The sequence below is a fragment of the Triticum aestivum genome, chromosome 5B, assembly GCF_018294505.1.
Source record: "Triticum aestivum cultivar Chinese Spring chromosome 5B, IWGSC CS RefSeq v2.1, whole genome shotgun sequence".
Lineage (NCBI taxonomy): Eukaryota > Viridiplantae > Streptophyta > Magnoliopsida > Poales > Poaceae > Triticum > Triticum aestivum.
Genome location: NC_057807.1, coordinates 443,773,062 through 443,845,150, shown reverse-complemented (window position 1 = coordinate 443,845,150; position 72,089 = coordinate 443,773,062). Strand labels below are relative to the sequence as shown.

The window sequence follows — 72,089 nt, the reverse complement described above, 5'->3', positions numbered from 1 at the left end:
TCCCGATGATGTTTCAAAAGGAAGGTCTTCCCTTTATCTTTGAAGGGAGATGCAATGACATGGTATAGGCTATGTGATGATACGAGATATTGGAATTATAAGCGATTGAAGTTGGAATTTCACCAGAAGTTCTATCCTATGCATCTTGTTCATCGTGATCGTAATTACATATATAATTTCTGGCCTCGCGAAGGAGAAAGCATCGCTCAAGCTTGGGGGAGGCTTAAGTCAATGTTGTATTCATGCCCCAATCATGAGCTCTCTCGGGAAATGATTATTCAGAATTTTTATGCTCGGCTTTCTCTTGATAATCGCAACTTGCTCGATACTTCCTGTGTTGGTTCCTATATGCTGAAGACTATTGATTTCAAATGGGACTTATTGGAAAGAATTAAACGCAACTCTGAAGATTGGGGTTCCGACGATGGTAAGGAGTCAGGTATGACACCTAAGTTCGATTGTGTTAAATCTTTATGGATACCGATGCTTTCTGTGGATTTAGCTCTAAGTATGGACTTGACTCTGAGATAGTAGCTACTTTTTGTGAAACTTTTGCTACTCACGTTGATCTCCCTAAAGAGAAGTGGTTTAAATATAATCCTCCTATTGAAGTGAAAGTAGTTGCACCTATTACAGTCGAAGAAAAGACTATTACATATAGTGATCCTATTATTCATACTGCTTATGTTGAAAAACCTCCTTTTCCTGATAGGATAAAAGATCATGCTAAAGCTTCGACTATTGTTCGTAAGAGTAATACTAGGACTTATACACCTCCTGAGCAAATTAATGTTGAACATGGTATTGCTATGATTAAAGATCTCTTGGATGAGGACTTAGATGGGCATGTTATCTCTTTCTTGGGTGAAACTGCTAATATTGCTAGACCCGATACTAAGACACGTAGACCTGTTGTAGGCACGCCTGTTATTTCTGTTAAAATAGGAGATCATTGTTATCATGGTTTATTGATATGGGTGCTAGTGCTAATGCGATACCTTATGATCTTTATAAAGAAATTATGCACGATATTGCACCTGTTGAATTAGAAGACATTGATGTTACTATTAAGCTTGCTAATAGGGACACCATTAAACCTATTGGGATTGTTAGAGATGTTGAAGTCTTGTGTGGGAAGATTAAATACCCTGCTGATTTTCTTGTTCTTGGTTCCCCACAAGATGATTTTTGTCCCATTATTTTTGGTAGACCCTTCTTGAATACTGCTAGTGCTAAGATTAATTGTGAAAAGAATATTGTCACTGTTGGCATAGATGGTATGTCTCATGAGTTTAATTTTGCTAAGTTTAGTAGACAACCTCGTGAAAGGGAACCACCTAGTAAGGATGAAATTATTGGTCTTGCTTCCATTGTTGTTCCTCCAACTGATCCGTTAGAACAATATTTGCTAGACCATGAAAACGATATGTTTATGAAGGAAAGGGAAGAAATAGATGAAGTGTTCCTTAAACAAGAACCTATGCTGAAACATAACCTTCCCGTTGAAATTCTTGGGGATCCCCCTCCACCCAAGGGTGATCCCGTGTTTGAACTCAAACCATTACCTGATAATCTTAAGTATGCTTATCTTGATGAAAAAGAAATATATCCTGTTATTATTAGTGCTAACCTTTCAGAGAAAGAAGAAGAAAGATTATTGAAAACTCTGAAGAAGCACCGAGCTGCTATTGGATATACTCTGGATGATCTTAAGGGCATTAGTCCCACATTATGTCAACACAAAATTTCAGTGGAGAAAGATGCCAAACCAGTTAGAGATCCTCAAAGACGATTAAATCCCAAAATGAAGGAAGTGGTAAGAAAGGAGATACTAAAGCTCCTTGAGGCAGGTATTATTTATCCCGTTGCTGATAGTGAATGGGTAAGCCCTGTCCATTGTGTCCCTAAAAAGGGAGGTATTACCGTTGTTCCTAATGATAAAGATGAATTGATCCCGCAAAGAATTATTACAGGCTATAGGATGGTAATTGATTTTCGTAAGTTAAATAAAGCTACTAAGAAAGATCATTACCCTTTACCTTTTATTGATCAAATGCTAGAAAGGCTATCCAAACACACACATTTTTGCTTTCTAGATGGTTATTCTGGCTTCTCTCAGATACCTGTATCAGCGGGGGATCAATCTAAAACTACTTTTACTTGCCCTTTTGGTACTTTTGCTTATAGACGTATGCCTTTTGGTTTATGTAATGCACCTGCTACCTTTCAAAGATGCATGATGGCTATATTTTCTGATTTTTGTGAAAAGATTTGTGAGGTATTCATGGATGACTTCTCCGTCTATGGATCCTCTTTTGATGATTGTTTGAGCAACCTTGATCGAGTTTTGCAGAGATGCGAAGACACTAGTCTCGTCCTGAATTGGGAAAAGTGTCACTTTATGGTTAATGAAGGCATTGTCTTGGGGCACAAGATCTCCGAGAGAGGTATTGAAGTTGATAAAGCCAAAGTTGATGCTATTGAAAAGATGCCATGTCCCAAGGACATAAAAGGTATAAGAAGTTTCCTTGGTCATGCCGGTTTTATAGGAGGTTCATTAAGGACTTTTCTAAAATCTCTAGGCCTCTGACTAATTTATTGCAAAAAGATATTCCTTTTGTCTTTGATGATGATTGTGTAGAAGCATTTGAAACACTTAAGAAAGCTTTGATCACTGCACCTATTGTTCAGCCACCTGATTGGAATTTACCTTTTGAAATTATGTGCGATGCTAGTGATTATGCTGTAGGTGCTGTTTTAGGGCAAAGAGTCGATAAGAAATTGAATGTTATCCAGTATGCTAGTAAGACTCTTGATACTGCCCAGAGAAATTATGCTACTACTGAAAAAGAGTTCTTAGCAGTTGTGTTTGCATGTGATAAGTTTAGACCTTATATTGTTGATTCCAAAGTTACTATTCACACTGATCATGCTGCTATTAAATATCTTATGGAAAAGAAAGATGCTAAGCCTAGACTCATTAGATGGGTTCTCTTGCTCCAAGAATTTGACTTGCATATTATTGATAGAAAGGGAGCTGAGAACCCCGTTGCAGACAACTTGTCTAGGCTAGAGAATGTTCTTGATGACCCACTGCCTATTAATGATAGCTTTCCTGATGAACAATTAGCGGTCGTCAATGCTTCTCGTACTGCTCCTTGGTATGCTGATTATGCTAATTACATTGTTGCTAAATATATACCGCCTAGTTTCACATACCAGCAAAAGAAAAAGTTCTTTTATGATTTAAGACATTACTTCTGGGATGATCCACACCTTTATAAAGAAGGAGTAGATGGTATTATTAGACGTTGTGTGCCTGAGCATGAACAGGAACAAATCCTACGCAAGTGTCACTCTGAATCCTATGGAGGACACCACGCTGGAGATAGAACTGCACACAAGGTACTACAATCTGGTTTTTATTGGCCTACTCTTTTCAAAGATGCTCGTAAGTTTGTCTTATCTTGTGATGAATGTCAAAGAATAGGTAACATTAGTAGACGTCAAGAAATGCCTATGAATTATTCTCTTGTTATTGAACCGTTTGATGTTTGGGGCTTTGATTATATGGGACCTTTTCCTGCCTCCAATGGTTATACACATATTTTAGTTGTTGTTGATTACGTTACTAAGTGGGTAGAAGCTATTCCAACTAGTAGTGCTGATCATAACACTTCTATTAAAATGCTTAAAGAAGTTATTTTTCCGAGGTTTGGAGTCCCTAGATATCTTATGACTGATGGTGGTTCACACTTTATTCATGGTGCTTTCCGTAAGATGCTCGCTAAGTATGATGTCAATCATAGAATCGCATCTCCTTATCACCCGCAGTCTAGTGGTCAAGTAGAGTTGAGCAATAGAGAGCTCAAATTAATTTTGCAAAAGACTGTGAATAGATCTAGAAAGAATTGGTCCAAAAAACTTGATGATGCATTATGGGCCTATAGAACTGCATACAAAAATCCTATGGGTATGTCTCCATATAAGATGGTTTATGGAAAAGCATGTCATTTACCTCTTGAACTTGAACATAAAGCATATTGGGCTATTAAAGAGCTCAATTATGACTTCAAACTTGCCGGTGAGAAGAGGTTATTTGATATTAGCTCACTTGATGAATGGAGAACCCAAGCATATGAGAATGCCAAGCTTTTCAAAGAAAAAGTCAAACGCTGGCATGATAAGAGGATACAAAAGCGTGAGTTTAACGTAGGAGATTATGTGTTATTGTTCAACTCTCGTTTAAGATTTTTTGCAGGAAAACTTCTCTCAAAATGGGAAGGTCCCTACGTTATCGAGGAGGTCTATCGTTCTGGTGCTATAAAAATCAACAACTTCGAAGGCACAAATCCGAGGGTGGTAAACGGTCAAAGAATTAAACATTATATTTCAGGTAATCCTATCAATGTTGAAACTAATATTATTGAAACCATAACCCCTGAGGAATACATAAGAGACACTTTCCAGAACGTTCCAGACTCCGAAAAGGCATAGGTACGTGGTACGGTAAGTAAACCGACTCCAAAACAACTCTAATGGCAATTTTTATCAGTTTTGGATTATTTAAAGATTTTAGGAAGAAAGAAGTAGTCCAAAAGGGGCACGAGGCTCCCACGAGAGAGGAGGGCGCCCCCCCTATAGGGCGCGCCCCCTGTCTCGTGGGCACCTCGTGTGCCTCCCGGACTCCGTTTTCTTGTATGTTACGTATTTTGGTCGGTAAAAATTCATTATATATACTCCCGAAGGTTTTGACCACCGTATCACGCAAATATCCTCTGTTTTCGTTTTGAGTTGTTCCTGTTGCAGAATAAAGCAAGATGTCTTCTCAGGAATCAGTTGGGGAGAGCCGGGTGTCTCACCCAACGCCAGGTCCAGGAGCAAATAGCGATGCCTACCAATTTGGACCATCAACGGAGGATGAGATGGAGGCTGATTTGAAAAGGATAGATGCCATGGAGGAAGATCAAGAAGTTACCTCTCGTCTCCAAGCAGAATTCACTATGGGGGAACTACCTAGCCTGGCTGTCCCTACTTCGGTCACTCCTTCCAACCCTAGATTTCTTTCTTATGAAAATATGAAAAAGAGTTTTTCTTGTTCTCCAGAAGCTATGCAGCATCCTTGGGTAAAAGGAGCTTTGTCCGTTACGGGCAAGCTCCGTAAAGAAAATATGGACCTCAAACAACAAGTAAATAAGCTCGAGGAGGAGAACCGTATCCTGAAGGGCATCATCGCCAAGAAGATCATAACACCAACCGTGAAGAAGGAGAAATAATCACATGGGTATGGGCACTCCCCTTGGCAACTGCCAAGCTTGGGGGAGGTGCCCCGGTATCGTATCACCATCACACTCCTATTTTTACCGCTTTATTTAGTTCGATCCTTTTAGTAGTATCTTGATCTATTAGTTCGAAGTTTTGATATCAAGTAGTTTTGAGTTTTTCATTGTGATCTCTTTATGTAATCGAGTCCGTGTGCTATCTATAATAAAGATTAGTGTTGAGTCAAGGGCTTTGCTATGTTGCTATGATCTTGAGAAAGTAGAAAGAACAAAAGAGTTCATATTGATCTTATGGATAGTGATAACTTCACACATAGAAAGTATGAGGCATAAAAATTGTTGAGAGTTGATGAACGTAGCCTTGGTCATCGTTGCAATTAATAGGAAGTGATAAGGAAAGAGGGGTTCACATATAAATATATTATCTTGGACATCTTTTATGATTGTGAAGCACTCATTAAGTATGACATGCTAAAAGAGTTGACGTTGGACAAGGAAGACAACGTAATGGTTTATGTTTTCCGACATCTCAGTTAAAGTATATTGTCATTGACCTTCCAAACATGTTGAGCTTGCCTTTCCCCCTCATGCTAGCCAAATTCCTTGCACCAAGTAGAGATACTACTTGTGCTTCCAAATATCCTTAAACCCAGTTTTGCCATGAGAGTCCACCATACCTACCTATGGATTGAGTAAGATCCTTCAAGTAAGTTGTCATCGGTGCAAGCAATAAAAATTGCTCTCTAAATATGTATGACTTATTAGTGCAGAGAAAATAAGCTTTGTACGAACTTGTTGTGGAAGTAATAAAAGCGACGGATTGCATAATAAAGGTCCACATACAAGGGGCAATATAAAGTGACGTTCTTTTGCATTAAGATTTCATGCATCAACCCTAAACGCACATGACAACCTCTGCTTCCCTCTGCGAAGGGCCTATCTTTTACTTTATGTTTTACTTTATGCTTGAGTCAAGGTGATCTCACCTTTCCCTTTTTATTTTTATCCTTTGGCAAGCTCCTCGTGTTTGAAAGATCATGATACATATATCCAATTGGATGTAAGTTGGCATAGGCTATTATTGTTGACATCACCTAAAGGTGAATATGTTGGGAGGCAACACAATAAGCCCCTATCTTTCTCAGTGTCCGGCTGAAACTCTATAACCACAAGTATTGCGTGAGTGTTAACAATTATAGGGGACTACGAGATAGTTGAGTATGTGAGCTTGCTGAAAAGCTCTATTATTGACTCTTTCTGATGTTACGATAAATTGCAATTGCTTCAATGACTGAGATTATAGTTTGTTAGTTCCCAATGAAGTTTTTGAACCATACTTGACATTGTGAATTGCTTATTACTTGAACATAGGAAATCATATGACAAAATCCATATATGTTGCTGTTATTAGAATGATCATGATGCCCTCATGTCCGTATTTTATTTTTATCGACACCTCTATCTCTAAACATGTGGACATATTTTTCGATTTCGGCTTCTGCTTGAGGACAAGCGAGGTCTAAGCTTGGGGGAGTTGATACGTCCATTTTGCATCATGCTTTTATATCAATATTTATTGCATTATGGGCTGTTATTACACATTATATCTCAATACTTATGGCTACTCTCTCTTATTTTACAAGGTTTACCATGAAGAAGGGGGATGCCGGCAGCTGGAATTCTGGCTAGAAAAGGAGCAAACGTTGGAAACCTATTCTGCACAACTCCAAAAGACCTGAGACTCCACGAAACAACCTTTTGGATTTAATAAGAATTTATGGGCAAAAGAAATAGGCCAGGGGGCCCACACCCTGTCCAGGAGACAGGGCCCCCCCCAAGGCGCGGCCCCATATCTCCAGGGCCCCCTGGTGGGCCTCCGGCGTCCATCTTCTGCTATCTCTGGAAAAAATTGTGGGCAAGCTTACGGGATGAAACTCCGCCGCCACGAGGCGGAACCTTGGCGGAATCAATCTAGGGCTCTGGCGGAGCTATTCTGCCGGGACACTTCCTTCCGGGAGGGGGAAATCATCACCAACGTCATCACCAACGATCCTCTCATCAGGAGGGGGTCAATCTCCATCAACATCTTCACTAGCACCATCTCCTCTCAAAACCCTAGTTCATCTCTTGTATCCAATCTTGTATCAAAACCACAAATTGGTACCTGTGGGTTGCTAGTAGTGTTGATTACTCCTTGTAGTTGATGCTATTTGGTTTACTTGGTGGAAGATCATATGTTCAGATCCTTTATGCATATTATTACCCCTCTGATTATGAACATGAATATGCTTTGTGAGTAATTATGTTTGTTCCTGAGGACATGGGTGAAGTCTTGCTATTAGTAGTCATGTGAATTTGGTATTCGTTCGATATTTTGATGAGATGTATGTTGTCTCTCCTCTAGTGGTATTATGTGAACGTCGACTACATGACACTTCACCATTATTTGGGCCTAGAGGAAGGCATAGGGAAGTAATAAGTAGATGATGGGTTGCTAGAGTGACAGAAGCTTAAACCCTAGTTTATGCGTTGCTTCGTTAGGGGTTGATATGGACCCATATGTTTAATGTTGTGGTTAGGTTTACCTTAATACTCCTTTTTGTAGTTGCGGATGCTTGCAATAGGGGTTAATCATAAGTGGGATGCTTGTCCATGCTAGGGCAGTACCCAAGTGCCGGTCCACCCACATATCAAATTATCAAAGTACCGAACGTGAATCTTACGAACGTGATGAAAACTAGCTTGACGATAATTCCCAATGTGTCCTCGGGAGCTCCTTCTTCATTATTAGAATTTTTCCAGGCTTATCCTTTGCTACATAAAGGATTGGGCCACCTTGCTGAACTTTATTTACTTTATTTACTTTTTGCTCGTTACTATTTATCTTATCACAAAACTATCTATCACCTACTATTTCAGTGCTTGCAGAGAAAACCTTACTGAAAACCGCTTATCATTTCCTTCTGCTCCTCGTTGGGTTCGACACTCTTACTTATCGAAAGGACTACGATAGATCCCCTATACTTGTGGGTCATCAGAAGCCTCTCGGGAGATCAGCGCTGACCTATCTCTCCTTAGAAACACGTGCGAGCCATCATCCTCTCGGGTGGCGTCAGCCTCGTCATTGTCAGGCAAGGTGCGGAGGATGTCAGACACGCGCGGAGGGGAGGTCTCCCCTGTCCCCTCGAGGGTCTCCTCCGAATCGTGCTCCTCATCCTCTTCCTCTCCCCTCCCTTGCGGGAGTCACCCTAGGACACGTCCACCAGCGCCGCCTCTCCCTCGACCGCGGGCGGCTCCGGTGGCACCAGGCCGCGACCATCAAACGTGGGCATGGCCTCCACCACCAGCGCCTGATCCTCGCGAAGGTACAAGGGGACAAGGGTACCCTCCAGACCTTCCTGGTCATCTCCAACCAAGAGGCTAAGAGCTGAGGCTAGGTCATCGACAGCCAGGGCCACCGGATTCAGGCGGAGCTTGTCGTCAGCACCCCCAAGCGTCCATAAGGGGCGCGAGTGCGCCTGAAGCGGGGCCACTCGCTGCGTTAGGAATTCCCTTAGGAATGTGGCCCCCGTCAGCTTCGCCGCCTTCACGTTGACTGGCTTCAAGTCGGCGTTCATCTTCTCCAGCACCGTCTTCGCTCGATGGTCATCAAGCTTTGCGCGAGACCACCCCCTGTCAGGCTGGGGCATCCTCGTGGGCAGCACCAACCGGGAGTGGATGCATCTGGGATCCGTCATGACCCACTTGCTCCGGTAGTTGTCGGCCCTCTTCCCGGTCTTCGAGATCGCATTGGCCTTGGCGTACGCGACGAAGTTGGTGCACGCCAAGGTGTGCTCGCCGTTGATTCGGAGGGAGAAGAAGTGGCACAGCAGAGCCACGGACGGCATCAACCCGACATGCGCCTCGCGGTAGTAGGCAAAAATCGATAAAAGGAGAATGGAGTTGGGATGGAGATGAAGGGGTTGCAACCTTTAATGGCGGAGGACGGCGTAGAAGAAGTCAGAAAGGGGGGAACCAGGCCGGCGACGATGGCGTTCATGAAGAAGGGGTAGAAAGTGCTCCCTTTGGCCTCCGGCTTGGCGGAACCAGCCCGGAGTTCAGTCTCCCCCATCTCGCTGCCCTCCACCACCGTCATCAGGCGTATGGCGGCGAGATTCTTCTCCGGCATATTTGGGGCATCCAGGGCCGGCGAGTACCAGGCCGGCGGCGCGTCGGTCTTGACCTTGCGAGGCGCCATTGCTTGCTGAAAGGGCAGGGCTGGAGTGGATCTGGAGATTTCAAAATCAAGGAAGCAAGGAAGGGGATCCGGAACAAGGCAAAGGCAGGCAATGAAGGCAAGCTTTGCCCTCTCTAGTCTTTTTGTCAGTCGTGTAGTTGCTAAGGCAGCATCGGGAAGCGGAGACGCCCACGTCCAATCAGTTGCCACGCGTCAACCAAGGCCGCGGGCTTGAGGGCCCGCGGCGCTTCGCACTTGCCCCTTGGATTCGCCGCTAAGCCAAGTCCGAGCGCGCCTTGGGCCCGGGGGCTACTGTCGGCGTTCTAGATATGGTGGTATCCAGACTTGCTTGCCTGCGGCCCGCTGCGTGACTCCACGGGCGGCCCAGTGCGACCCGTATTCATCAACCAAGAACTCAAGACCCTCGCGAGGGGCCAAGCCTTATGGGGCGGACAACGCATGGCCTCTTCAGGAGCGGCCTCACCAGGCAGGCTCGCGAGGGAGGCGGAGAGATCAAGGCACGGGGTACCTCGCGAGGTTCCCATGACGCAAGCCATGACAACCAAGGCCAGGCGGGCGCCAGCACACGTAGTGTACCAGTTTCCTCTTTGCTGCTAAGGGAGCAAGCGCAGACGCGGAGTACCAAGGCATCGGGCAAAGGTTTCCATATCGGCGCAACAAGACTAGGACTAGCAGGACGACAAGACGGAGGTCATCGTGGAGCCCAAGACGGCGTCATCACCAGAGCCTTTGGTAGGCGAAGACCACCTTTAGTTAGGATAGCCTGTACTGGTTGTCTCCTTTCAAATCCCGTCATTGTGGAATCCCTTCCCGCTCAATATTTGGGAAGAGGACCAGGGCCTCTATAAATAGGACTAGCCACTCCCAAGGCAAGGGATCGACCAATAGAACATTGACCAGAACCACCCACAGAGCACAAGAACACCTCGCCTCAGGAGGCTGTTCTTCCCCTTGTACTATTCATCATCATCCCAAGAGGAAATCCACATACCACACACTGGAGTAGGGTATTGCACCACAATGGTGGCCTGAACCAGTATAAATCTCATGTCTCTTGTGCTTTGATTTCGTCTAGCTAAACACAGGGATTGCGACGAGGTAGAGAGAGCGAGAGAGAGATTCGATAGGGGGAAATTTTCATGCACACCCCAGTGTTCGAACCTTAAAGGTTTTGCCGGAACCCGATATCCGACACCCTAACCGGTGTAGTGGAGTAAAAAATTTACTTCAACTCCCAACATCCCCAAAAATCTCCCTAAATATACTCACTCCCGCCGCGCCCGAGTAAAATCGGCGCCTCTCCTTCTCCCCCCTTGCCCCCGCGCTGCACTGTCTCTCAGCCCGCCGCCGTAGCCACCACGCCCCATTACCGCCATCGATGACAGTCCCTCCAGCTGGAGTGGATAGCTCGGACCCTTCCCTCGTCCCTTCGGCCACCACCGTCGGAAATCACCCATGTGTCACCGCCTGCACTGAATAAGAGTTTGGGGATGAAAAAAAACCCACCAGGTTCAAGCTCCTCCTCCAACCGCTCCAATGGCCTCCGGAGTGGCCGCCGCATCTCCGACAATGCCCCCCCCCCCCCCCCCCCCCCCCCCGCTCCCGTCGAAGCCAAACAAACTCAAAAGCTGACGGCGGCAGCAGTGGCGCTTGCTGAGGAGGCCACGAAGAAGAAGGCCATAGTGGCGCCTCATCCTAGGTCGGCACCTCGTGCAGCTACTCTAGCGACCCCTACGGCCACTGCTCCGGCATGGGTGGCGGCCACAGCTAGCAAACAAGCATAGCAGCTGCCAAGTGCTCGATGAAATACCTACAAGGTAAAGAAGAATCTCGCATCTTGCTGTGTCTAGTAGTGATTGTTAATGGGCGATGATGATGTTGTTTGCTTTGTTTTCATAGTGCGGAGATCAACACGGCCGAATTCCTCGCGTCTTTGGAGCCCTCGGCGGCCGTTGGACTTGATGAGCTCAACTACGACTCGTTTTGGGATCATTTGGAGGCGGCCCAAGACATGGAGCAAGAGGTGACCGGGGAAGAGGAGGAGAGCGAGGAGGAAGAGACCGAAGAGGTGGTGGCTGAGGAAGAGGAGGTTGTGGAGGTGACTGAAGCAAGCTCGAAGGTGCCAAGGTGCCGCACCCACCAAAAGGAGTATATTGCTCTTTGTGATGCTTGGTATGCGATCTCCATGGATGCAATGATCTGAACAAATCAAACCTCTCTTCAGAATGTTGGTGGTAGCCGAAGGGGAGGTGGCAGTGATGGTGATGGCCGAGGGGGTGTGTTGACCATGGTGGCCGAGGGGGTGGTGGTGATGATGGTGTTGATGGTGGTGGCCGAGAGGATGGCGGTGGGGTGGCCGAGTGGATGGTGGAGTTGATTTCTTCGCCGAGGACCTCGTTTGAGTGGTGGTGGCCGATGGGGTGGTGGTGCATGCCATTGGTTGGTTCGATCCACAACATATACATGTTATGGTTGTGACGATTTTGGATCAAACATTGCGTTTCAAGTGATGTCCTTTGGGTGAACTTCGCATGTTTTAATTTGAAAAACGCGATGATGAAACTTTGGCTATAAATGTTTTAATTTGAATATTTTTAAGATATGTATTGTGTAGTGCTTGAAGTTCATGCGGCTAGGACACAAAATCTACACAATTTTATTGTTACTCCACGAACTATAGGGGATTAGCTAGGTGCGGCCATCATTAGTGGAGTAAAAATTTACTCCACTAACTTTACTCCGCCGGATACTCCACTGACTTTTAGGGGATCGGTTAGAAATGCCCTAATGCTGTAGTGGAGACCCTATTTGTCTAATCTTGATGCAAAACAAAATTTGTGCATGTTATGATTATTGAATTATGAATCAGCTTCGTGAGAATCAGTAGGGGTGTTGATTTTGTTATGATTGTGAGTACTTGTTAACTGTTTGTGCTATCATTCTATCTCACCATTTCTAATTAAGAGATGAGTTGGATCAAATTTGACCCATTCTATCTCTCCAACCAGACATTGCTGAAAGTTTGTTGTAATCGTATGAAATGTAGGCGGATTCTAATAATGATGGTGCTTATGATCAAGCTGAGCACTTGGATGCTTCTCAAATTGCAGAAATGGAGGTGACCTAATTCAGCCTATCGTGCTTAGTTAAAGGTTGGAAATACATGTGAATTGGTTGGATGATACCCCATCTCTATTGCGAGGAGTGTTGGTGTCAAAACCGGTAGATCTCGGGTAGGGGGTCCCGAATTGTGCGTCTGAGGATCGAAGGTTACAGGAGACGGGGGACACGATGTTTACCAGGTTCGGGCCCTCTTAATGGAGGTAATACCCTACTTCCTACTTGATTGACTTTGATGAGTATAGGGGTTACAAGAGTTGATCTACCTCGAGATCGTAATGGCTAAACCCTAGATGTCTAGCCTGTATGATTATGATCGCCTCCACGGACTAAACCCTCTGGTTTATATAGACACCGGAGGGGCCTAGGGTTGTACAGAGAAAGGAATCTTCATATCCGAACGCCAAACTTGCCATCCACTCAAAGGAGAGTTCCATCCGGACACGGGGGAAAGCCTTCTATCTTGTATCTTCACGGCCCACCAGTCCGGCCCACATCATATAGTCCGGACGCCCGGGGACCCCCTAATCCAGGACTCCCTCAAGGAGCAAAAGCATTCATAAAACAAGTATCACTCTCACGAAGAAAAAAGAGCATCCGCTGATTAAAATGTGAAGCCTCAACCATCAAAATAGTTTCTTGACAAACAATTGCCAGATTTAAGACAGTAAAACAAGCTTTATTATTAATACAAAGAGAAGGACAATCTAGACACCCCTTCCAGTGAGATTCTTTCTTATTCAGCTATGAGTTACTAACTCTATGGTTTTATGTTTCTACAGTTGGGCTTCTATATAGCTGAATTCCTATATCGCTCCCAGGGCTCCCTCGTATCGCTCCCTCCAGGGAGATCAGGGGGCCAACCCCAGCGCCCTGGCCGCCGCCCCCTCCCCCCTCTCCTCCACCTCATCGTCCCCAGAGACATTCGTCGGCTAAGCCCAGGCGCCGCCGGTGATGGGGACGGCGGGGATCTAGGCTGCAGCCCCGCGGTCTGGAGAGACCAGTGTCGCAGGATCGGCCTTCGGTCTTCGTCTTTCCCGGTGGTTCGGCGCTGCTCCGGCGGCTTCGTGGGGAGGGCGGATCAAAAGGATGTGGCCATGGTTAACTGGTTGGTGGCGCCTCCGGTCAGATCTGATCTGACCGGTGCCGCTGGCAGTGGTGGCCATCCCCTCCGTCGGAGGTGGTCGGCCTGAGGTTAGATGGTCAGATCTCGAGATCTGCCATCTAGTTCCGGTTGTGAGTCGGGAAGACATAGTTGCCGGTGAAAACTGAGCCGATGGCAGGCGATGGCGGTGTTCTGCATTGTTACCTTGATGAAGGCATCATCATGTAACTACTATTGCCCTACTCGTGCTGCTTCGGGGGAAACTCTAGGATTTGGTCTTCTAGATCGGATGATGGCGGTACCACGGTGTCGTTTTCTCTCTTAGGAGCATCGTTTGTGGAGCAGAGCTGGAAGACAGAGGCAGGAGGTGGAGCGGCTTCATCTTGCACGAAGCTTTCAGTGGAGATGTCAAGTCATGCCTGGCCGACAGGTGCTACGATGTGTCATGCCTGGTCAGCAGGTGCTACACACGACAGATCTTCTAGAATCTTCGCATCTGGACGTATGAAAGCTGAGCGGTGGCGCCGTTGGGCGCCATGGTGGGCGTCGACGGATGGACGGACTGGCAAGGATGATGTAGATCTCTCCTGAAGATGGGTCAGCGATTCGATGATGATGGCGGCGTCTAAAACGTGTGCATGTGGTGTACGCTTTAGGGCTGCTGCACCGGATGTGGGTTCTGATACGTTATATGGATGGATCGGCGATGGCACCGGTTTTAGATATGGCAGTGAGAGCACTCCACATTGTCGAGTTTTGTAGGTGTGAGTGGTGGCTTCGGGTGGCTTGATGTATGTTCTTGTTAGACCTATGTCGAATAATAAATAAAGATGGTTGTATGCATCGATTGATGCAGAGGCCGAAGATCTTAACCTCCTTTTCCAAAAAAAATATAGCTGAATTCCTATATGTTAAGCATACAAGCTGCAACAAGCAAAGTGATCTTCTACAGAGCGCCATCAAATCAAAATTAGAGACCGTGTTTGTACACCATTGTTAAGAGAGATGGCAGGGCTTGCATTGACCCTTCTCTACGTGGACTTTGATAAAATTCTGGGAATCGTTTTTCTCCGAGAGTTGTGGACTTAGAGACCGTGTAGTTGCTTGAGTTGCAAGTCAACCATCGACTCACAATTAAGGAGGGGGGGGGGGCGTATGTTTGTAGGCCCCTGGCTGCAACTCCACCCCCGACATGCAATTGGGTGGCTCGTCTATTTTGTCCCAGTTGCAACTTCATTCTCAATACGCAACTGAGTCCAAGCTGTTTTTGTCTCATTTGCAAGTCCTTCGTCGACACGCAACTAGGCTTCGAACATTTTTGTCCCAGTTGCAAGTCCTCCCTCAACACAACTAGGAGCTGACCCATATTTCTCCTACCCATCCTCGACATGCAAACGGATGCCCGCAACAAAGACTACAATACGGGACGGGAGAAGGGTTGTCGGCTAGTAGCATTTTCACATTTAAGAAAATATCATGATTTTTAAAGAACTATGTTTTTTCAAATTCGTGTTTAATAAAAATCATGATCTTTTCCAAATCAATGGACTTCTTTTAGTTTGATGATAATTTTTTGTCTTTGCTAAAAACAATTGAGTATGTGAACTATTTTAAATTTGCAAATTCCTTTCTAATTAGCGAACAATTTTTAAATTTGCAAGTTTTATTATACAGTAACTTTCAAGTAAACTTAATAAGCAGCCTTTCTTCTTTTTAGAGGAATAGTCAGTAGTTCTTATCGTGATGTGTTTTGACAAGATCAATCTACTGTAGCTCATACTCCCTCCGTTCGGAATTACTTGTCTCGAAAATCAATGTATCTAGAACTAAAATATGTCTAGATACATCCATTTCTGCGACAAGTAATTCCGAACGGAGGGAGTATTACACAGTAACCTAAAACTATCTTGCTTGGATTATGGTGGGCGAGTTGTGTTGCTTTGCGAGCTGTCGTCTGCTATGTGTGCAACCTCAGCAACCAAATACCACTTGCGGCCCACATCCCAGTGCGGAGGGACTGGCCCAGGTACACTCGTCAGCTATTGTGATTTTTTTGGACAAACAAACAAGAGACAATAAGTGGGATGATGTCATACTTAGATGTGACATAACTATTAAAAAAATTGTCTGTGTTTTTGGAAAGTGATAGTGTTTCAGAAAATATTCAAAATTTTAAAGAATTAATTGCATTTTTAAAACTTTTTGAGTTTTTTAAATTGTTCACATTTTTTATAAAAATAGTCTGCATCTATAAATTGCTCACAATTTTTTAATAAATGTACAAAAAGGTTTCAAATCTGACGATGTAGTGAGTTCCTAAATATTCATGCTGATTAATTATCACAAACATACATTTGTTCTAGTGGCTAGAAGACACGCGTTAAGTAGTTGAAGCTTGGGAGTTCGATTCCTTCTTAACTGATGACAACACACTTAGGATTTCTTTTTCCTGGGTGCTACAAACCAACAAGCTCCGGAAACTTGGCTGGACAACCATCAAACAAGAAATAAACGAACCAGCTGCAGAAAGTTGTCAATGAAAGAGCCCCAAACAAAATGTCACATCATGTTAGATGTGACATATTATGTCACATCTAAATGTGGCATAGACATACCCTATTTGTACATGTTTGCTATCTGAAGAACAGTCCAAGATTAAGCCAAGACTGTGCTATACACTAATCAGCTTGCCTAGTTTTTTTTTGAAATGACGCAAAAGATTTGCCTTTTTATTAATTAAGAAGAAGATAATTGACCAGTTAATCATAAAAACCGTGCGAAAACCGATACAAGTAAGGTGAAGCCCTCTCGAAATCGGGACGCACCCAGAGCCACGTCCACACTCGCCAATAACATGACAAACACAATAAAACACACCTCAAGTGAACTACTCGCAAAATAAGAAATAACAGAGACAGAGACACATTCTTAAGACTAACATCTTGTAGGGGTTGCCACAATTCCCAGGTTAGCATCCATCACCTGGTTGACATTCTTGACCTTCCACTAACTGACAAGGAGACCTTTGATCGGCTCGCCCTATAGCCAAAATGCAGCCTTTTTAAACATCCACACATCATCACAGCTAGAAGTAACAATGCTGAAGTCATCGATCACCTTGCCAATGCATGGAGACCATTTTGTGGTGACATGAGGGCGAATGTCGGCATAACACCGAGCATGACCACGTGAGTGTGAACCACACACATCAGTTTACCCTTCCATCCTTCTGACCATAAATGGTTGAATCCGGTGACGACGGCGACTGGGCGTCGTTGGCGTTGCTGTTGAAGAACCTCATGACATGATTGGTGTGGATACGGTCATTGATGTAGTTTGCCTACTATGGATTTGATCGCTCTGATTTTTTTCCATCACCTACGCATAGTTTTGGTCTTATATGACTTTGCTATTTGCTGGCGTGTTCTTGTGTGCGTGTGTTGGTATTGGTTGTGTGCATCTTAGCTATGCAGAGGCCGGGTGTGCTCACTATGTTTATATCCTCTTGATGCCTCATTTTGAGCCAATAAAATTTACCATTTGTCGAAAAAAAAGTTTACCCTTCCATCCGGCCACCAGAGCACGGATTCGGTTCAGGATAAACTGAAGGTGGGCATGTCAGATCCTATTGATGGTGATAGGCATCACCAGGTATTTCATGGAGAAACCAAACCCGGCATCACCGAAGCTTTGAAGTACATCGTCGAGTTTGATGTCGTCGCACGTAATTGGCGAGGCAGTGGACTTCAGCAAGTTGGCATGTAGGCCTGAAGCATCCCCAAAGGCTGCGAGGATGTTGAGGATCATGTAAATCTCCTCGCACACCGGGTTGGCGAAAATGACGGTGTCGTCAACATAGAGGCTCACCCGTAATATGATGTCGCCATTGACGGTGTCGGCAGCAGGCCATTGGCCGTTGCCGCCTGAATAATGTGATGCAGCAGCAGCACCCCATTGCTTTGGTATTGCACAAGCGTTTGATGTTTTTTTCCATAAAAAAATACATAAGGTCGTGAAAGGACCGGTGGCCCATTTTGCATCCCTCTCAAAATCTGAAGTCAGACGAGCATAGAGCCATAGACACGGTGCCTCCTTGGACGTTCGATAAATCCATGCACAAAAGACGCCTTGGCACTGCCGACACGGACATGACGATGAGCTGGCCCGACCTGCCAGCGGACCTCGTGGCGGCGATCGCCGGCAGGATCAGCGAGCACGCCGACCTGGCGCGCTTCCGCTGCGTGTGCCCGTCCTGGCGCTCGGCTTGCCGCCGCTCCTGCTGCCTTCCGAAATGACTTCCCGATACGAGACCCGCGTCTGGTCACTCGCCGACGACACCATCGCCAACATCCCCGCGCCGGCCGCTCGCGGGAACAACTTTCTCTTCGCTTCAGCGCGAGGCTGGCTGGACGCTGGCCGTGACCAGCGACTTCTCGGCCACGCTGCTGCACCCCTTCACCGGCGCCTCGGCCGGCCTACCGACGCTGCCACCCTCGCTCTGCTTTGAATTCATCATCCGCGACATGGCGTGGGATGGGATCGGTCGCCGCACGGCATCATGATCGGGATCGAGCGGTCGGCGCCGATGACCAGGCAGTCCTGTGCGCCAACTTCTGCCGGCCGGGCGACGGGTCGTGGAGCCCGGTGGAGTGCTCGGAGCTGGACCAAGTCAGCAGCATCACCTACTGCGACGGCGTGTTCTACCTCTTCGACGGCGTGTTCTACCAAGTCCACGCTCGTCGTGTCGTTCGCCGATTTCCTCGTGATCGTCAGGACGCACTTCCTGCACCCCGGCGAATCGGTCGGCTCGAGGGAGCTCTTCAAGGCCTTCCGCTGGGAGCCTGGGACCGCCGCCGCCGGAACCGCACGGGGTGGGCCGAGGTCGACGACATCGGCGACCGCGCCGTGTTCGTGGACGGCTTCTGCGTCGGGGCCAACGGGGTACGGAGGAACTGCATGTACGTGGCGAGCTCGTACCAGGACGGGAGTTACACCAAGGGAAGGTACATCGTCTCCGTGCTCGACCTCGCCGGCCTCACCACCGAGCGTCTCTCCCTCGGGAACTTGGGCAACTGCCGGTGCCGTCCATTCTGCCATTGGCCTTCCTGGATTCATGCCCAATCTGCACTGATCCAAATCCAACAACGCACGCGCATTGAGGTTGCAGGAAATAGAAGCTGTTGGTTCGGATCCGTATTTGGATGATAGAAATGATCGAATATTAATTGGTGCTACTAACATGTTCATGTTTGCTACTAGTATATGAGGAATCCAAGATTAAGCTAAGATTGTGCCTTGCAGGAATGCAAATAAGCGTTATGTGGGTCATGGCAGGAAAGAACAAGTAACATTAAGGATGTCCAGAAAAAAAGTCCTACCAGGTTTTGATTGTCATTAGATAAAAGGGACAATTACATTCGAGCTCCTAGTTGTGTCATACTCGTCTGATTTGCCCCTAAATTCTAAAAACCCTCCTTTGTGTCCAAGCTTATTCCCTCCTCTTATGTTTTTGTCCTTTGACCGTTTGACCATCATTTTGAAAACTTCATAATGAATTCATACCAACTTAGAAAATGCAAATAAGATATCAAAATCAAAAAAAAACATCACTATAAGTGCATGTCATTTGTATTCTTGAAAAAAAAGTGTTGAAAAGTCCGCATCTCAGTTTGACCTCATATGATGTCAGCATGAACAGTAAAATCCGAAAATATTGAAAACAAATTCAAAAAAAATCTAATTTTTTTGGTAGCAAACATTGACAAATGTTTTGAGTGATTACCAAATTTCATCAGGGAATCACATTCATGGAAGTCATGGCAAAAAACAAAATTGATGCTCCAAAACATAAGCATTTTGTTCGCTAGATGAGTAGCATACGGCCCCCATGTTATTCCGTGCAACTGTACCCGCCCAGCTCTGCCCCGTTTCCGACAGAAAGGTTGCATCAGTGTTCAGTTTCTACATGCAAATCAGTGTAAGAAGCCAAGGGAATGGCACTTTGGATTGGACTGAAACCATTGTCGAGGCTATACATGGGACTGATCATTATTGAAACAGATAATGCAGTGATGGCGAATGTGCTGAGAGGAAACGATATCTACCGATCGGAATGGTTTTGGTTAGTCAGTGAGATAAAGGAAGCAATGCTGGCATTCGTCTCTGTTCAAATCAAGTCAGTCAAGAGACAGCAGAATAGCCTAGCACATGAACTACCTGCAAGAGCAAGACGCCTAGTGGACTGCAGGTTGACCGTGGACGTGCCGGTAGCGCTACGCCCACTGATGCTATCTGAATACACAAAGTGATGTAGTTTTGTGGAGTTTGGGTAGTCATCCTAAAAAAAACATTTTGGAGTGCTGATTTTTTTGCCACGACTTTCACAAATGTCATTCCCTAATGAAACTTTATAAGAGCTCAAACCATTCATCAATGTTTGCCACAAAAATGATTCAGATTTTCTTTTTTTGCATTTTTATCACTTTTTGGGATTTTTCTATTCATCTTGAGGTCATATGAGCTCAAATTGAGATGGAGACTTTCCAGCACTTTTGTCATGAATGCAAATGATATGCACATATATGTGTTGTTTTTATGAACATTTTGATATCTTATTTGCATTTGGGTTAGTATCAATTTGTTATGAAGTTTTCAAAATGACGATCAAATAGTTGAACGGCAAAAGCATAAGAAGAGCAAACGAGCATGGACAGAAAGAATGTTTTTTTTTAATTTGGGGACAAATCAAACGGGTGTGATACAACTAGGGGCTCAAATGTAATTGTCCCTAGATTGAACTCCTCGACTGTGTTTCACACAAAACGTGGGTCTTTGGCTCTTAATAAGTCTTTAGCTAACACTGATAAGGGCATATCCAAGGCAAAAGAAAAACCATAGGAAAATAGGGGAAAAATAAAGAAAGCAAAGAAAACTCGACCAGCAAATAGCGGAAACCGGATAAAAAACAACAAAGAAAAAAACAGGCCCAAACTATGAAGAAACAAATAAGCGTGCCTTTTCTATTCCGCGCTTATAAAGTCGGTTACTTCGCTAATCGTAGGCAGCGCACATCTCTGCTTTGAACAGTCGCGACGAATGGGCCGGCCCATATAATGCGAGAGACAGAACACTCGGTGATCAGAGATCGGTTCACCGGTTTGACAGAGGACCGGTTAACGACAACTGTTTTATCAGATGTCCGGTTTTGGGAAGCTTTTGACCAGTTTTTTGTTTGGTTTTCTCCCTCTTTTTTTATTTTAATTTTTTGTATTTTTTTGAAATTCGTGATTTTTTTCATAAATCATGAGTAGTTTTGAAATTTCTGAGCTTTTTATAACTCTGTCAAAAAAATTCATGAACATTTTTGAAATTTGAGAATAATTTTTAAACATTTATGAATGTATATTCAATTTGGTGAACAATTTTCAAATTCTTCCACATTTTAAAATATAAAATAAATTTTTAATTTTATGAAATGTTTCTTAATTCTTGAAAAAAACTCAATTTCATTAAAAAATAAAACTCCTGAATAATTTTTAGAAATTCATGAACACTATTAAAATTTCTTCAATGCTCTAATTAGTAAATATTTTTCCAAATTCATGAACAATTTTTGAATTGACGAACATTTATTTTAACTTCACAAACGTTTTTCAAGTGTTGAACTTTTTCTAATAAATCCATATTATTATTTTCAAATCTGTGAACGTTTTCAAAGCCACAAACATTTTCTTAAATGCACGAACTTTTTCAGATACTGTTTCTTACAAAAGCCAATGGTCCCCTCGCAAAAAAATCTCTACCTAATAATAAAACAAATTGGGTCTCTGCGGTCCACCATGCACTTTTGCAGAAAACCCCCTGCATTTTTCCTGAATTAACCCGCAGTACACACTTAAGTCATAACCGAACCGTTATGTTACATTTTTACGGAAACCCCCCTGACGTATTAGATAATTCATCCGCCGATCATATATAAGTCAAACAAATGTTTTTCTAAATTATCCATATCTTTTAAACCGTAACTCCGATTTTGACATGTTATATATGAAAATTGATTAGAAAAATGTGTAGAATCTGAATATGATGTTATTTTGTTTGTTAAATATTTTTTAAATATTATTTTGGAAGATATTTAAGTCAAACAAATATTTTTCTTAATTATCCATATCTATTAAACCGTAACTCTGATTTTAACATGTTATATATGAGATTTGAAGAGAAAAATATGTAGAATTTGAATATGATGTTATTTTTACCTATTAAATATTTTAAAATATTATTTTAAAAGCAAACTTGTAACCTATAGGGCACGTCCGTTTTTCTTTCGTACCGCGACGATCTGGATTGCAAATAAACAACCACTAAAATCATAAAGAGACGAAAGAAAACATCGATAACCACACATGAGCACCTCTGAAAAAACTGGCAGGGAAAAAACAACATTCAAACACACTTTGGTTTGTGTGAACACTGAGGCCACTGAGGGTTAGAAGTAGGATAAGCGGCAACATAAAAATGATGCCTCGCTAAAATAAAGGGCATGAACATATTATGGTTATTGGGTTAAGAGTGTGTGTTATTTTTTTCTCCCGTTGCAACGCACGGGCTCTTTTGCTAGTAAATACAAAAGCCAATGGTCAGCCAATCAACGGTCAACCGTGGACCGAACGAACGAAGCCTGAAATCGCGAGCGAGCCGCGACCAAGCAAGCGAAGCACGTTGCTTGATGGGCCGGCCCACGCGAGAGGGCGCGTGAGCGCCAGTTTACCAGCTGGCGCGTCAAGCGCTGTATAGGAGGTCTCCGTCAGATCCTTAAAAAAAAGAGGTCTCCGTCAGACGAGCCGCGCCCCCCATAGAAATCTCGCCGCCCCTCCCCTCCTCCTCCTCCTCCGCCGCCGCCGCCGCCGTCTTCTGTCTGCCCCATTCATCCTGCTAGGCACATCAGGGCTTCCAGAATTGATTCGCGTTCGGTGGGTCTTAGCTAGAGGTAAAATTTGGAATTGGAGGCATACGGGATCTGATTCCGCTGCTGCAGGTAAGAACTTGCAACAACTTTCTACTGAGATTAATCCAGATATATTTGGTTTCAACAACTTTTAGATGTGTATAACTCGTATCTCTTGATAGTCAGGATACTCGACTAGTGCCTCGCCCGGTTAATTTGGCGAGGACGATGAATCGTGAGTTCGCCAACGTCATAGTGCGCGGATCAACCTCAAGCAGTAAATTTTACTCGCTGCTCCGGGTCAACCTCAAGCAGCACCTCTTCCACCGCTCAGCAGCAGCAGCAGAAAAGGCGAGGCCATCGACGATCCCGAGCTTGGAGCCTCTGCCCGAGCACAAGATCAACTTCTCGACGCCGCCAAACACGGAGGGCACAACGGACTTGCACTTCTTCTCCCTGCTGAAAGGGCAGGCAGAGGGCCGTGTCATGTTCGCCGACCCTTGCGCCAATCCCGTGATGTACGACATTGACATGGACGCCGTCGTTGCCATGCCGGAGACTAACTTCTGCAAACAGAGGGACTCAATCTCCTTGTCCATGACCAGGCCTGGGAGCCAAGACGACGAGCAGCACTATGTCTTGAGCAAAGAACCGGAGAATGTCTTGTTTGAGGTCTTGGAGTACGAGAGGAACGGCTCCGCCAGGGGTCCATCCGCTGGGACTCAACGGAGGTGGCACTGGCAACATCTGCCCTCGCCGCCGATGCGTGGACCCTACCTGCATGACCTCCACATGAGAGCGGTCTTCCACCCCTCCGCGGCGGCGGTGGTCGATGAGACGACTTTGTGTGTGTCGTCTGTGGAAGCCGGAGCCTATGCCTTTGACACGGTGGAAGGTGAGTGGAGGCAGGCTGGAAGCTGGGCGCTGCCCTTCCATGGCGCGGCCAAGTACGTCCCTGAACTCGGCCTCTGGTTTGGCTTCAATGCTACCATTGGCAACACCCACCACTGCCTGGGTGCCTTCGACCTGTCTTCCTGGCCGCCGGTGGAGCACCGCAGCTGGAACTATCTCGATCCGCTGCCCGACGAGTGGTCGACATGGCAGAGGCACCTACTGAACCTTGGCTCAGGCAAGTTCTGCATCGCCACCAGCTTTCAAAATATCGAGTGCCGCACACCATGTAATTCAGCAGGCTACCCTTTACACGGGCTAGATGATGAGATGGTGGTCAATGACCTTACCATCTTGACAGGCGTCGAGGTTGTGCGCTGTGGCGACGGGCTCAAGATGATCAACCACAAGTCTAAACGCCTTGAAGGCATTGAAATCCACTGCGTGCTCTGACCCAAAACTCGTCTGTTTCTTCGGGACTAGATGTGTGTGGGGTTCATTTCTTCTCGGATCGTAATGAAATTATATGCTATGGCCATGAACAAAACTTTGCAGGATGCGCATCTGTCCTCGTATATAAGATTCTCTATTCAGATCTTAAATGACTGAATCAAAATTATCGAAATTTTTTTTGCCTGTGCGCAGCTGGCATTTTACTCATTTATTGTGAATTTTGGGCCCTTGTGCTCACTGATAGATATATAAACTGAAGCCGGGGGTTTGAGCAGGGCTTGCTTCAGTTCTACGATTGAGGTAAGGGCTTTGAGCAGGGCTCAGTTCAGTTCTATGATTCAGAGATTCGAGTAAAAATTACTATCACAAAATTATACATTGAACATCTGCTTCTATATTGCTTTGGCCGAAAGAGATTTTTATTTTACATAGATGCATTGGGTGATACCATTAGTTCTATTTATATACAACCCATGGAACATGGGTCAGGACAACAGGGCTGGGCTTCTTTCTAATGACCGCAGCCTGATCCGCACGCCACCGGCAGGAGAGCCTCCAGTTGTGAAACTACAGTCACACCCCTCGTCAGTGCCAATGGTGATGTCGGGCCATTCACCTCGACAGACAATCTGAACTCTGAAGCAATGTCCCTTGAATCACTTCCAGGATCGACATTTCATATCTAGGGTTCCTAATTTCCCCCAGGTTACTAACTACGCCGTTTCATGTCCCGCAAGTCTGCTAATCAAAATCGATCACTATTTTCCAAGCAATCGCAATTCCTGTGCCTACAGTTACACACGTGTAATTTTAATCCTATCTGCCAAGCCCCACAAATAAAACAGTCACCTCTACCAAATACTAATAACGGAGCAAGGTGAGTTCTCAGCTCAAACACACAGGATATATATTAGTCACGTTTCACCCGCAGATGTGCCGACCATCCTTACATCAGCAATGTTAATACTTTTTTTTTGAACCGCACATCGCCCCTTTTCATTAATAAATAACGGAAATACATCAGTGCAAGCTTCAGTCCATCGCACCATCATCTTGAGCAGCAGCACAGATACACATCATGTTCTTCGCATTCTCACTGAGCATCATTGCCCCACGCCACATTGCCTCCTGGTCATCACTCTTCAGCAAACCTGCCCCATAATCCAGAAATACACATGAAGAGAACACCACCTCAAAAGGGATTTTAGGAAATTTAAACTCAAAGGTTGTTTCATTGCGACAGTTCCAAATGGCCCAGCATATAGCCGCGAGACCAAAACTGTAGAATTCACTCCCATCAGGTAAAAACTGTAGTACCACGAATTTTATTTTTTTGAAACAGAGGCAAAAGCTTTGCCTTTTTCATTAATAGAGAAGAAGATAGTTGTCCGGTTAATTACAGGAAAACCGTGTGAAAACCGGTACATCAAGGGTCAAACCCACACACAGACCCGACAAGCCAACAAGGACCCCGCAGATGGCGCGCTACAAAAGCCATCCCGCGAAACAACATGCGGACTACTCCCAGAATAATAAGCACATGAGAGGAAGGCACATACTAATGGCTAACATCATGACATGCGGTCCCCACGCCCGAGGCGACGCCTGCCAGTTGGTTGACATTCTTGATCTTCACTGCATTGACAAGGTGAATCAACCCTTGGGTGATCGCAGGCACGGCAGAAAGGCTTTTGACCAGCTCGATGAAGACGTGTAAAGTGTTTTGGCCCTCAAATGCCGATGCGCATCCCTTTGCAATGCCCCACACCTCATTGGAGGCAGAAGTAGAAAGGCTAAGCTCGGTGGCCACACTTGTCAAACAAGGCCATAGACTTGACCGACGCATGCTGCCCTGCAGACTCCACGGCAGCAACATACCCTGAGGGCGCCAACCCAACCTTGTCGCCAATGTCATCAACACCTTTGCTCCCATCTTTTGGTAGCGTCAAACCATGAACGGCAGTGCCTAAGGAGCAAGGTCCCTGCAAGGAGGCTGGGCTCAACCCACGCTCACCATCAGACACCTCCGCCTGCTCCAAGAGGTCGGACGCACGTGCCAACCACAGGCACAAAGAGTCCTCCAGCTTGCGCAGCGGGCGGAGCGCAAACTCAACCAAGCTTTGCAGCTCTGCACGAAATGAGACAAGCATAGCATCATCAGATGTCGCAACACCCTGATCAACAGAACCTTCGCTTGGAGCTTCAACAATCCTTGCAGACTCAGGAGCTTGCACACACATTGCGGGAGCAACAACCGAAGCCCAAGAGCGCCCATCTGAGGAAGGGCGAGGCGGAGCTGGGGGGTCACGCACACAGTGGCGAACAGCTTCAACGGAGGAGTGACGCAGAGAACAGTCCCTCTCACGGTGTCCAGAGCGAAGACAAGTGAGGCATCGAAACGGGTCGCGGCAGGACGCAACCTTGTGGTCCGGAGCCAAGCAACAGAAACATCGACCACGGGTTCTCCTCTTGAATGTGTCGGCTTGCACAGACCTCGCATCATGAAAGGTCGGGGGCGTGGAAGACTTGCTGCAAGGCACATGACAACGGGGACGACGCCTTCGTCCGACGTAAATCCAGGGACCATCCCCAGGTTGTGCGACCACAACTTCCGCCTGATCGCAAGGATAGCAGCAAGCAGTCGACGCACCGACCGCACCAGAGCATGAGCCTTCGACAACAGACGTTGCCGTCTTCGGTGCGCCAGGTCCCCTTTGCCAGAATCGCCGTTGTCACGATCCTCGCCTGAACCCTGGCCATCTGCATCGACCAGAGATGCCCACGGCCCCGCATGAGCAACATTGGCGTCAACAGAGCACAGGGAATACTGGGAGGCAGCCGGCGGCGACCGTGGAGCAAGCTCCTCCTCTCCGTCGTCATTGTCGTCCTCCTCCTCGCCAGCGGAGCTCCAGAGGGGCGGCGGTGGCACTACCGACATCACCAGATCGGGAGGAAGTTTGCCCACATCCTTGAGAACAGAGCTACATGGCAAGCGCTTCATGGTGCAGGGAACGATGGTCGGCGGCAGATGGGCCAGCTCCACACTCCCCTCGCCATCGACGGTGGAGCACCGGGAGCCAGGCCTAGCCCTGAGCAGCACCCCCATGACATCGTCAGGAGCATCGCTCCGGACAGCCGGAGGTAACCGAGAGACGGGATCCAGATCCGCCTGATCTGGATCGAGCGGGGGAGGGGTGATGGGGATCGACGCCGGTGGCTCCGGCAGCTGGCTGGAGGAGGCGCCGGCCAAGGTGGCGGGTGACGGAGCTGGGAAGCTCGTCGCTGCAGCCGGTGTGGTCGCCGCTGCAGCCTTCGAGGAGCACGAGCGGGAGACCTGCGCACTCCGCCGGCCACCGTTCTCCTGCCGCATCCTACAGGCTGGGGGTAGCGGCCGCGAGCGCGGGAGCACGCGAGGCGCCGGTAGGGTGGCCGGCGGGGCCGGGGTGGCCGCCGCCGGTGGGGGCTGGTTGAGGGGCGCGGGGTCGGGGTCGCGAGAGAGCCGTTGCATTGTATAGTACCACGAATAAAACTGCCAAATGTTGTTAGGGCACAACTTGGTGCCAAAGATTGATCTCACAGTTCTCCAAACCACCCTAGCCAATGGGCATAAGAAGAAGAGATGCTGGGACATCTCTCTCTTGCTGCAAAAAGAGCAGCGCGGATTCCCGGTCCAATTTCTCCTGCTCATAGCATCCCTGGTCAACACGGCATATTGAAAAAGTTGCCAAAGGAAGATATGGATTTTAGAAGGAATTTTAGCTTTCCAAATCCACTTAAAACCACAACCCGTGATATTTCTCTCTATGTGTTCATACATCAACTTAGTAGTAAAAATCTGCTTGGGGCCCAAAGCCTAAACAATCTTATCAGGATCAGAGGTAATATCCAGCCCAACAATAAAAGAGCACATCTGCAGTCTAGCAATATTACCAGAACCAAGAAGCACATCCCTACCAGCCATATAGCACTCTTTTACTTTCATAATAGCCTTCCAAATAGGGGAATCAGAGAATCTGCTTTTGACCGTGGCCAGTGGCCACAGAATCTCTCTGAAGACATTTCGCTTTAACTATATCTTGCCAAAAACCATCTTGAGTATCAAGTTTCCACCACCACTTGTTAAGTAGACTGATATTTTGTTTCTGGAGGTCCTTGACTATTTCATTTATCTATCACACTTGTCTCTGTTTCACGTATGCCGTCCTTCTACTTATATCTTTTTATTGAGGAAGACTAGGCTCATTCCAAATCATATAGGTGTCTTGTATGATATTGCACTCAGCAAGAGGCCCTGCGCATGTAAATTGTCTGCAGAATGAAGACTATAGTGTCCTGGGATTCCTGTAAATTATCACTCTGGGCATATAAATTATGTGAACACTGTATTATCGCTCCAGAACCAACAGCCCATACACGTATAGTAGAGGGTATTAATTAGCTAAAACAGGCAATGAACAAAAAACAGTTCTATAAAATTCCGCTACATGCACGCTGAACAATGTATAGATACTACAAAATGCTAAACAAGAACGATCAGAGTCAAGGACCAAAGTTACCACCAGACGGATTCATAGCGGCGGCCTCATAACACGATGAAAAGAAGAACCAGTGAAATAAACTCACCAAAAAACAAGCGCATCAAAGCAGGATAATTAATACTCACTCGGTCCGGGTTTATTGAACCCCCTGTGGCCTGTACTATAGTGTCAAACTTTGAGCATAAATAGTTAATTAATAAAATATAAACTAGTTTAAGTCACAAAATCACATGGTGGGAATACTCTTCGAAGCAGGGAGCATACCCAAAAGTTCACTGCCACAAAGAATCGCGGGTGTGGTCTGCTGGGGCCAAGGCGGGCGCGCATTCTACACTCGAGATAAAGGTAGGAGAAAGGACGGAGAAATCCTCAAGATGAAGTTTTACTAGTTGACTCAAGCGCAGAGGTAAAAAAACTAAAAATATATGCTAGAATTTAAGCAGATAGCATGACCAATAATTTTAATTTATAATTTTTTACCAAAAACAATATTCCATAAAGAAAGATGCACCATGATGCTTTCATTTCTTCTTGCAGCCATCAATTGCCTATTTGACTATTTCAACCATGGAGATAAAAGCTAAGCAAATATATTCATTCACATCTGATGAGAAAAACCATGGAAGGATCAATCCAATAACAGTGACACATAGATAAGTTTTCCTTAGAGCACGCAGTGGATTCTATTGTCCTCCAAACTGTAACACTCAGACTTGTGCTTGATGATCTGGAAACCATTGACATCGCGCACCACCTCCACACCGGTCAAGATGGTAAGCTCATCGACCGCACCATCAAGTGGTGTGCACGAGGTGTGCCTCAAGAGATTTCGAAAGCTGGTGGCGATGCAGAACTTACCTGAGCCCATGTTTAGCAGGTGCCTCTGCCGTGGCAAGCACTCATCCGGCAGGCGGCTGAGATAGCTCCAGGAGTGCCGCACCACCGGTTGCCTGGAGGAATCGAAGTCAAAAGCACGCAGGCAATGGTTGGGGTTGCCAATGGCATCGTCGAGGCCAAACCAGAGGCCAAACTCAGGGACATACTCTGCCGCACCATGGACGGGCAGCACCCAGCTGCCAGCCTGTCTCCACTCGCGGGTTACCGTGTCAAAGAAGGCGCAGGCTCCGGCATCCACGGATGAGGCACATATTGTGGTGGCATCCAACACGACCGCTGCAGAGGGAGCACAAACTTTGCTGTTGCCGCCAGGCAGGCACTGCGGAAACAATGGCGGGCAGGGCAGAGGTCGCCAGTACCAAGGCGGTTTGCTCAGATCAGTTGTCCTGGTATATTTCAAGACCCCAAACAAGCCACCGTCCTCTCCTTTGCCTATGACATACAGCTCGTGGTATTCTTGGCCATAGCCCCGCCGAGTGATGGACAGGGAGATTGAGTCGCTCTGCTTACAGAAGTTGGCTTGGGGCATGCCAAAGACAAAGTCCGTGCTAGTGTCGTACATCATCGTGTGGACGTTAGGGCTGACGAACATGACAGAGCCCTCCCCCTGCCCTTTCAGCAGGGAGAAGAAATGTCTGGCCGTTAAGTCGGCCATGTTAGGCAGTGATGAGAAGTTGATGTTCGTCTTGGGCAGACACTGCTTGGGGCTCCCTTTCAACATGGTGGATAACCATCCCTTCTTATTGGCTTCTGCTTTTTGGGCAGCTTCTGTTGAAGGGTAGAAGAGATGCTCCATGAGGTTGATACGGCGCAGGGAATAAACTCCCTTGGGGTAATTGTGTACTATCATATTCGCAAACTGACGATTCATCATCCTCGAGAATTTAACACACCCAGTAGTTGAATATCGTGGCTATCAAAAGGAAAAAGTTAGTACAGTAGCATTAACACTTGTCGAAAACTAAAATATCAGGATTACTCTAAATAGAAAGATCAAAGGGTCTGTCTAGTTACTGCAAATCTAAGTGACTCAATCAACATAAAAAGGAAAAGCAAAAGAAAAAGGAAAATACCTGCATGAATCTCCGAGTAAAATCAATGACATAGGACTTACACTTTGATGTGCAATACTTAGGGCACATCTAGACGTGCTCTAGCAAAACCGAAGATCAAGGGTGTGTTTGATTGAAGAATGTGAGCGCTACATATAAATTTTGTCAAATTATATTTCCATCTAGTATCATATTTTATCTTTTGTAACTAACTAACATTTTCATGCTACTTCTCTCTTCCAGAACAAAGACAAAAGGGGGAAATATATCAATGTGCCTATTGCCAACTTTGATTAGATGGAGTTCATATTTCAGGATAAGCATGCTACCGGAGAGTTCACGGTCCTTCAAACACCCTATGACCGTGTTCATGCCCGTGACAAGGATTTTATTGGTGATACCGAGAAGAAAATATGAGTGATGTTAAGGTTGATCCTGCAACACATTATGATTCAGATTGTGTTCTTGACGACACCACTAATGAATGCTCGTCTTCGAAGCGTCCTAGAGGTGGCAAACGTGATAAAGGTAAGTGGGTGAAGTGTGATGAGAGCGCAGCTCAAGACATGACGCGGTCTCTGCGTGATATGTCGGATACTATGCGTTCCACACACGTACCAACCCGAATGAGAATTTATTCAAAATAATTGATGACATTGAAGAATACCCTCTCTTCATCCGACTTGCGCTACAGACATCTGTGGCCACCAATGAACAAGTGGCTTCCATGTTGAAGGGGAGACCGATGGCTGCTATTCAAGAGTTTGGGTGCTGGATCGGTGATAACTAGCTTTCCTGAATACGTTCCCGTTGCTCCTGCTGTGTGATTCATTTCACTGCGAACTTTCAGGATTATTTTGTATGTCTTCCGGCATCGTCTCCTAGGGAGATAATGACCGTGCCTCCTCATGCAGGCATGTAACGATGTCACAGAGTTATTCATTCCTGAACAATAAGCTTTTTACTCAGATTCTTTATCAGTCAGTGTGTTAAATTAATCATCATAAAGCTGCGCTGAATTTTTGCATGACTATTTACAACTTGATCTGCTTATAGCTATTTCTCTGTTTCACTGTTTTTTCAAGGTATTGTAGTGATGATGCACTTGTTATAAGCTACTCCCTCCGTCCCAAAATTCTTGTCTTAAATTTGTCTAGATACGGACGTATCTAATACTAAAATGTGACTTGATACATCCGTATTTAACAAATCTAGGACAAGAATTTTGGGATATTTGGATCCTATCAAGACGAGCTAGCTTGCCCTCGACACAGGCAAACGGCTAGCTGCTGGCTCTTGCCAGCAACGGCACTGAACCAAACGGGCAGCTAAGGCAAAGATAGCCCAGCCGAGCTAAGCTAGCTCAGCTATAGGCAAGCTGGGCAACACAACCAAACGCACCCTAATGGTTTGGCGAGAAGGACAAGAATCGAAAGCTCATACCTGCACCACCAAAATCTAATGTAATTTTGTGTGCCACCCGTACAAATTTCACATCTAGGGCCGTCGTCGGTACGAGAACTAATCCTACAAGCGTTTCCCTGTGGTAGGAGCTGTGAGCCACGGGCGCAGATCGCATACAGAGGAAAGGTTAGGCTGGGAGAGGTTCGGATGAATACCTGAAGCTGGCGCCCGGATCTGACAAGCCGGCGCCTGGAAAGTGGGGTAGAAAGGCGGCGGAGGAGGGGAGGGGAGGGGAGGCGAGGCGAGGCGAGATTTCGAAGGGACCTAGATTGTTCTCGTGGCCGAAGTTTTCTTAAGGCCGCGAATAACTGCCAAACTTCAGCTCCGGAGGTGGGATCGGTCGAACGGTCGTTCCCCACGGGAGATCGATCGATCGGTCGAACGATTTTAGTTCTCTTTTTTTCCAGAAAATTATTACGATTTTAGTTTCTTTTAGTTTTATTACGATTTTAGAGCATCCACAGCTGTGCGCCTCAAACCGGCCTCATACGTGTGGGCGGGCCCCGGTCATGATTTTTTAACTCAGATGTGCTCGTTTAAACCGGCCTCAAATGTCCGAACTGACCGGCACCCCTCATATCATGACCAAATATGGGGCGGATATGGGGCGCCCGCCACGTCAGACCCGACAGCACAACCTCATCCCCAATTGCATCAAATTCACCAAACCCTTCCTCCTCCCCCCGTCGCCCTCCAAGCTTTCCCACGCCCGAGCCCTCGCCATCCTCCACCCTTGCTCCCCATCCTCACCACTTGTCCCATCCCTGACCGTCGCGACGGAGACACAGTCCGCCTCGTCCGTCGGCGTCTCTTCGTCGGCTCCGTCTTGCAAGGTGGAGAACGTGGCTGAAAAGTTGCGGCGACGCCGACAGCGAGAGAGGGAGGCAGCGGCGACGCAGGGAGATTTAGACATGGTGGAGCAACTGTCTCCTCCGCCGCGCTCGGACCCCCGCAATCTTCCATCCAAGCGCCGATGCGAATTACGTTGTCCGACCCTGTTGGGACAGAGGAGGATTCAACGACATGCTGAGCCACTCCGGAGAGCTTTCCGCCGACGCAGATGCCGGCGGTCAACGTATGTGACTCGCCCAACTCGTTCGGGCGTGGATGAGCATGGGCAACGGCTCCGCCCGGGCTATCCTCAACATGTTCGACGGAATGACAGAACAAGAGTCAGGGCGCTTTCTTTACTCCTGTTCGATCAAATTTTTGCATAGATCTCTAGTTCATTTGGCACATGATGAATGCTTGCAAACCATGATCGTGTAGGAGGCGTTCTTGTCGAACATGATCAATGACAATGAAGATTCGACCATAATGAAGTATGAATTGGAGGGAACCACCGCATTTGAAGTTGGTGCAACATTCGATCCCAATCCGAGCAGGAAGAAGACGAAGACGACAAAGGCAAGAGATCGACATTCTCAAGATTTGAGGACATCTTGTTGGTCAAAGCTTGATTGACCACAATAATGGATCCAATATGCAGCACAGAGCAAAAGAGGAACACACATTGGGAGAATATTTGGAATGAGTATCACGAACAAAAGAAGTATGTGGAGTCGCATCATATCATGACACCCGCAATGTGGCATCTCTCCAACATCGATGGGGGGTCATTCAAGGGGAAGTGAACAAGTACGTCGGCTACTACTCACAAGTGATCAAGCGCCCTCAAAGTGGGATGGGAGTGGCAACTCACGTAAGCTCAATTTCTTCATCTTGTCGTCATTTGCATTCTCGTGCTCATACATATGTTGTTTGCTAGATGATGACGGCGGCCACTTTGTATCACAAGGTGGAGAAGAAGCCATTTGCTTTTAGCCATTGTTGGATCATATTGAATGGCAAGCCGAAGTGGAATCAAGTTGTGGCCGATCTCAAGTCCGACAAGAAGAGAAACGATGGCCACTAGTAGAAAATAGGGCTTGGGTTTTTGCCAGATCAGAGCAACAGTCTCGATCGTGTTACGAATCGGGACTAATGGGAGCATCGGTCCCGGTTTGAGCGGCCAGGACGCCAACCGGGCCTCGGCAGGCACCAGTCCCAGTTCGGCTGGGACCTTTAGTCCCGATTCCAGACACCAACCAGGACTAAAGGGCCTCACTCCTGGCAAAACCCCTTTAGTCCTGGTTGGTGTCTGGAACTGGGACTAAAGGTCAGTCTTTAGTCCCGGTTCTAGACACCATCCGGGACTAAAAAGATGCATATACATATGCTCGCCCTGCCCGCTCACTCCTCTGTTTTTTGGCCGGCCGGTGTGTGGGAGGTGTGTGCTACTCTATTCTCACCTCCTATGCACATGAGGTGTTCGATGAAATGCATGAGCCACACTTAAGCTTTCTCCTCTCCAAGCTCGACCTCCAAGCTGCATTTTCCCCAAGATTTGTCTAGGTTTGGTGGTGAACCAACTATCCAAGTGTTCTAAAAGGTTAGCAACTTCATTAATTCATCTCTCACTGCTAGTTTAGCTCATTTCAAATGCTCTAGAAGTAAAGTGGTGTGTGGGTTTTGTTGGGAAACGTAGCATGGAAAACAAAAAAATTATACGCTCACGCAAAGATCTATCCATGGAGATGCATAGCAATGAGGGGGAGAGTGTGTCTATGTACCCTCGTAGACCGAAAGTGGAAGCGTTTGACAACATGGTTGATGTAGTCGAACTTCTTCTAGCTCCGACCGATCAAGCACCAAACATACGACATCTCCGAGTTCTGCACATGTTCATCTCGGTGACGTCCCTCGCCTTCTTGATCCAGCAAGGTGTCGAGGTAGTAGATGAGTTCCGTCAGCATGACGGCGTGGTGACAGTGATGGTGAAGTGATTCTCACAGGGCTTTGCCTAAGCACCACAAAACTATGATCGGGGGTGTAAACTGTGGAGAGGGGCGCCGCACACGGCTAACAATTGATGTTGTGTGTTCTAGGCGCCCCCTTCCCACATATATATGAAGGAAATATGCCCTAGAGACAATAATAAAGTTATTATTTATTTTCTTATATCATGATAAATGTTTATTATTCATGCTAGAATTGTATTAACCGGAAACATAATACATGTGTGAATACATAGACAAACATAGTGTCACTAGTATGCCTCCACTTGACTAGCTCGTTGATCAAAGATGGTTGTGTTTCCTAGCCATGGACATGAGTTGTCATTTGATTAACGAGATCACATCATTAGGAGAATGGTGTGATTGACTTGACCCATTCCGTTAGCTTAGCACTTGATCGTTTAGTATGTTGCTATTGCTTTCTTCATGACTTATACATGTTCCTATGACTATGAGATTATGCAACTCCCGTTTACCAGAGGAACACTTTGTGTGCTACCAAATGTCACAATGTAAAATGGGTGATTATAAAGGAGCTCTACAGGTGTCTCCGAAGGTACATGTTGAGTTGGCGTATTTCGAGATTATGATTTGTCACTCTGATTGTCGGAGAGGTATCTCTGGGCCCTCTCGGTAATGCACATCACTGTAAGCCTTGCAAGCAATGTATCTAATGAGTTAGTTGCTGGACGATGCATTACATAATGATTAAAGAGACTTGCCGGTAACGAGATTGAACTAGGTATTGAGATACCAACGATCGAATCTCGGGCAAGTAACATACCGATGACAAAGGGAACAATGTATGTTGTTATGCGGTCTGACCGATAAAGATCTTCGTAGAATATGTAGGAGCCAATATGAGCATCCAGGTTCCGCTATTGGTTATTGATCGAAGACGTGTCTCGGTCATGTCTACATAGTTCTTGAACCCGTAGGGTCCGCACGCTTAAAGTTCGATGACGATCGGTATTATGAGTTTTTTTGTTTTGATGTACCGAAGGTAGTTCGGAGTCCCGGATATGATCATGGACATGACGAGGAGTCTCGAAATGGTCGAGACGTAAAGATCGATATATTGGATGACTATGTTCGGACACTAGAATGGTTTCGGGTGGTTTCAGGCATATACCGGAGTACCGGGGGATTACCGGAACCCCCGGGGGGTTAATGGGCCTCATGGGCCCTAAGTGGAGAAGAGGAGGGGCGGCCAGGGCAGGCCGCACGCCCCCTCCCCCTCTAGTCCGAATAGGACAAGGAGGGGGGCGGCACCCCCCCCTTTCCTTCCTCTCCTCTCTCCCTTCCTTCCCCCTCCTACTCCAACTAGGAAAAGGAGGGAGTCCTACTCCCGGTGGGAGTAGGACTCCTCCCTGGCGCGCCTCCTCCTAGCCAGCCGCCCCTCCCCCTTGATCCTTTATATACGGGGGCAGGGGGCACCTCTATACACAACACTGATCATTGATCTCTTAGCCGTGTGCGGTGCCCCCCTCCACCATATTCCACCTCGGTAATATCATAGCGATGCTTAGGCGAAGCCCTGCGTGATATGTCTCCAACGTATCTACTTTTCCAAACACTTTTGCCCTTGTTTTGGACTCTAACTTGCATGATTTGAATGAAACTAACCCGGACTGACGCTGTTTTCAGCAGAACTGCCATGATGTTGTTTTATGTGTAGAAAAGAAAAGTTCTCGGAATGTCCTGGAAATCCACGGAGGCACTTTTTGGAATTAATAAGAATTTTTGGCGAAATAATTAGTGCCAGGGGGCCCACGGCCTGTCCACGAGACAGGGGGGCGTGCCCCCCCAGGGCGCGCCCCCCTATCTCGTGGGCCCCCTGGACCTCCTCCGACCTCAAATCCAACTCCATATATTCCGTCTCGGGGAGAAAAAAAATCAAGGAGAAAGTTTCATCGCGTTTTACGACACGGAGCCGCCGCCAAGCCCTAATCTCTCTCGGGGGGCTGATCTGGAGTCCGTTCGGGGCTCCGGAGAGGGGGATTCGTCGCTGTCGTCATCACCAACCACCCTCCATCACTAATTTCATGATGCTCACCGCCGCGCGTGAGTAATTCCATCGTAGGCTTGCTGGATGGTGATGGGTTGGATGAGATTTACCATGTAATCAAGTTAGTTTTGTTAGGATTTGATCCCTAGTATCCACTGTGTTCTGAGATTGATGTTGCTATGACTTTGCTATGCTTAATGCTTGTCACTAGGGCCCGAGTGCCATGATTTCAGATCTGAACCTATTATGTTTTCATGAATATATGTGTGTTCTTGATCCTATCATGCAAGTCTATAGTCACCTATTATGTGTTATGATCCGACAACCTCGAAGTGACAATAATCGGGATACTTCTCGGTGATGACCGTAGTTTGAGGAGTTCATGTATTCACTATGTGCTAATGCTTTGTTCCGGTTCTCTATTAAAAGGAGGCCTTAATATCCCTTAGTTTCCGTAAGGACCCCGCTGCAACGGGAGGGTAGGACAAAAGATGTCATACAAGTTCTTTTCCATAAGCACGTATGATTATTTACGGAATACATGCCTACATTACATTGATGAACTGGAGCTAGTTCTATATCACCCTATGTTATAACTATTGCATGAGGAATCGCATCCGGCATAATTATCCATCACTAATCCATTGCCTACGAGCTTTTTATATATTGTTCTTCGCTTATTTACTTTTCCGTTGATACTGTTACAACTACTACAAAAACCCAAAAACATTTATCTTTACTTTTGCTACCGTTAATATTATTATCATACCACCTTTTGCTACTAAATACTTTGCTGCAGATACTAAGTTATCCAGGTGTGGTTGAATTGACAACTCAACTGCTAATACTCAAGAATATCTTTGGCTCCCCTTGTGTCGAATCAATAAATTTGGGTTGAATACTCTACCCTCGAAAGCTGTTGTGATCCCCTATACTTGTGGGTTATCAAGAGTTATTTCTGGCGCCGTTGCCGGGGAGCATAGCTCTATTCTCTGAGTCACTTGGGATTTATATTTGTGGATCACTATGAAGAACTTGAAAGAGGATCGAACTACTATTTTGCCCTCAACTACGAGGGGAGGTAAGGAACTGCCATCTAGCTCTGCACTAGATTCTCCTTCCGTTATTAGTAGGCTTGCGACACCTAAACCTGCTACTGTTATGAATTCTGATATGTCGCATGTTATTGATGATGCCACTTCTGCTATGCATGATGAAACTACTTCTGTGCTTGATACTACTTTGCCATTAGGTGAATTTCTTGATGAACAACTTGCTAGATTTAGGGGGAATGAAATTACTGAGGATCCTATTACTGATGATAGTGATGATGAAGGTCCCCCCAATGATTATGTTTTACCTGTTGTTCCTAAGGGTTATGTTATGAATGAAAAAGCTGCTATGGAAATTCTTGCTTGCAATGATAGAAATGATCTTAAGAAATTATTAGCTAAATGGAAGCAGCAGTCTCTTAATGCTAGAATGAAACCCAATCCTTCTTTTGCTACTTCACCTATCTGTGTTACTGATAAGGATTATGAATTCTCTGTTGATCCTGATATTATTACTTTAGTTGAATCTGATCCTTTTTATGGCCTTGAATCTGAAACTGTTGTGGCACATCTTACCAAGTTGAATGATATAGCTACCCTGTTTACTAATGATGAGAAGTCTCGCTATTTATATATCCTTAAGATATTTCCGTTCTCATTAAAGGGTGATGCTAAGACTTGGTATAATTCTCTTGCTCCTGGTTGTGTGCGTAGTCCCCAGGATATGATTTATTACTTCTCTGCTAAATATTTTCTTGCTCATAAGAAACAAGCTGCCTTGCGGGAAATATATAATTTTGTGCAAATCAAAGAAGAGAGTCTCCCACAAGCTTGGGGGAGGCTTCTCCGGTTACTGAATGCTTTGCCTGATCATCCTCTTAAGAAAAATTAAATACTTGATATCTTTTATAATGGACTAACCGATGCTTCCAAGGACTACTTGGATAGTTGTGCTGGTTGTGTTTTCAGGGAAAGAACAGTCGACGAAGCTGAAATATTATTGAATAATATGTTAACTAATGAAAATAATTGGACTCTTCCTGAGCCAATTCCTGAAGTAATTCCTAAACCAATTGAGCCAACTCCCGAGCCTATTCCTAAACCAACTCCGAAGAAGAGAGGTGTTTTATTTCTCAGTCCTGAAGATATGCAAGAGGCAAAGAAATCAATGAAAGAAAAAGGTATTAAAGCTGAAGATGTTAAGAATTTACCTCCTATTGAAGAAATACATGGTCTTAATTTACCGCCTGAAGAACCAAATTGTCTTGATAACCCGACACAGGTAGTAAAGGTAAATTCTCTCTATAGATATGATAAAGTTGAAATACCCTCTACTAAATTTCATAGCCCATGCTTAGATGAATTTGATGACTTTATGGCTAGACAAGAAAGTTTTAATGCTTATGTTGGTAGAGAGTTAAAGAATAATGCTTTCAAGATAGGACGCGTAGGTGATAATCTGGCTGGAGTTAAAGATGAACTTCACCGTGTTAGCAAATATGCTTCTATGGTTGCTACTCAAGATGAGCAAGTACTCAAAGCTCAAAATGATTTGCTTGATGAATTGAATAGTAAAAATGACTTTGCTATTAGAGTGGCTACTAGAACTGGTAGAATGACTCAGGAACCTTTGTATCTTGAAGGCCACCCTAAGAGAATCGAGCAAGATTCTCAGAGAAATAATTTAGAGGCACCTAGTTCTTCTAAAAAGAAGAAAAAGAAAGATGATAGGACTTTGCATGCTTCTAGTGAACCTACTGTAGACACACCTGAGAATCCCAATGATATTTCTATTTCTGATGCTAAAACACAATCAGGTGATGAACATGAACCTAGTGATAATGTTAATGTTAATGTTCATGTTGATGCTCAACCTAGCAAAGACAATGATGTAGAAATTGAACCTGCTGTTGATCTTGATAACCCACAATCAAAGAATCAACGTCATGATAAGAGAGATTTTGTTGCTAGGAAGCACGGTAAAGAAAGAGAACCATGGGTTCAGAAACCCATGCCCTTTCCTCCTAAACCATCCAAGTCAAAGGATGATGAGGATTTTGAGCGCTTTGCTGAAATGATTAGACCTATTTTCTTACATATGCGCTTAACTGATATGCTTAAAGTAAATCATTATGCTAATTATATGAAGGATATCATCACAAAAAAAAGAAAGATACCGGAAGCTGAAATTTCCACCATGCTTGCTAATTACATTTTTAAGGGTGGAATACCAAAGAAACTTGGAGATCCGGGTGTACCAACTATACCATGCTCTATTAAAAGAAATTATGTTAGAACCGCTTTATGTGATCTTGGAGCCGGTGGTAGTGTTATGCCTCTCTCTTTATATCGTAGACTTGAATTGAATAAGTTGACACCTACTGAAATATCTTTGAAAATGGCTGATAAATCAACTGCTATACCTGTCGGTATTTGTGAGGATGTGCCTGTTGTGGTTGCAAATGTCACTATCTTAACGGACTTTGTTATTCTTGATATTCCCGAGGACGATAGTATGTCTATTATCCTTGGTAGACCTTTTCTTAATACTGCAGGGGCTGTTATTGATTGCAACAAAGGCAATGTCACTTTTCATGTTAATGGTAATGAGCATACGGTACACTTTCCGAGGAAACAATCTCAAGTTCATAGCATCAGTTCTATTGAAAAAGTTCCAACTATCATTTTTGGAGGTTTTAAATTTCCTCTCCCTACTGTCAACAAAAGGTATGATATTCTTATTGTTGGGGATTTTCATATCCCCGTTGAGGTAACTTAGTGTTATTCGAAATTTCTCCAGTTCCGTGTTATTCGGAATGAGTTTGTTAACAAGACTTGATCAACCTTGTTAGTGGATTCATTTTGATGATCACGAGATGGATGAAACTAGAAGGCACAACTTTCTGTACCCTCTTTTTACTTTCTGTTATTTAGAATAAATAAAGCAAAAATAGTAATACCGTCTGTTTTCTGAATTATCGGTGCATTAAAAAAATAGTCCGAAAATAAAAGTGCTCCAAATGCCCTGCAAATTTAGTATGATTTTTTCTGGAATATTTGAGGATTTTAGGCACTGGAAACACTGTAGGAGGGGCAAGCACCAGGCCACGAGAGAGGAGGCCCCCCCTGTAGGGCGCGCCCCCGTGTCTCGTGGGCCCCTGGTGGCTCCCCTCCACTTATGCCAGCACCCACACACTTCATCTTCTACCCCAAAAAATCCCCATCCATCTCAAGCCCGAGTTCTAGCTCGTTTTGCTGCGATTTTCGATCCCTTAGCTCAAAGCTCCATTCACAAAACTGCTTTGGGAGATTGTTGCTTGGTATGTGACTCCTCCACTGGTCCAATTAGTTTTTGTTCTAGTGCTTTATTCATTGCATTTTTTTGCTGCATAGGTGACCATGTTCTTGAGCTTGCATTTTAAATTTTTGAGGTCCCAAGCAATTCCAATGCATGATATAGGCTCTAGGCACTTGTAGGAGTAGTTGCTATCAATCTTGTTTAGTTTTATTCACTTTTATTTTGAAGTTACTAAAATTTCAGAAATTTTAAGAAAAAGAAACATGCTTAGAAGAATGTACCAAGGTGGTTCCTCAGCAAAGAAAGGGCCAAGGATTGCTATACGTGAACAAGATGTTAATTTGCCAAGGGACGCAAATGTACGGGCTTGTGAGTGGCCATCCGATGATTTTATGGTCGAAGCAGGCTTCAAGGAGGAATTTGACGTGTATGTGCGTAATGCCGAGCGGGAGGACTTCTTACAAGATAAGTGTCCTCTATATTATCAATTGACTGATTCCTTTGTGCGGAGGTTCGAATATATCTCCGCGCGTAATTCTCCTAGTGTCATGTTTGATATTTATGATACATCTTATACCATGGATTTAGAGGATTTTACAACTGCTTGCAAACTCTCGCAGTGGGGTAATATTAATGATCCTCGCAAATCTGAACTTAGAGATTTTCTTGCTAGTATTACTGTGGGAGAATCTAGGGGCATAGTACAAGCTACCATAGGGAGCATTCATTTTCCTGCTATACATTATTTTGCTCTCTTTATTGGTAGATGCATTAATGGTAAGGGCGAAGTATGTCACATGTGTGCTCCTGATCTTTGTGTCCTCAAGAGTGATGTTTCAGGTTATAGAGGTTATAACTTGGGGGCAATAGTTGCACGTAGGTTGCAGAATAATAGTAGGAGGGGAGATTTCTTTGGAGGAATTTATGCAACCCGTGTGGCTAATTTTCTTAATATAGCTCCACGAGAGGGGGATATGCTTGTACCTCCTGTTTATTTGGATAAAGAAGCTATGTTTGATCATAATTTTCTAGAGAGGAATGAACAATTCCTCCATTATCGACTAACCTATGACAGACGCCACGTCGTCCCTGTTACTCTTCCTGCTCCCTACCTTTTTGATTATCAGGCAAAAGGAAGATATGTTGTCACCAGGGAAGAAGCAACTGAATATGAGAGGGGAATGGAGGCAGCTCGCCAACACGCCGCTGCTTAGGAGGCGGTCTCCTCTGCATCTCAGTACTACCCCAGTTTCACTTATGGATATCAGCCAGGCGGTCATTGGTATTAGGCCAACTTAGGCCAAAAGCCTAAGCTTGGGGAGTACGTATTTCTCACCGACTTTACATTCATGTTCACACGCTAGTCGTCGGTGCTCATACTCTTTCATTGTATTATCCATGCTAGTTTAAATTTCTTTTTCTAGTTTTCTTCTTGTGTGTTTGATAAACTTTAAGAAAAACCAAAAAAAATTAGTTAGTTTAATTTCCATGCTTGTAGTAGAAATTAAAATGAAAACCCAAAAAGATTTCTAGTTCTTCTTTTTATTTGTTAGGAGCTTTCCCGTGTAAATAGTTTTATTTTATTTTCTTTCTTTTGGGGGTTGAGAAGACCATATTGAAAATGCTCAGTGGCTCTTATATGCATGATTGTTTATTTAAGTTAGAGCCCATATTACTTGTCTTCTCTCTTGAGTTGAATGCTTGCAGATTCCAGCTTAGTCCAATGCACGTGCACTCTTATTATTATACACATCGTTCGGTCGTGCAAGTGAAAGGCAATAATGATGATATATGATGGACTTATTGGGATGAGAAAAGCTGATATGAACTCGACCTCTCTTGTTTTTGTAAATATGATGATTCATCGTTCCTGAGTCAGCTATTATGAAGTAAACATATTTGCAATGACATTTAGAGATTATAGTTGCTTGTGCCATGCTTGATTAGCTATGAGTCATAATGGTTTACCTTGCGTGCCAACATGCTATTAGAATGATTATGATGTGGTATAATAGGATGGTATCCTCCTTTGAATGTATTAAGTGACTCGACTTGGCACATGTTCACGCATGTAGTTGAATCAAATCAACATAGCCTTCATGACATTTATGTTCATGGTGGATTATATCCTACTCATGTTTGTACTCGGTGTAAACTAAATTTAATGCATGTTTACGACTGTTGTCGCTCTCTCAGTTGGTCGCTTCCCAGTCTTTTGCTAGCCTTCACCTGTACTAAGCGGGAATACTGCTTGTGCATCCAAACTCCTTAAACCCCAAAGTTGTTCCATATGAGTCCACCATACCTACCTATATGCGGTATTTACCTGTCGTTCCAAGTAAATTTGTATGTGCCAAACTCCAAACCTTCAAATGAAATTCTGTTTTGTATGCTCGAGAAGCCCATGTTTCAACTAGGGCTGCCTATATCTTCCATGCTAGGTGGGTTATTCTCACGAGGAGTGGACTCCGCTCCTCATTCACGAGAAAGGGCCGGTAACCAGGATGCCCAGTCCCATGATCCAAAAAGATCAAAGCAAATCAAAATAATTAAACAAAACTCCCCTAGGGCTATTGTATGTTGGAGGCACTCGTTGTTTCGAGCAAGCCATGGATTGATGCTTGTTGGTGGTTGGGGGAGTATAAACTTTTACCATTCTGTTTGGGAACTGCCTATAATGCATGTAGGATGGAAGATACAGCCATCTCATAGTTGTTGCGTTGACAGCGAAAGTATGCTGCTCAAAATGTTATTCAATCTCTATTTTAAAATCGAGCTCTGGCACCTCTACAAATCCCTGCTTCCCTCTGCGAAGGGCCTATCTATTTACTTTTATGTTGAGTCACCACCCTTCTTATTAAAAGCACCCGCTGGAGAGCACACTGTCATTTGCATTCATTATTATTGGTTTATATTGGGTATGACTTGACTGGATCTCTTTTACCATGAATTACAATGTTTAGTCAGTCCTTGATCTTTAAAGGTGCTCTGCATTTGTGTTTTGCGGTCTCAGAAAGGGCTAGCAAGATACCATTTTGTTATACCATGTTATGATTATTTTGAGAAAGTGTTGTCATCCGAGTTTTATTATTATGGCTCGCTAGTTGATTATGTTATTGATATGAGTAATTGTGAGACCTATGTGTCATTGTTAGTATGGTTAGTTCACAATATTTACTGAAACTTGAATGCTAGCTTTTCATGTTACAACAACAAGAGCAAACAGAGTTTGTAAAAGTTTTTCTTTATCACTTTTAGTTTATCAACTGAATTGCTTGAGGACAAGCAAAGGTTTAAGCTTGGGGGAGTTGATACGTCTCCAACGTATCTACTTTTCCAAACACTTTTGCCCTTGTTTTGGACTCTAACTTGCATGATTTGAATGAAACTAACCCGGACTGACGCTGTTTTCAGCAGAACTGCCATGATGTTGTTTTATGTGTAGAAAAGAAAAGTTCTCGGAATGTCCTGGAAATCCACGGAGGCACTTTTTGGAATTAATAAGAATTTTTGACGAAAGAATTAGTGCCAAGGGGCCCACGTCCTGTCCACAAGACAGGGGGCGCCCCCCCTAGGGCGCGGCCCCCTATCTCATGGGCCCCCTAGACCTCCTCCGACCTCAACTCCAACTCCATATATTCCGTCTCGGGGAGAAAAAATCAAGGAGAAAGTTTCATCGCGTTTTACGACACGGAGCCGCCGCCAAGCCCTAATCTCTCTTGGGAGGGCTGATCTAGAGTCCGTTCGGGGCTCCGGAGAGGGGGATTCGTCACCGTCATCATCATCAAACATCCTCCATCACCAATTTCCTGATGCTCACCGCCGTGCGTGAGTAATTCCATCGTAGGCTTGCTGGACGGTGATGGGTTGGATGAGATTTACCATGTAATCAAGTTAGTTTTGTTAGGGTTTGATCCCTAGTATCCACTATGTTCTGAGATTGATGTTGCTATGACTTTGCTATGCTTAATGCTTGTCACTAGGGCCCGAGTGCCATGATTTCAGATCTGAACCTATTATGTTTTCATGAATATATGTGTGTTCTTGATCCTATCTTGCAAGTCTAGTCACCTATTATGTGTTATGATCCGACAACCCCGAAGTGACAATAATCGGGATACTTCTCGGTGATGACCGTAGTTTGAGGAGTTCATGTATTCACTATGTGCTAATGCTTTGTTCCGGTTCTCTATTAAAAGGAGGCCTTAATATCCCTTAGTTTCCGTAAGGACCCTGCTGCAACGGGAGGGTAGGACAAAAGATGTCATACAAGTTCTTTTCCATAAGTTTCCCTTTAGGCTGGCCATAGTGGGGAGTAACTTAGACTAGTAACATGCATATGTTACTAGTTTACGTTACTACTTCTATAGTGCATAGTATCTTAGATTAGTATCATAGGTGGTCTCATTTATTGCCATGCATGACACATAGTAGCATCACATTTATTATGTTACGGTATCTACCTATGTTACTATAACCATCTCTCTCTTCCTTAATTGCCTGCCACATAAGCATGTTTGCGAGTCCTAAGAGCATGATACTACTTATGTTACCCCCACTATGGCCAGCCTTACTAATTAACCTTCTTATTGTGTTTCCAAGGTCCTGTGAACATTCCACCACCTATACTTGAAGATTTTTATAACCAAGGGGGAGATGATGATGGTGATGATCACGAGCATGAGGACGAGCAGCACCCATATACTATTTGGTGCCTGGCAACTAATTCCGATGGATCACCTCTTCTCGTGTGTATACAACCCACTGATGATGTTACTGCTAAGGAAGCAGGTGTAGTCTCCCATGGTCGCACTCTCCAGACCTATTCCAACACCCGTTGCATGGTATTCGGGATGGATACTAGTGTGCTAGCGCCAACTCCTTCTCCCTGGTACAGAATTGATAGTCTTGGAGAAAACTCACTCTTCCTTGGACAAAACTATCCAATGATGGTGAAAGGCGATCCAACTGTTGTTGACACAACGTTACTACCATTTATGATAAGCAACTGTGTCTATACCTCGGACATTTGGGTGGTTCCCTACCCTGGTACGATATAGTAGGCCGCTTCAGCCTGGATGATCAGTCCTGCGTTGGTCTCCAGATCGACAATGGATGGTCCGTCCCTGAGAATCACTTGTGGTTCAAAGCAAGCGTTCCCAACACCGATGAATGGTTGAGTTGAAGTTCATTTCATTGCTTGTTATTTGTTGTGTGGTGAAAACTTTAGTATTTATAATGTATCCTCGTTGTTGATGTGGGTTGATGACCTGTTGTATGTAATAAAATGATATGCCTGTGATAAACTTACTAAATTTATGAATGGCTTTTGAGTTGCTTCTGTGAGTGAGTGGTGCGACGAGGCAAAAAACTATTTTCCGAATACATAATTGTACGTGCATTGCAACAGGTTATAGGATGAGGCCAATCAACAATAGTAGTACACTATTTGTACTAGCTTCACATGCTTCGCACGTCGTGCAGGTGTTTTTACTGTAGCCATACTGTACTACGTAACCAGCACCTCGAATCCTCGATACTAGTAGTACTATATACTAGTAAGTACTCGTAGGAGTAGTAGGGTGGCATGGGCCAGAACAAGCATTCACGTCCAGGAGTACGGCACACGCCACCAGCACGACTTCCATCTGACACCATATTTCTTGGAGTCCATGCTAGAGAAATCTCTTCAACCTCATCATTTCTCTAACTCAGCCATCGCGCGGCGGGCGAGGTGGGGGTTTGCCGATAGTCGGTCTCCTTAACTGCGGTCCCACTTGTAAGGCCAACTGTGTCACGACCGGTTTTTCAATAAAATAATTATTGAGAAAATCGATCTTTAAATCCCAGTATAGGAAAAGTCATCCTCACTGGTAGACAAAAACTTGATGAACAGAGGGCCAATAGCATTAGATATATTACAGGGTTGAGCTGAGGCTGCTCAACAATCTTATTACAAACTCGCCAATATCTTACATAAGGGCAGTTATGACACAGGGATGTGGTGGCATGCTACTAGCTTGAGGTAAAAAGTGGTGGATAACTTGACTCCTAACTGGCAGCTCATCGAGCGTCGAGGTGAGGCTCGATGAATTTATTTCTGGGGTTGCGGAAGCGGATAATACAATGACCAAACAAGATCGCATGGGACTGACTAGGACTCCTCTAGGCGTCGAACTCGCTATCAAACTCTTCATCCATGAGATCGCCTTCATCATCATCTGGCCAAATCAACAAGCCAGGTGAGTACTTTGAAAGTACTCGCAAGACAGTTCGGACAAAAGATATAATCAATGAATGCATGAATGCGCCACGAATAGAAATGATGCTCATGCAACAATAATAATATTTATGCACGACTTGATAAGTAAACAAATGAATGAAACCGATCGGGTGTCTAGAGCGACGCCTCGAAAGGTAAACAAATAAAACTCATGCCGCAGTCGGGCGTCTAAGCGACACCACATAAAGGGCTTCAAAAGAAAATGCCACAGTCGGATGTCTGAGCGACATCACATACAGGGCTTTAAAAGAAATGCCACAGTCGGACGTCTGAGCGACATCACATAAAGGGCTTTAAAAGAAATTGCCACAGTCGACCGTCTGAGCGACATCACATACAGGGCTTTAAAAGAAATGCCACAGTCGGACGTCTGAGCGACATCACAGACAGAGCTTTAAAAGAAATGCCACAGTTGGACGTCTGAGCGACATCACAGACAGGGCTTTAAAAGAAATGCCATAGTCGGACGTCTGAGCGACATCACAGACAGGGCTTACACTAAATGTAAATACAAGTATGCCACCGTCGGACATCTGAGCGACATCACAGACAGGGCTTGTAACAAAGTAAATAACAAGATTAGTCCATCCACAAGAATAATCTTTTAACCAGATTTATCACACATGTATTTCCCCGGAGTTTTGTCACCGAGGCTGATACCTGACAAGATAAGATGAATATAGTACTTGAACAAAGTACAAGATAATTGAAAGATTGGTAACTCTGCAGAGTTGGTATTGACTGACCACAGCTAACGGATTTCCATAGTCCCAAATGGACTAGTTCCGTTTATGGTATTTCAGTAGAAACACATTTAACTAGTACACACCCATTTCACCTCACGATGCTAGGAATCACCCTAGACAACGTCCAAGAAAAACTTTGAGACGGGGAGGTCACAACCTCGAATAGCATTGGATCAAATTTCTATACGCGCGCTCTAAGGGGTGCCCCCCTCTCGGTCGCAACCGGAAACACCCATGCCCGCTGACCGGATGACGGGCTTTAATCCAGGGCCATGGGACCCTCATCCCGGCCTCTCTATTTGGTGTGTACCAGGAAAACGATTTGCAACTTTCTAAGCCACATTCCTTTCGGAAAACATGTGATAGTACCGGAAGGAATGAATGGGAATGTGATTTGTTTCATGATGACACGGAAGTCAAATAATCTGGCATAAGACTGGCATGTCACAACACTGCCATCTTACCCCATCCTCATGCCATCACATGGCCATGCAAATATGTATCCAACAACATAATGCTTTCTGAAACTTACTTTCCACTTATGTGCATGTAATATAACATTCAAGGAAATGTTCATAAACATGCCATGACTATACTAAAATGCAAACATGCAACAACCACTCATCATATCAAGAGGTCAAACATTGCTTGCCTGGTTCGGAGTAGTCAGAGTTTAACCGTGTGAAGTTTGCGGCTCCGTTGCTTCCTCCGAAATCTACGGTATAAGAAAAATACGTACGTAACGTAAATACCGTGAGTGTACAGAAAAGTGTTCCAAATATTTTTCAAATAAATATGACAAAAAACTAGAAAGAAAAATAAAGGTGACAGAAAAGGAATCAATCAAAAATCATTTTCTGTTTAGAAGTTATAAGAGTTTTGGTCCAAGGACCCATCTGTAATGAAACAGAAAGTTTCCAGGGGGCTCTACGGAAAAGTCCAGAAAACGGTTCGTTTAAAAGAAACGACTGAGAGGCTGACAGGCGGGCTCCACCTGTCAGGTTTGAAATTTCAAACGAGGAAAACAGAGCGCGACGGTGCCCGAGAGGTGCGGTGGTCGCCGGCGGCGATCCACGGCGAGGCTGGGTGATCGGGGGTTACCTTCGTGATCAGTGCACCTTTCCGCGTCTATGGGTGGTGGTGGTGGTCGCCGGCGAGCACTGTGTCGACGGCGGCCCTTGCTCCGACGGACGGTGGTTTGGGCAGTCGTGGATCTTGCCGGAGGGAGCTGCGGTGTTCAAATTGAAGTGGGGGTTAGCCTACTGGAGGTGGTATGGCGCTACGGGCAAGAGTAGGGCGGCGGAGGGGTTCTCACCAAAGAGAATGTTGCCAGAGCCCGAGACAGACGGAGATGGCCGGAGTCGAAGAAGAAAGTCCCCTCGAGGCTCTCCCAGTGGCTAGGCGGGGTCTAGTGAGGTGGTGGAGTTGTGCGGGGGCGATAGCAAGCTCGGGGGGTGCTATTTATAGCCGGCCCGAGGCGGTTGCCGTGAACGAATAAGTCCGGCGGGTGATTGCGGCGGCGCTGTGGCGGGACGGTTGGCTTAGGAGCTTGAGCATCGCCTAGGTGGAGCAGGGGTGCCATTCCAGGGTCCAACTCAGCACGGGAGGGAGGGTTACGGCCTGCCTTCGACGGAACGGCAACATGACCCGTTGGCGGGAGAGAACGTGCTCTGCGCGTGCCAGGCCACGGCGACGGTGCTGCGTGCGTGTGCTGGCAAGGAGACGGCCACGTGGAGCTACCAGGAGGGTTGGGCGGCGCCGAACGGCGTTCTGCCGCGGTGTTGCCCCCTGTCGGCTGTTATGGTGGTTCCGCCGCCGCAAAGCACGCCGGCGCAGGCGGGCCAGGGCGCCACCGACGCTAGGAAGGCGCCAAGCGCGCGTGTGAAGCTCCGGAAAAGAGGGAGGGGCTGCAAGCATCGAGCCAAATGCACAGTGGGCATGTGACTGAAGTTCTGTTGGGGAAACGACACTGAAACTCTGAATTTTACTGAATATGAACAAAACAGTGCACGCCAAGTGTTCGACAGAATGATTCTGGCATGTAGGGATTTTTTCCTTGAGCTGATTTTTGGTGGAGAGGTCTATCATTGCAACTAGAGGTTGCCTGAATTTTGGTGGAATTTCTGGAGGAATGGAGATATGAATTTCACCAAATTTGGCAAATTTGGTCCAAACTTGCAGAGAGTGAAATTTGAAATATTTGAAAAGAAGAAGAGTGGATCAAGATGGTTCTAGTTGTGGGTACTAAGGACTATCCAGGGGAGTTGGTTTTGGATCAAGGATCAAAGGCATTAGGGTACTTGCTTTGCAAATCGCCTAGGTTCACAAGAAAGGACAGAATTGTTTTGGGAAAAGAAATAATTGGAATAAAATCCAAAAATGGATTTTATTAGTTTGGACAGAATGTTTGGGTTGTACCCAAGTGGGAAGAGATGTTTTTGGGGGAGTTTTACCATAAGAGGCATGGTAAACAAGAATGGACTAAAAATCAAATGAAAACCCAAAAGCAAAAGGTTTTCTTTTAAAAGAAACTAAATCGAAGAAAAGATTTTTGCGGGGGCAAACTCCGAAGAGGGTTTTTAAGAAGGGTTTAAATGACCTTCTTCAAACCAAGCAAGGCTCTTTCTGAAAACAAAACCACAAAATTTTTGGAGTGTCACAGCACCTACCCCCTTAGGAAAAATCTCGTCCCCGAGATTTCAGCTGATCCTTAAACAGGTGTGGGTGCTCTGTCCTAAGAAAATCCTCGCTCTCCCAAGTTGTTTCATTCTCTGCGTGATTGCTCCACTGAACTCTGAAAAACTTGATGGTTTTCTGTCGGGTCCTCCTCTCAGACTCTTCTAATATTTTTATGGGGTGCTGCCGGTAGGTGAGGTCTGGTTGCAAGTCAATATTCTCATGTGATACTTGCTTCTCTGGGTTGCTCACGTATTTTCTCAATTGCGAGATGTGGAACACGTTGTGGATACCGGATAAATCTCCGGGTAGGTCTAGCTGGTAGGCTACCGTGCCTCTTCGAGCCACTATATGAAATGGTCCGATGAATCTTGGTGCTAGCTTTCCCTTAATCTTGAATCGCTGCAGACCCTTCATAGGAGAAACTCTTAGGTATACAAATTCTCCGGGTTCAAAACTGATTTCCCGATGCTTTCGATCGTAATAACTCTTCTGCCGACTTTGAGCTGTTTTGAGTCGATCTCTAATGGTTTTAACTTTCTCCTCGGCCTCCTTGAGCATATCTGGGCCGAAGATATGGCTGTCTCCGGTCTCTGACCAATTTAGCGGGGTACGGCATCTTCTTCCATATAGAGCTTCAAAGGGTGCCATTTGCAAGCTGGCTTGATAACTATTGTTGTATGCGAATTCTGCATATGGCAAACTTTCTTCCCAACTGGTTCCGTAGGTGAGGACACAGGCTCTCAGCATGTCTTCTAGGATTTGGTTTACGCGTTCAGTCTGCCCATCAGTCTGGGGATGGTATGCGGTACTGAATGCTAGTTGGGTTCCCAGTGCCTGTTGTAGGTGATCCCAGAATCTAGAGACGAACTGCGTGCCTCTATCGGAGATGATAGTCTTTGGTACTCCATGTAGGCAGACGATACGGGCAAGATAAAGTCTGGCCAGTCTCTGAGTGGTGTAAGTTGTCTTCACCGGAATAAAATGTGCCACTTTGGTTAATCTGTCGGTTATGACCCATATGGCATCATTTCCGTGTCGTGACCGTGGCAGTCCAATGATAAAGTCCATTCCGACCTCGTCCCACTTCCACTCGGTATCTTGTTTGGTTGTAATAGCCCGGCTGGTTTCTGGTGTTCGGCCTTGATACGTTGACAAGAGTCACAGCATGCAATGAACGCGGCTATATATCTTTTCATACCGTGCCACCAAAATTTTTCCTGAAGGTCTTTGTACATTTTTGTCCCTCCAGGGTGGATTGAGTACGGAGCTGTGTGACTTTCAGCCAATATCTGCTGTTTGAGGTCCTTGATATTTGGTACACATAGTCTCTCTTAGTACCACAACATTCCTTGCTCATCTATGTTTAATTCTGAGGCTTTTCCCAAACTCACTTTCCTTTTTATGCCCTCAATGCTAGGGTGTCCATGCTGGGCTTCCTTGATCTTTTCCATCAGGGTAGGCTGTATTTCTAGATTCGACACACTGCCTTCGGTAACCATTATTAGATTGAGTCTAGCAAATTCCTGTTGAAATTCTGGTCTCAACTTTGGTATATTGTCGTCGCCCGTGCTGGGATTCCGACTAAGTGCATCTGCCATAACATTTGCTTTTCCGGGATGATAGTGGATTCCAACATCATAATCCTTCACCAACTCTAACCAGCGTCGTTGCCGTAAATTTAGTTCCGGCTGTGTGAAAATGTACTTGAGACTCTTATGGTCTGTGTATATCTCACAACGATTTCCAAGTAGGAAGTGTCTCCATTCTTTGAGTGCATGGATGACTGCCGCCAATTCTAAGTCATGGGTGGGATAATTCTCCTCATGTTTGCGGAGTTGTCTGGAGACATACGCAACTACCTTGCCTTCTTGCATCAATACGCATCCGAGGCCTTTCCGGGATGCGTCACAATATACCTCAAAATTCTTGTGTATATCTGGCACAATTAATACTGGTGCCATTGTTAATTTGCTTTTTAGCTCTTGGAAACTATTCTCACAAGCTTCTGTCCATTCAAACTTCTTGCCTTTCTTGAGCAACTGTGTCATTGGCTTTGCTATGGTGGAGAATCCTTCAATAAATCTCCGTTAATAGCCTGCCATTCCCAAGAAACTCCGTACGATCGTTACGTTAGCTGGTGGTTTCCAGCCAAGTACGGCCTTGACTTTTTCCGGGTCTACTGCAATACCTTCTTGGGTTAGCACATGGCCCAGAAAACCCACCTGTCTTAGCCAAAATTCACATTTGCTGAATTTGGCGTACAGTTGATGTTTCCTGAGTTCTCCGAGTACAATCCTGAGATGCTCGGCGTGCTCTTCTGGTGTTTTGGAGTATATCAGAATATCATCGATGAATACCACAACAAACTTGTCCATATACTTCATAAATACTTTGTTCATGAGGTGAACAAAATATGCGGGGGCGTTGGTTAGTCCAAATGGCATTACTGTGAACTCATACAGTCCATATCTGGAAGTGAAGGCTGTCTTGGGAATATCTTCTGTTCGCACTTTTAATTGGTGGTATCCTGATCTCAAGTCAATTTTTGAGAAGACTTTGGCCTGTGCGAGCTGATCAAATAAATCATTTATTTGGGGCATTGGGTATTTGTTCTTGATCGTGAACATGTTGAGGGCTCGATAATCAATACACAATCTTAGAGTCCCATCCTTTTTCTTGGCAAATAAAATTTGACAACCCTAAGGTGAGGAACTGGCTCGAATGTATCCTTTCTCCAATAATTCTTTTATTTGCTTCTTTAATTCCACCAATTCGGATGGTGCCATTCTGTATGGTTTCTTGTAAATGGGAGCGGTTCCGGGTGCTAGCTCAATGCTGAATTCTGTCTCTCGGTCCGGTGGCATGCCTGGTAGTTCTTTTGGAAATACGTCCGGGAATTCACATACTACTGGAACCTTGTTCAGTTCAGAAATGTCCACCTTGTTTAATCTCGGTTGCCGAGGGATTTGTCTCTCTTTGGCTGAAACTTTTATCTTCTTCCCATGATGGTGTGTGAGAATCACGGTTCGGTTGAAGCAGTCAATAAAACCTTTGTTGGTGGTTAACCAGTCCATCCCTAGGATGATCCAGCCCGTTGCTTTCCAATACAATAAGGTTGGCGTAAAACTTCAATCCTTCAAATTCAATACCCACGCCTTGACAGTAACTCTGGGTCACTTGCTTAATCCCAAGGGACTTGATGATCATTGATTTTTCCAAGGGAAGCATCGAAAAATTATTTTGCAAAGCAAAACTCTTCGAAATAAATGAGTGAGAAGCTCCAGAATCAAACAAAACCATGGCAGGTATTGTGTTGACGGGGTACGTACCGAGTACGATATCTGGGGCGTTCTGTGCTTCCTCTCGGGTCACGTGGTTCAGGTGACCCTTCCGGTGGTTGTTATTGGGGTTGAAATTGCTTCGCTTTGGCGCTGAATTATTGCCACCATTATTGAGCTTCGGGGTGGAGTTCCTTGGTTTGGGGCACTGCTTGCATAGTGCCCTTCTTCTCCACAAGCATAACAGGTAACGTTTGTGCGATAGGTGAACTCCTTGTCTCTTGCATGGAAATTCTTGATTGGACGTGAATTTCCCGTCGGGGTTTTGTGTGATTCCCCCTTCTGAAATTCCTTCTTGCTTCTGTGATTGCGAGCAAAAGTAGTCTGGTCGCTCTTGCGTTTGCGGAAATCTTCCAGGCTACGTCGCTCATTTTCCAGGGTGATGGCCTTATCCACCAGTGTCTTAAAATCTGGGAAGGTATGCACAACTAGCTGGCATTTAAGAGCGGGTGCCAGGCCTTCCAAGAATTTTTCCATCTTCTTGCTCTTGGTCATGCGCTCTTCATTAGCGTAGCGAGACAGCAAAGTGAATTGGCTGTTATATTCTGATACTGTCATGGTCCTTTGCTTGATTTCATCGAATTCTTTCTTCTTGATTTTCATAACGCTCTTAGGAATATGTGCCCCACGAAAACCTTCTTTGAAATTTTCCTAGGTGATTTCATCTTCGTTGGGGTGCATGTGCAGGAAGTTTTCCCACCATGATGCAGCTACTCCTGTGAGATAATGTGGTGCATATAATACTTTTTCCCGGTCTGAACAGTGTGCAATAATTAATTTTCTCTCCATGTCTTGAAGCCAGTTGTCGGCCTCAAGAGGCTTGTCAGTATGAGAAAATGTTGGAGGACGAGTCTTCTGTAACTCAGATAATTTGGATTGCGGTTGATACTGACCACGATTACTTCCCATATTGATGAATTGGCTCATCATTTCCTGGTGTTGTTGCTGACTCTGTTCATACAGACGACACACTTGTGTAAAAGCTGTTTCATAGTCCTGTTGACTTGTCTGTCCCTGAGTGAAATTGTGGTTTTGCGGTGTGCCATAATTTTCTTCTGGCTGATTTGGCATGGAGCGCGTCCAAGGACGAGACATCTTTCACTCTGGGGGTATATTTTGTAAAACTCGTAAGACAAGAAAGAGAGTCGCAAAAGTCAATAAAATCACACACCAAGAAAGATTTAAAACTCCAGGATATTTTTGAAAAAAAACACGATTGCGCGGAGAAGGACTATTACATATCTTACACGCAAGCATAATTATACATTACATCACTCAGGATATGCGTACATAATCTTGACATGTTATTTAACTAGTGCACTTCTCCAGATCCTACATGATGCGCAAACAGGCTACTTCTCACAACCTATGCACATATAAACATATTACACAAGTCGGTACATCACATGGCGTCTACGCGTACTCAGTCGGAGATGGTGAGGATCTCCCTTGGCCTGCCGAGGGTGAGATGCAGTGACGCTGGGGAATCAACTTCCTCCTCGCTAATCGGTTCCAGAAGAGGGACGCTGCACTGAGCTGATGGAGCAGGTGCCGCAGGCGGAGTACCCTGAATAAGAGTGGGCGGAATAGGTGGAGTAGCACGTATGGGAGTGGGTGCAATAAGTGGTGCAGCGCGAACGGGAGTGGGTGCAATAGCTTGGTTAAATTCCTCAGTGGAAGGCAAATGACGAGTAGTGGCGCGAATGGTAGGCGAATAAGAAGCTGAGGACGAGATAAAAGTCAGCGGTGGAGCGGTGTGCAGGAGTTCCATCCTGTTGGCAGCACAACCATGGACTGAGTCCATGCGGGCAGCTACGAGGTCGTCCACCATGCTGTCGAAGGCTGCCTCCAGGGCTCGGAGGTACTCGACAAGCATCTCAAAGGCCTCGTCTCGCTCTCCTCTGGGGCAAGAGAATGAGTAGTGACAGGTGTACGGCACGTGGCATGGAAGGTAGTGGTAGCGACGGGTCTTCATTGCAGGAAGGACATCCCGAAGACGAGCTATCGCCTCGCGGGTAGCCATCTACATAGCATGCCTCTCTGTAGGCATGGCTCTCCCCAAGAAACGGAAGTGGCGTATCTCAGCACGCCCTCCCCTAAATTGCACCGCGGCCTGGTGCATGGTCAGACTGTCGTTGACCTTGTGTGGATAAAGTGTGAAGACTGGGCGCACGGATGGCCCCATCGCGACCTAATCGATGAAGGAGAGGAGCTTGATGAACCCCTCAGGCATGTTGGCGAACATTTGAGACTCGCAGTCGTTGCCGGCCATCTACAAAAGTAGGCAAAACTTCTGAGTGATCAGATCATAAATTTTATGCTGACTGTCAGAAAAATGACTACATTTGTAAAAACATGAATAACTCTATCATGCTAATAACCAATTAGCGATCGCACCTAGTGGCTTCCTACAGTCAGCCTGGCTCTGATACCAAGTCTGTCACGACCGGTTTTTCAATAAAATAATTATTGAGAAAATCGATCTTTAAATCCTAGTATAGGAAAAGTCATCCTCACTGGTAGGCAAAAACTTGATGAACAGAGGGCCAGTAGCATTAAATATATTACAGGGTTGAGCTGAGGCTGCTCAACAATCTTATTACAAACTCGCCAATATCTTACATAAGGGCGGTTATGACACAGGGATGTGGTGGCATGCTACTAGCTTGAGGTAAAAAGTGGTGGATAACTTGACTCCTAACTGGCAGCTCATCGAGCGTCGAGGTGAGGCTCGATGAATTTATTTCTGGGGTTGCAGAAGCGGATAATACAATGACCAAACAAGATCGCATGGGACTGACTGGGACTCCTCTAGGCGTCGGACTCGCTATCAAACTCTTCATCCATGAGATCGCCTTCATCATCATCTGGCCAAATCAACAAGCCAGGTGAGTACTTTGAAAGTACTCGCAAGACAGTTCGGACAAAAGATATAATCAATGAATGCATGAATGCGCCACGAATAGAAATGATGCTCATGCAACAATAATAATATTTATGCACGACTTGATAAGTAAACAAATGAATGAAACCGATCGGGTGTCTGGAGCGACGCCTCGAAAGGTAAACAAATAAAACTCATGCCACAGTCGGGCTTCTAAGCGACACCACATAAAGGGCTTCAAAAGAAAATGCCACAGTCGGGCGTCTGAGCGACATCACATACAGGGCTTTAAAATAAATGCCATAGTCGAATGTCTGAGCGACATCACATAAAGGGCTTTAAAAGAAATTGCCACAGTCGAACGTCTGAGCGACATCACATACAGGGCTTTAAAAGAAATGCCACAGTCGGACGTCTGAGCGACATCACAGACAGAGCTTTAAAAGAAATGCCACAGTCGGACGTCTGAGCGACATCACAGACAGGGCTTACACTGAATGTAAATACAAGTATGCCACCGTCGGACGTCTGAGCGACATCACAGATAGGGCTTGTAACAAAGTAAATAACAAGATTAGTCCATCCACAAGAATGATCTTTTAACCAGATTTATCACACATGTATTTCCCCGGAGTTTTGTCACTGAGGCTGATACCTGACAAGATAAGATGAATATAGTACTTGAACAAAGTACAAGATAATTGAAAGATTGGTAACTCTGCAGAGTTGGTATTGACTGACAACAGCTAACGGATTTCCATAGTCCCAAATGGACTAGTTCCGTTTATGGTATTTCAGTAGAAACACATTTAACTAGTACACACCCATTTCACCTCATGATGCCAGGAATCACCCTGGACAATGTCCAAGAAAAACTTTGAGACGGGGAGGTCACAACCTTGAATAGCATTGGATCAAATTTCTATACGCGCGCTCTAAGGGGTGCCCCCCTCTCGGTCGCAACCGGAAACACCCATGCCCGCTGACCGGATGATGGGCTTTAATCCAGGGCCATGGGACCCTCATCCCGGCCTCTCTATTTGGTGTGTACCAGGAAAACGATTTGCAACTTTCTAAGACACATTCCTTTCGGAAAACATGTGATAGTACCGGAAGGAATGAATGGGAATGTGATTTGTTTCATGATGACACGGAAGTCAAATAATCTGGCATAAGACTGGCATGTCACAACACTACCATCTTACCCCATCCTCATGCCATCACATGGCCATGCAAATATGTATCCAACAACATAATGCTTTCCGAAACTTACTTTCCACTTATGTGCATGTAATATAACATTCAAGGAAATGTTCATAAACATGCTATGACTATACTAAAATGCAAACATGCAACAACCACTCATCATATCAAGAGTTCAAAAATCATTTTCTGTTTAAAAGTTATAAGAGTTTTGGTCCAAGGACCCATCTGTAATGAAACAAAAAGTTTCCAGGGGGCTCTGCAGAAAAGTCCAGAAAATGGTTCGTTTAAAAGAAACGGCTGAGAGGCTGACAGGCGGGCTCCACCTGTCAGGTTTGAAATTTCAAACGAGGAAAACAGAGCGCGACGGTGCCCGAGAGGTGCGGTGGTCGCCGGCGGTGATCCACGGCGAGGCTGGGTGATCGGGGGTTACCTTCATGATCAGTGCACCTTTCCGCGTCTGTGGGTGGTGGTGGTGGTCGCCGGCGAGCACTGTGTCGATGGCGGCCCTTGCTCCGACGGACGGCGGTTTGGGTAGTCGTGGATCTTGCCGGAGGGAGCTGCGGTGTTCAAATTGAAGTGGGGGTTAGCCTACTGGAGGTGGTACGGCGCTACGGGCAAGAGTAGGGCGGCGGAGGGGTTCTCACCAAAGAGAATGTTGCCAGAGCCCGAGACGGACGGAGATGGCCGGAGTCGAAGAAGAAAGGCCCCTCGAGGCTCTACCAGTGGCTAGGCGGGGTCTAGTGAGGTGGTGGAGTTGTGCGGGGGCGATAGCAAGCTCGGGGGGTGCTATTTATAGCCGGCCCGAGGCGGTTGCCGTGAACGGATAAGTCCGGCGGGTGATTGCGGCGGCGCTGTGGTGGGACGGTCGGCTTAGGAGCTTGAGCATCGCCTAGGTGGAGCAGGGGTGCCATTCCAGGGTCCAACTCAGCACGGGAGGGAGGGTTACGGCCTACCTTCGATGGAACGGCAACATGGCCCGTTGGCGGGAGAGAACGTGCTCTGCGCGTGCCAGGCCATGGCGACGGTGCTGCGTGCGTGTGCTGGCAAGGAGATGGCCACGTGGAGCTACCAGGAGGGTTGGGCGGCACTGAACGGCGTTCTGCCGCGGTGTTACCCCCTGTCGGCTGTTACGGTGGTTCCGCCGCCGCAAAGCACGCCGACGCAGGCGGGCCAGGGCGCCACCGATGCTAGGAAGGCGCCAAGCGCGCGTGTGAAGCTCCGGAAAAGAGGGAGGGGCTGCAAGCATCGAGCCAAATGCACAGTGGGCATGTGACTGAAGTTCTGTCGGGGAAACGACACTGAAACTCTGAATTTTACTGAATATGAACAAAACAGTGCACGCTAAGTGTTCGACAGAATGATTATGGCATGTAGGGATTTTTCCTTGAGCTGATTTTTGGTGGAGAGGTCTATCATTGCAACTAGAGGTTGCGTGAATTTTGGTGGAATTTTTGGAGGAATGGAGATATGAATTTCACCAAATTTGGCAAATCTGGTCCAAACTTGCAGAGAGTGAAATTTGAAATATTTGAAAAGAAGAAGAGTGGATCAAGATGGTTCTAGGTTGTGGGTACTAAGGACTATCCAGGGGAGTTGGTTTTGGATCAAGGATCAAAGGCACTAGGGTACTTGCTTTGCAAATCTCCTAGGTTCACAAGAAAGGACAGAATTGTTTTGGGATAAGAAATAATTGGAATAAAAATCCAAAAATGGATTTTATTAGTTTGGACAGAATGTTTGGGTTGTACCCAAGTGGGAAGAGAGGTTTTTGGGGGAGTTTTACCATAAGAGGCATGGTAAACAAGAATGGACTAAAAATCAAATGAAAACCCAAAAGCAAAAGGTTTTCTTTTTAAAAGAAACTAAATCCAAGAAAAGATTTTTGAGGGGGCAAACTGCGAAGAGGGTTTTTAAGAAGGGTTTAAATGACCTTCTTCAAACCAAGCAAGGCTCTTTCTGAAAACAAAACCACAAAATTTTTGGAGTGTCACAAACTGCAACGCACGACCCCAAACGGACCTCCGTTTTGCACGAACTCCAACGATAATTTTGACTAGAAAAGCAAGACCAAAGAAAACAAGAACCACAAGAATACATTTTACTACTCCTGTAAGTTGGATTAGTGCCTTCTCGATGCATTCATTGTTGATCTGCGGAGGCTCGATCTTGCGTGCTTCTTTCTTCTTTGAGTGTAAAGAAGTAGACGTTGCTTCCTCGCATCTAGTCCCATGTCTAGCCTCTATTCTAGTACTCCCTCCGGTCCGTTTTTCTCTGCGTCTAAGCAGCAACACGCATACCAAGTAGGAGTATCAACAAGTGCACTAATCTCATCTATAGCCTCTATGCTAGCTAAAAGTGATAGAACATCTACTAAATTGCGCTCTGTCAATATATGGATGTACTCTTCTTCCCAATACAAAAACTTTCATCCATTCTACTCCCTCCGTTGCACAATACATGCCTTCTACTCCCTCCGTCCGGAAATACTTGTCATCAATATGAATAAAAGGGGATGTATCTAGATGTATTTTAGTTCTAGATACACCTCTTTTTATCCATTTTGATGACAAGTATTTCTGGACGGAGGGAGTATTTGTCAAAATATATATGTATCTAGACATGTTTTAGTATATAGGTACATCCATTTTTGGACAAATGGAAGTCAAGTATTTTGGAACGGAGGGAGTACACAATAAATTTTTAAGTTAGCACAACTAGTCTAATCCGAGAGCACAACGAATATTTGGTCGGGTTCTTCCTCCTTTTGCCGACACGTGGGACATCCAGCATCCAGGTCGTGTCATGAAATAAAATAGAGTGGTAGTTGATAAGTTGAAGCCACAAGATGTGCATCTTGGGTTAAACTGTAAATAGAATCTTACTACTCTTGAGTAACTCCAAAAGCGGCCACCGAAGATCTTTCTTGGATTTGTTTTTCATCACCAGCACGTCGAGGTGAAAGATGTGCAGGTTCAGTGGGTCCGCTTGCGTTTTCACTGACATGTGGGACCGCATGTGAGCAAACATACGATGGGCTCCGCGCGTCCACTGGCTGGCTGAGAAGAGAGATAGAGGAGTGCTGAGCACAGACTGCAGGAAATTTGTTCTACGTACTGTACCTCGATATAGGCTTGATATAGTGGGGTGGCATGGGCCATAACTAGCATTCACGTCTAGCAGTACGGCACATGCCACCCACACGAGTCCCATCCGACACCAATTTTCTTGGAGTCTGTGCTACAGCCATCTCTTCTCCCTCCTGTTTTCTCAGCCATCGCGCGGTGGGCGGGGTGGGGGTTTGCCGATAGTCGGTTTGCTCAACCACGGTCCCACTTGTAAGTGAAGATGCAACACCGCACGCATTCCCGCTTGAGCGGTGTGCCGGACCAACCGTGTGGGGGTGCAACGTGAACACGGCGGGCTTTTCCTTTTGAACTCGTAACTTGTAAAATTTGGTTCTGCTCCATGGTGCGATCGGTAGATAGAAAATAATGATTTTGCCTAGAGTAATGAGATGCTTGGTTCTAGCGCCGTTCATGCATGGAGTACGTACAAAAATTATGAAGTTGATGTGAAAGGTAAGATAATTACTGTAGTATCATATGCTACTACATGGATTTGACAGAAAGATAAAAATACATACGGATCCATCAACGACATCCTCACGCCCTAGTGCGCCGGGTCACGAACCGACGTGTGAGGAGCAGCGGTGTTGGCGGCGAGCTCAACGTGCTTCTGAACAGTGCTGTCCAAGGTTGCCGTGCGGTCCAAGAAGGCCAGCGTCCTATCGTCCTCCTCTTGCATGCACGTAGACGTGGGTGATTATGTCGATGGTGTCTTGCTGCGCCAGGTGCTGCGCGGCGAGCGTGACCTCGAGGTGGACATTCTCCGGCATGACGGCGGGCAGTCGCAGGGCCACCAGTGCATCGAAGAGGTTGTCACCATAGTGGCCCTTGAGGGTGGCGGGCATCGCAGAGCCTAGGCGCGTCGGCTGGAGGCTTACGTCAAAGTCGTCCGCGAGCTTCTTGACGACGGTAAACTTGTCGAGGAAACCGACGAGGACCTCGTCGAACAAGGAGACGAAGCTATCGTCCAAGCGGCCCCTCGCCCTGCCGGCCTCAAGCAATACTACCTGGAGACGTTCCTCGTTGCCGGGCCGCAGGCCGGCGTCGTGGACCATCTGGCACAGCCGGCTGATGCTCGCGCTCATCGCCTCCATGGGTCTAGCTTAGCTTCTACTACCTCCGTCCTGGTTTATTGGTCCCCATTGTAATCCGTGTCAAATTTTGACCATGGATTTAACTAACAAAATGTTTACGCATGTTACTAAAAATTATATCACTGAAAACTATGATCAAATACGAATCCAAAAATATAATTTTTGTTGACATGCATCAATATTTTGTTAGGTAAATCTTTGGTCAAAATTGAGCACAAATTACAAAGGAGACTAATAAACCAGGACGGAGGTAGTAGTAGTCAACTGATCTTGCAATTCGAGTGATCACTCTTGCCCTTGGTTAGCGTGCGTAGGTGCATAGGATTTCGTACTACTCCTCAGCCCTCTACTGCACCTGCCTTTGGCTGTATGATAGGTGGGCCAGCCACCCCCTGGGCCCACGTGTCATTCACCCAAAGGCAGTTGCCGTAAGTCAATGAAGCTGTGCCCCCTCCATGCCGGTGCAGTATAGTCATCTCACCGGACCTCTAGTTGGCGCCAAACAAGAGAAGTTTGATGTTTACTGGTTTATTGGTTCCCTTTGCATTTTGCGTCAAGTTTTGACCTTTGATTTAACTAATAAAATGTTAATGCATGTAAACAAAAATGTTGTGTAAGTCACATTACGAAAACCAAATAATCACAAAACACTTAGGCATGGTGCATTAACTCCCTCCTTGTTTCTTATTTCCTGACATATCAACCAATGAGAGATGTGGGCCGTGCATGCTTTCAATGACTTGAGACTACCAAACATGACATGCAGTGTTTAGACCTCTTCCAATGCAAAGGTGCTTAGATTTTATGCTAAGTATATTAAATGCCTTAGCAACTCAAGTCCCCAATGCAATGGTGCTAAGCTTTTGGGTGCTAAGCTTCATGCATTTAATTAGCTGTAGACTCAGAATTGTGCTTCCACCTAGGTACACGTGCTTAGCACCGTTTCTTCCCTGGGTCACCATACTACTCGCTCTCTTCTTAACTAGCATGCCACATCAGTTGATAAGCTTAGCACCTGTACAAGGTGGAGCATTGGGAGGGGCCTTAGTTCATTGCATGTCATCCTATTAAGACTCTAGTTAGCAAGAAAACATTAAGTTCTCTCGCCGATAGGAATAAAACACCATGTATTTATTTACAGAGGGAGTAGTACATTTTTTGTGACATGCATTACTAGATATTGCTAGTCAAATACTAAAATTCAGATGGACGTGGTAGTACTCCTAAATCCAGACGGTGGTGCTACTAGTACTAGTAGTAGTACTACCAATGTAGTACTCCTAGGAGTACTAGCACTGTACTACCTGTTGGTCAAATTATTACGTGCTGCTCCTCACAGTGAAGTGACAAGACCCTGCGCCGGAGATGACACCTGAGTATAGGCGCCATGTTCGGCATACCATAGTCAGCCTCACCGTCTACAGTCACTATCATCATGGCTGTAGAGCTAGCCTAGTTACAACTAGCCCTGTTCGACATAATTTCCCGTGCGTAGATGCATGTGCATTGCACGGAATACCAAGATTGGGGGTGGACGGCTCCGGCAGCGGCCATCACGCCAGATTTTTCCACGGCCTTCTAGATGTGGTGGGGAGGAGATAAGGCTGATTGTGAGAGACAAGGAGTTGTTTGTAACTAGGGAACAAGTGCGGGCATCTTTTTGCAGAAATGGAGAAGCTTGGTTTGTATGTGTCAGATCTAGATCCGACGGCTATTGGTGAAAGATGGGAGGCACAACATCATCACCAACTCAGGACCTGTTTGATTTGCAGGATTTTGAAAACACAGGAATAGGACACGGCAATATTACAAGTTTCAAACTGATATTACAAATGTCAGGAGTAATGATGCACCTAGGAAGAGGGAATTACTAGGAAGTTCATGTAAGAACTTCCGTTACTTTAGGTGGATGCCGCGTTATCGTACAAACTAAAATCCACCGCCCTGACAAGTCACTAATGGGAAAATAAGTTTTCGAGTCTCTGGCCACTTGATGTTTCAAAAACAAATTCAGCTTCTGCGGAGACTTTGTCATTTAGGCTTAGACGCTTGCGGTGATCAGCACGCCATTCATTGTTGTGCCAGAGAACGCCAAACCTCATTACCTTGAGCACACTTGCCTCCAGAACAAAGAACCTGGCCAATTTAATCTCAGATGTGCTGCCTCGGTAGTCGATCAAATCAATTTCTGTAAGATGGAGATCAAGGCATTCGATGAGATTGTTATAGTGCAGCACATTTTTCACTTTCGGGTCTTTTTTATCTGCAAAAGAAGAGAACATATTAGAGCAGCTGGTTGCATAAGTTTGCCGTGCCATCAAGAGGTACCAATATCATTCGCTCATACGATAGGGTTGGCTGTCTAGTGATATTTTTTCACTCTCTCTCTCTCTCTATGTTTCCTCTCATTTAACTAGGAGCACGTGAAGAGCTTGGGCATTTGTTGCCTTCCACTATGTGGTCGATGCCATATTTCGCAAAATATGCCACATAATACGCATCAATGTCAAATCAAAAGATTTTGGCACCGCTCTCGCGATGTGAGAGAGTTGGCACCGCTGTGCACACAGACCCACATGTATAAACAAATCAATCAAACCAACTACACCAGCCTCTCACTCTCCCAAACAAGTGTTTTTTTATTGCCTCAGTCCTCTCTCTCTCCCACGCAGTGTTTTTTTCATTGCGTGAGTAAATTTGGCACCGGAGCAAAGTAGGTGATCCAGATTGGGGCACCAGGTGAGCAATGGAGGGGCATCGATGCCAAATGCATCACAAGTGAATTTGGCACATGTTTTGGCCTGCATAGCCCACTTTTGTACTCCCTCCGTCCCAAAATTCTTGTCTTAAATTTGTCTAAATATGGATGTATCTAGTTGTCGGAGTAATGGGCCACGGGTAGGCTGACCCTGGACCCAGGATCTTTCAAGACATCGGGGCAGGCCACACTCCTTCAGCCGAGTCCCAGCTGGCGACCTCCAAAGAGGCCGAGTCCCAGCTGGCGATCTCCGGAGGAGCTGAATCCCAGATGACGACTTCAAAGCAAGCCAACTCCAAGCTGGCGATCTCTAGGAGTGCCGACTATGGGAGTCGGCCCATGACACTTCATGCAGCCCGATGCGGGGTACGGTCACGACGTGGCCGTCCCTCCCTGCCTACGAGGGGCTGGCATGGCTACAGTAAGCCGTATCGCTGGGAGATCTCTGGCAAGGCGCGACACTGTTGCCATGCCTGCCCTAACCTCAGCCACAGTGCGCGACACACTGTGCCCACGACGCCGGCCTGTACGGCCCGAAGACCATGGGGCCGCCTGTCAGTGGGTAAATCAAAGACGGCCAGAGCGCCCGAAGACGGCCCTATGGGAGTCGGCCTTCCCGGAGTCGGCCGTCTCCCCTCCAGGGCCCCACAAGCCATAAACCAGATTGGATGGGGAGTGGCGACAGTGATCGCCCGATAGACGGGGGCACTGTTGCCACGACCCAATGACCAAGCCTGCGTCATCAGGAGTGCTGCACAGTGTCCGGCCTGACCGCGGGACCCACCAGTCGGCGGGCCCCAGAAGCAGGCGGGAAGGACGGCGACTTGAGAGACTGACGGCAGGGACCCACGCCCAGTCGGATTACCATTGTACCCCCGGGGGGTAGGCCTATATAAACCCCCCGGGGCACCCATGCAAAGGGTTCGGACCTTCATAGAGATAGACATATAGCCCAGGGAGGAGAGAACTAGCCTCGCTCTCTCCTGCCTCCCGATACAGCTCCAGGAGCACCATTGTAGTCACCTTGCTATAGTGACCATGCGGAGACCCCGCAGAGCAGCAGTAGGGGTGTTATCTCCCCGGAGAGCCCCGAAGCTGGGTAAGATTCGCCGGCGTGCATGTCTACGCCTTATCCCGTTTCCAGGCACCGACGACGTTCTACTCGCCCCCACCATGATAAGCCATCCTTTGGCATATGTCGCACCCCAACCCCCGACACTAGTTACATTTTAGTGTTAGATACATCCATATCTAAGAAAATACCAATGCATGTCACTAAAAATTACACCATTTGAAATTATGTTCAAATACGAATCCAACGATATAGTTCTTAGTGACATGCGTTAACATTTTGTTAGTTAAATCTATGGTCAAATTTTGATACTACAAAATTGGAAGAGTAAACCAGGACGGAGGTAGTACTTGCCCTTAGGGTAACCATAGAGTTACTGGAGTAGTCTAAGTTACTTTCCACTATGACTAGCCTAGGCTACTATAGTAGTACCGCACAAAAATGATGCAGGTGATCACGTGAGAAAAAATACTAAAAACATTTCTTTCGGTGCAGTGCGTAGATGTAGTTTTGAACACTACACTTGTCATCGTAATTTGGGAAAATTACGAAAAAAATTGAGCTACGTCGTGATTTCGGTGCAGTGCGTAGATGTAGTTTTGAACACTACACTTGTCATCGTAATTTGGGAAAATTACGAAAAAAATTGAGCTACGTCGTGATTACCGTTTACTAATAGGAAAGAAGTTTCACCTCGATGAGTAGCTTCTCCGTGCGTGGAAAGCATGTAAGGAATCCAACTTGATCCAGATTGGGGCCGATAGATTTTAGTGCTAAGATCTTCACTGTGCGCATGGACTGGGTCAAGCTTGTGGGAATCATTTTCTGGAAGACGGTCGTAAATACATCAAGAAGAAATTTAAAAATGTGAATTTCAAGAAGACGGAGAAGAAGATGAGTGTTGTACCTGAACGATTACGGATCCAATAAAGAGTTCGGAGAATTTGGCAGACGAGTACACCAACGCTGTCAATTTCGGCGCGTCAATGACCCTGATTTTTGTTGGACCTTCTAGATCCGATACAAGCAATCTCTCAAGGAAAGGCGCATTCTCAATGACCATAACGTGGAACAGCTAGAGTGATCTCTTCCCAATTGATGTCTTGTTGCGGGGCCAGCAAGACACATAAATCCATCGGAGATTCATCGAGGCGATGTGGAGGCTAATGAACCCGTGGATATGCTCAAGACGAAGGTACTCGAGCGTAGTATAGCTGCGGAGTAGGTGCTCCATAGCCTTCTTCGAGATGACAACGTCGAAGAGGTCGAGCTGCTTGAGTTGAGGGAAAAGAAGGGCGGGCACGACATTAATCTGGGGAAGATAGCAGGAGCTGAAGCTGGCGCGGCGCAGCGTTGGCGTGAGGCGGAGCACGGACGGCGGCAGAGAGTGACATCGTCTAGCTTCAAAGCTGAGCTCCTCGAGCTGATCTAGGGCGGGGGATAAGAACCACTCGTCGAACCTGGGTTGGACCTTGCAGTTGGTACTGAACATGCGGATGTCAAGGCGTCTGGCTGGCCCAGGGTGCAATGAAAGGATCTTGGAGACTGTGGCCATGAGTTTGCAATCCCCGTTAGAGGCAGCTGTCGATGGTGAGGTTGAGGGGGACGTAGCACCAGAGGGGGCGCCACCGCTGGGAGAGCAGGGCGGTCTGCATGGCAGATTTGGTGGGGAGGAGGCCGATGATGACGAGCAGCATGTCGTCGGGGAGGCTGCTGATGAAGTCCAGGCTCGCCGAAAGCGGTTTTGGCTCGAGCGGCCTCCGCTTGTTGGCTGCCTCGCCGTCCATCTCAACCGGCGGCGACGCGGGTGTACACATGTGCTGGTGTGTGTTGTGTGCTGGGTGTGCGCGAGTGCGTCCTTCTGTGCATGCCGCCGCGCAGTGGTGAATTGTGCGCGAGTGCGTCCTTCGCGCGCAAGAAGTTTGTCCTCAATGCGCCCTCAATTTACTAGCGTGCGGGGTGCTACCCCGAGTGGTTTCAACTTTGTTTCCTTCACCGCATGTCAGATGGGCCTCTTGTTTACTTATTTTCACCCACTGTCACATGGGCCAGCACACCAAGATACAGAACACGAGCTGGCAACGCAGCATGTGGATTGGTTGACTGGTCAACTAAACAATATACAGAGCTATACACTGACACAGTGAGCGTATAATCCGTCGGTATAGAGAGTTCGAGTGAGAGGGGAGGCCCGTGAGAGCTGGCAGAGAGAGAGAGAGAGAGAAAGAGCTACTCCCTCCGTTCGATAATGTAGTTACAGCATTTTTTTTAAGTCAAACTTTTGAAACTTTGACCAAGTTTATAAAGAAATTACTTATATCTGCAATACCAAAGATTAATGATAGTATGAAGTAAGTACATGTTGTGATGAATCTAATGATCGTTCCAGATGTAAATGTTTTTCTCCACATATACCTAGTCAAACTTTTCTGAGGTTTGACTTTTCAAAACATCCATATGCTTATGGACATGACAGAGTCCCTGACGAGAGAGAGAGAGAGAGAGGGAGAGAGAGAGAGAGAGTGAAAAAAGTGTGTGTGCGTCTGTGAAAGAGACATGGACAACACATGATAAAAGTGGAGAAAAAGCGTGCGTGTCTTATGCAAACATATCACACATGCATCTTCTACAATGGAGGCAAGGTGAGGAGATAGTGTGTGGTTGTTTGGAACCGAGAGAGGAAGACCCCTAGCACGTGGCCAAGAGGGGTCTGACAAACAAGGGAGAGAGGTCGAGAGAGACGTAGGGAGAAAATGTAGACATGGGGAGGAGAGAGTGTATGTTTGTCATAGAGAGATCCCTTGGAGATCGTGATGGGACTACATGGGTGGGAGATCGAGTGACAAGGTGTGTGCGCGATAGAAGATGCCCTGAGAGATATCGAGATAGACGTATGGATGGAAGGAGACAATATGTGTGTTCCTGATGGCTAGTAAGAGATAATCATACTTAGGAGGGGGGGAGTGCTTGCGCCTATGGCCCTGTTTGGATACTCTAACTCAGTTAGAGGTTAGAGTTAGATTCTAACCCTGAACTAAATCTAAGTAAAGAGGTGTTTGGATGGCAGAGTTAGATGGAGGGCAGATACGGCGAGGCACCTTCACGGGCGGTGCGAGAGGGAGGGAGGGAGAGGACGAGAAGCTTCGAGGAAGTGGGAAGGGATCTGCTGCGGGGAGAGCGAGAGAAAAAAGTGTTTATTAGTGGTCCCGAGAAGAACTAACCCAAATAAGCACCTCTTAGATGGGTTAGTTTTTTTGGATGGGTTAGATGCATCTAACCTAAACTAACCCTCCTGTTTGGATCTTTTTGGGTTAGTTGACTCCAAACTAACCCAAACTAACTCTAACCCATGGATCCAAACAGAGCCTATGATGGAGTGAGGGATTATGGTACTTAGGGGGGCGCGTGTCACATGGAGAGAGAACAAGGGCGGAGAGTGTTGGATGGGTCTATATGTATAGCGCGAGCGAGACATGTGTATGTGTGAACCAGGGAGATATAAGGCCCGTTTGGCTTGCGTCGTGAGCATCTTTTGCGTGGCCTGGGGTTGTGGCTGGATTTCATGCACGCTTGTTTGGTTGCTACCCTATGAAAAAGAAAGCCCACCTGGGCTGGGTTCCCTTGCACTTTAATTAGCCTGGTTGAACTCCAGACACTGCAAGTAGCCTGGCCCAAGCGACCGATTTCGAACGCCTAGCCGTGCCTGGTCGTGCGGCCACGAGGCTAACAACAACATGGATGAATATTAGCATTAAATAATTGATGCATGGATTGATTGATGGGACGTTGATGCTTTGCCTGGCCCAGGCATGAACCAAACGCTTCAGCGCCGCACAAGCATGGCCAGGCAGAAATATTTTACATCTCACGTCAACACAACGCAGTACCGACCATCAAGGCATGAGGGTTAGGTCACGAACCAAACTGACCAATAAAGTTTGAGAGAGATTGAGGAGCCCCGATAAGGCTGAGTGGTGCATCAGATAGCTGAGAGGGGGAAAGAGATATTCCATCCGCTCGATAATGCAGTGCATGTAAATTTTTTAGAAGTCAAACTTTGGAAACTTTGATCAGGTTTACGCAAATGTTATTTATATCTACAATACCAAAGATACATCATACAAAACTACATCTCATGGTGAATCTAATGGTATATGTTTGTCGTACTAGATGTAATTCTTTTTCTCCACGTACATGGTCAAACTTTGTGATGTTTGACTTTTCAATAAATCTATGTGCTATGGACGGAGGTGAGTGCCTCAGTCGAGACAGATCAAGTGCGTGTGAAGGAGAATGAGTAAATGTGCAAAAAGAGTATGTGTGTGAAAGAGAAAGTGACAACAAACGATAAATTAGAGAGAGAGTGTGTGTTTTTTTGTTTCTTATGCGAACATATCACGCATGCATCTCCGAGAAAAGCGAGGCGAGGAGATACACGAAGATAGCTAGTGTGTGATTGTTTGCAACGGAGAGAGACACCCCTGTAGCACATGTCCAATAGAGGTCTGGCCAACAAGGAAAAAAGGTCGAGAGGGACACATGGATGGCATGGACGCATGGGGAGGGAGAGAGGGTGTGTTTGTGATAGAGAGATCCCCTCGAGATCGTGAGGGGACTATATGGGTGGGAGATCGAGGGAGTGCGTGCTCGATAGAAAGATGCCCCGAGAGAAATCGAGATAGACCATGCACATGTTTGTGATGGAGACTAAGATTAGCTAGTCATATACATATAGGGGGGACTGCGTGTGCCTACAATTGAGTGAGATACCATCATACTTGGCTATCTGGGCATGAGATTGTGTGTGTGTGTGTGTGCGTGTGATATGGAGAGAGAACGATGGAGAGAGATAGAGTTTTAGATGGGCCTATCGAGTGCGAGTGAGATATGCATGTGTATGTGTGACCCAGGTGGATGGAGAGTTTGAGAGAGGGGAGGACGAGCTCCGAGACGACATAGTGGTGCGTGAGAGAGTTACGGACAAAGAGCCAAGGAATTTGTGTGTGTACAATGAGTGCACCCAAGATATCTAGCTTGGACTAGCTAGAGTATCATACATAGTGTGCGAGAGAGACCTATAGATGGTGTATATATGAATGCGAACTAGAAAGACCCCCCCCACACACACAGAGAGAGAAATAGATAGATAGATAGATAGATAGATAGAGAGAGAGAGAAAGAGAGGGAGAGGGACCAAGAAGGTTTTTGTGTCGGATGCGTGCGACAGAATTGAAGATTGTCGGCGAGAGAGTGAGAGAGAGAGAGAACAGGAGTCCGGGAGAGGGGGAGTTTGCTTTTTATGAATCAAAGACTGATATAAACCATATTTCGATATAAACTTGCATTCAAATACTTAAATTGGAGAACATGTTGTCTGCAATCCACACATGAACGGATATATGCGTATATCAAACAAGTTCATTAATTTGACTTTCAACATGTTCATGGAGTACTATAATACTGTACAACATGCTACTCGATTGAGGTGTTCAATTTTGGATTTAGTTCACTATTTTGACCTACTGAACGAGCTAGTTCATTGAATCGAGATATTTCATTTTGGGTTTGATTCGCGTTTTTGAGTGGGTCAACTATTTGTCATATAGTAAATCGCTAGCAACGAGCATGTAAAAACACATTACTCCTGAGCATCATCTCTCTATCTAAAGAAGAAGTGGCAAGCTAATATTTCAAAATTTGATTCGAATCGACTTGGTAAGGTA

At 45.8% G+C, this 72,089-nt stretch overlaps 2 protein-coding genes and 1 pseudogene across 3 annotated transcripts; 2 read left to right on the top strand and 1 right to left on the bottom strand.

The window, feature by feature from the left end:
• Positions 1 to 17,898: 17,898 nt before the first annotated feature.
• On the top strand, positions 17,899 to 18,949 carry LOC123114857 (uncharacterized; annotated as a pseudogene).
• A 3,585-nt stretch (positions 18,950 to 22,534) lies between these two features.
• Positions 22,535 to 24,309, top strand: LOC123112355 (uncharacterized). Of its 2 annotated transcripts, none has more exons than XM_044533315.1 (2): positions 22,535 to 22,781; positions 22,874 to 24,309. In XM_044533315.1, exon 2 carries the CDS (start codon positions 22,920 to 22,922, stop codon positions 24,033 to 24,035), a length of 1,116 nt encoding a protein of 371 aa, XP_044389250.1. In that variant the 5' UTR covers positions 22,535 to 22,781; positions 22,874 to 22,919; the 3' UTR covers positions 24,036 to 24,309. The 2 variants fall into 2 exon arrangements, with proteins under 2 accessions (XP_044389250.1, XP_044389251.1); XM_044533316.1 differs by having other exon boundaries at positions 22,540 to 22,781; positions 22,878 to 24,309.
• A 608-nt stretch (positions 24,310 to 24,917) lies between these two features.
• On the bottom strand, positions 24,918 to 32,298 carry LOC123112354 (uncharacterized). Its single transcript, XM_044533313.1, has 3 exons — positions 32,142 to 32,298; positions 29,432 to 30,383; positions 24,918 to 25,186 (listed from the first exon to the last, which is right to left on the bottom strand). The coding sequence occupies exons 2-3, from the start codon at positions 30,342 to 30,344 to the stop codon at positions 25,068 to 25,070; spliced, it is 1,032 nt and encodes a 343-aa protein (XP_044389248.1). The 5' UTR covers positions 30,345 to 30,383; positions 32,142 to 32,298; the 3' UTR covers positions 24,918 to 25,067.
• Between the last annotated feature and the right edge of the window lie 39,791 nt (positions 32,299 to 72,089).

Coding starts and splice junctions, on each gene's coding strand:
- LOC123112355 (XM_044533315.1), top strand. CDS start 22,920: ATGAATCGTGAGTTCGCCAACGTCATAGTGCGCGGATCAACCTCAAGC.
- LOC123112354 (XM_044533313.1), bottom strand. CDS start 30,344: ATGATGAATCGTCAGTTTGCGAATATGATAGTACACAATTACCCCAAG. Junction 25,187..29,431: donor CCTGCTAAACATGGGCTCAG/GTAAGTTCTGCA, acceptor ATTATGGGGCAG/GTTTGCTGAAGAGTGATGAC.